The sequence below is a fragment of the Quercus suber genome, unplaced genomic scaffold (assembly GCF_002906115.3).
Source record: "Quercus suber isolate HL8 unplaced genomic scaffold, Cork oak 2.0 scaffold_625, whole genome shotgun sequence".
In the NCBI taxonomy this organism is placed as follows: Eukaryota; Viridiplantae; Streptophyta; class Magnoliopsida; order Fagales; family Fagaceae; genus Quercus; species Quercus suber.
The window spans coordinates 338,461-396,291 of record NW_027070068.1 but is presented as its reverse complement, the minus strand read 5'-3'; the positions used below and the strand labels follow the sequence as shown (position 1 = coordinate 396,291).

The window sequence follows — 57,831 nt, the reverse complement described above, 5'->3', positions numbered from 1 at the left end:
CGCACTCTTCTTCCCGTTATCCTTGACTCGTTCCCACCTTCCCAAGCCTTTTATCTATTGGATTCTGTACAAACAAACCGGAAGGGGATTAAGTGGGGGATTTTTGGTGTAACTAATCTTGTTGAGGCAAAAATTTGGTTTCAACTAACGTATTCTCTGAAGGGGGTGAAAATTGTGGTACATGTGATCTTCATTTGGTCCCCCAATATGTTGGGAAGTTGTTTGCTTCTCAACAATGTTGCTGTAACTTACATTTCGATTCTGTAGTGCCTTTCAATGCAAAAGATTCTGGATGGGCCCTATGGTTGACCAAAATTCCGATCATGGGTTGCCTAATTTGTAAACCCGGCTGTAGCTAGTTAGCATGATAATAAAAAGTGCGTTCATCTGAACTATGGGTGCAGATCAGAGACATTTGCTTTTCTTCCTTTTCACTATCTCTTTCAACTCTTTTCTTGCCTTCTCTCTATTCATTTTTTTTTTTGGCTTCGTAAACTCTCTTTTCATTTTTGTGCGAAAATTTTCTACTCTTACAAACAAATTTGTAGATAAATAGGAAGTAAATAGGAAGTAGCACAAGCACTATCATTTTTTTTTTTTTTTTAATTTTTAATTTTATGTGGGAGTGAAATCTTACATTGGATACTAATGAGAAGGAGGTGGAGGGTCTTTTTTATTTTATTTTAGTAAACAGTAATATTTCTTTAAACACACAAGAAAATAGTAATAAGTGTTTTAAATCGGGTTTATAATACATTACATAATTAAAGTATAACTACAAAAGGACTTAACTTTTGTAGTTGTAGAAGTTATAAATAGCGGACTCTAGACACATAACCAATGTAGGATAAATAATTCTATAACATAATTGGACCTAAACTTATAAGTTTAAACTTTTGAGATTTTTGGTGTCCTTGTATGTTATATTGCCTATTGAATTAGAGGTCCCTCTATAGTGTTATCTTCTCAACATTCAATGCATTCTTATGGGTATATATAAAAATAAACAAAATGAAGTGCATATTAATCCTGCTACTTACTTAGATAGAGCTTTGTATTCGATAAATTCTAGGTGGTAAATTGTTATTTTTTCTAGTTTGAGTACCATTGAAATTACATTTATACCCACCGGTAACCATTTATTACAACTTCGTACTTAGACTTTGTTATGAAATATTGTGAGAATATTGTGGATTTCTCTTATATTAAAAAGCCTTGCAACTATATAATGTGAAGGAAACAAATTGTTTTTGTTTTAGAGAAAAAAAGAAAAGAAAATATTTTTGTTACTTCTTAACTTTATTTTTGTCATTCTGATGCAATAAATTTATTTCATGTTTACATTTTTTAAATGAGAAACGAATAACCAATTTATTTTTTAGAATATGGAAATTTTTTTTATTAAAATTTATATTTGAACTAATAATTTTTTATTTTGGTAAGAAAATCTGGATTAGTTTTAAATTAATTGGAATTGGTTTCAAATATGATTAAAATAGAACGTGTTAAAAGTAGTTTTAGGTGGATTCAAAATATTTTAAATAGGTTATTACACTTTCAAAGTGCTACACATAATAAATCTGTGGGGTCCGTGGGCCTGATAGCCTCGGTCCATCATATAGTAGGCCCAAGGCCCATGCCGAGGAGCGCAAGCTATTTCTGAGGAGAAGGGGGGAAGCCTATTCTCTTGAATCCACGCCGAGGATACCTTGTCCTCGGCCTGACAAGAGTGATTTCAGGGAGTGGCTAACCCCAAAGTAAGCTGTCACTCTCGCATTTAATGCACTCAACTAACCCCCCTGGCCGCATTAATGGAGAGGTAACCCCTTGGCAGGATAACGTTGGTCAGAGTGAGCCACTTGAGTATTGATACCTTGTCCTCGGCCTGACAAGAGTGATTTCAGGGAGTGGCTAACCCCAAAGTAAGCTGTCACTCTCGCATTTAATGCACTCAACTAACCCCCCTGGCCGCATTAATGGAGAGGTAACCCCTTGGCAGGATAACGTTGGTCAGAGTGAGCCACTTGAGTATCGATAAAGCCTCTGATGGGATGGACGACCAGAGAAAAAGGCGAATAGACAATCAACAGATGGAAGCAAAAGATAGGAAGATTAAAACTATAAAAGAAGAGCTAGTAAAGCCAAAAGGGAGGGGGAAGAAAGAAAGGCCTCCTCGGCCACGGGCCGAGGAGCATTCCCTCATTTGTAAGAAAACATTTAGCCATTTTTAAAAATAAGTTTGGGCATGGTGATCAACGGCCAGCACTTAAACCTGTCAACCCACTCTCTATAAATGTATTGTTCGGGCTTGTTGGGCTGAAAACCCAACACTCAATTCAAATTGAGTCCTTACAAAATCTTAATTTAATCTTTTTTTATTTTTTTTAAAATTTTTTTTTTTTTTTAAATTTAGATTCATGAATCTACAATTAACGATAACTACTACGAAATTAAAGATATTTTTTGACACTTGGCTCAAACTTGAAGTCCATTTAAAATCTGAAAACACTTGCATCTAATTAAAGATATTTTGGGATGCAATTGGAATCTAATTAGAATTCTTCTTTGAAATTTCACTATAATATATTTAGTAGCAAAATTTATATCAGTAGTTCGTTTGAGAGAAGTGGCAGTTATATCATATATGATTGCTCTCGTGCAAGATATTTTGCAATGACATGCAAACTTTTGTTTAAGGTATTTCATATTTGCTTAACATCTTGCCTCTAGCAAAACAGCAATTTGCTCAATCGAAAGGCAATTTGCTCAAGAGTTGAAAGAAACAATTTGATGCTTTCAAACTTTACAGAATTATGCATAGAAGTGTGCCTTCAGTGAAGGTTGATTTCTTCTAACGCCTAGTAACAATTTTAACAATGTTTCGAAAGTAGTGATTTTTCAAATGTGACATTTCAATTTTACTTTTTCAAGGGTGTCTCTTGCTTTTTCATTTAAATAATCATATTTAAGTTAAGAAGATTGTAGCTCAACCCGTACTTTTTTGTGTTTATAACAGATGTCTATGGTTCAAATTCTTATTCCTTATCATAAATAACTGTCAAATTTATCCCAAAAAAAGACCATATCATACAGTTTTTTATTATAGAAAAATTATACAAGGAAATTCCGGAAATCTTAATTAAGATGCTATCTATAGAGTTTAGACCATTGTTAATATATTGTACTGGTGAGTAAACTGGAACAGTGACCACCCCTGTTCCACCTCGGGTGGAGTTTCGGCTCATTTCGGGCTATTCCGGGCGTTTCGGTCAATACCGGCCGAGATTAAAGATTTGGTCGGTATGAATCTTTGGCCTTTTCCCCCTGAATTTGATGTCCGACCCATTGGTCACTGCCTTACCAGGAAAAAAATTTTAAAAAAAAATTGATCCACTGCCTTTGTCTCTGTTTAAAACGGAGAAGAAAAAACACAAGATGAAAAAAAATAATGAGGAACAAACCCAGGAGTGAGAGAGAATAAGAAGAAACAGATAAATAGAACAAAGAGGAGAGACAGAGACAGAGCACTGGTGAGTGGTGAGGCTCCAACTTTTGAAACTCTTGAATGAGAACATTGAAAAGTGTGTGAGACAAAGGAAATAAATGGGTGGGTTTGGGAAATGGGAAAAGTTAAATTTCAAGAATGTTCCAAGTTTTTAATTACTCAACATGTTGACTTTATTTACAAAAATGCAACAAATGATTTTTTAATAAGCATATGCTTACTTTATTTGAGAAAAAAAAAAAGCAAATATATTAAACTCATTATATTATATATTTTTATATATTTATATTTATTTATATGTGGTAATTCGAAACTGTCTAAAACAGTAGGCCGAAATAGGTCGGTACTGAAATATTTCATTGTAATAGACAAATCGAAACAGATTTTGAAACAGTATTCATAACATTGATTTAGACTTTTATTGCATCCTTGGGACAATTTGCTTGGAACCTGATAACAAACTCTATTTTGATTTAGGACAATTATTGTTACAAAGGCAACGATTCAACATTCCTCAAAACCAAAATTTTTTATTCTTCTTCTTGTTCAAACCCTATTTTCCTAATAGAAAAAGGGTTTGGAAATGTTTTGTATGTTTGGAATTGTGTTTAAAGGTTTGATTTTTTTTTTTTTAAATTTTTTTAATTAATTAATTTTTATAGGAGTCCGTTTTGCACTTAAAGTTTAATGTCTGTTTATATGGATTTTTTTAGGTGAGAAGTGTTATGTCTACAACATTTTCACAATAAATCATAGGTGGTTAGTTGTTATTGATTCTAATTTAAACTTATCACTGAAATTACTTTTTTGCCCCACCACTAACAACCTTTAACAAGAAGATGGGTTTTAGGTCTTGTGTATAGAAAGTAGTTCTAAGTTTTATTTGTGGTTTATTGGGTTACTTTGTATTTCATTTAGTCGTTGTATTGTGATGTTTTGTCATAGAATTGATGAAAAGGGGGTTCTTAGGGTTCATAGATGTGTTGGAAAATCCTAGTTTCAAAACACATTAAATTTAGGTTGTATAAATAGAAATGTGTTAGAGTTGAGTTCAGAAGCTGCTTAAAGACGATGAGGTTATCATCTGCTTAAGTATAATGAGTTTTGATCTTTTACTCATATCTTTTACACTAGAATATCTTTTTGCGCCTCAAAAAAAAAAAAAAAAAAAACTTTTTCAGTGAAACTTTTTTCATTGGAAAGTATAAATGCTGCTCAAAGATGTCGATGTTATCATCTGTTTAAGTATGATGATGAGTTTTTGCTCATTTCTTTTTATACTAGAATGTCTTTTTGAGTGAAACTTGTTTCATTGGAAAGTATAGATCTGTTGATTTATAATGAACACCAATTTAACCTAATTTTGATTTGAAATTAGTGAGAAATGACCATTTGAGATTGGTACAACAATGTTGTCCTTCTAAGTTTGCTTGAGTGAAGTTGTGATAAAAAGTAATTCGATTTTAAGGGCTTGACGACATAACCTAATGATTTGCCTATATAGAATCAACAATGTGACACTAATTGAGAGAAGAGAGGTTACCAATACCATATCAAGATTACATTGAGAACAAACATTCTTAAGCCTGAATAGTTCTAAATTTCTCTCCCTAAAATGTTTCTCCCTATAAGGCATTTTTCCAAATTTCTCTTTGGAAGTTCCTCTCCATGGTCCTTAATCATGAGATTATTTTTGAGTTTTACACACCATAGATTGATAAGGGTAATTTTGTCTGACCATACGTCTTTGAAACTTGTCGCCCTTCGGGTTGTACCTCCCTCCAATGGGCCCATAAGGGTCTAAGATCTGTCAGTTTAGAAGAATGGGCCCCGTTGAAGCAGCCACCCTCCTAGCATCTTTAAAGGTGCTATTAGCAACTACTTGAGTAGGCGACGAGCGAGAATATCAACTTGAGCCAATGGATGAACATGGGACCAGGCCAACGAATGGAAGTGGGACCATACCGATGAATATTGAGAAACCCTGCATAGAAGGCAGATGAACCCGACGGACAAAGATGCAAGCCCGACGAACTAATGCCCCTAACCCCGACAATTGATCCATGGGTCCCATAAACCTTTACGTGCACACTACTCATAAATCCCTACTTGGTAATGACTTGCACAACACGTCCAAATACCATTCCACATGCTCGTATCCTCCTAACATGGGAAGGAAACCCCTAAATCTCAGGACATTAAACTTTGTATCCTCCATACAAGGAACAATCCGATATCCATGGGATCCCAGTCAGTCCTACACCACTATATAAGCACCTAACCGGTCTTGCCTAAGGTACGCAAAAAATCCGTAACTCTCACACAACTGAGTTCTTGGTGATTATTCTTTCATTGATTTAACCTTCGGAGGGTCTTTAGTCGGCACCCCACCGGTGCTCTCTGTTGGTTCTTGGTTTTCTTGTTCCTCAGGTACCCCATTGGAGTGCTCGTGGACAATCAGCTCACTGGCGATTTTTGTGCATATCATAGATGTTGTTCATCTAAAACACAGAAAACCCAGACCTCTACCAGTGAGTTTATTGGTAGAATCCTCTAAAGAGTTCCTTGAGGCATTAGAGTTCAGGGTTGTTGCGAATGATATTAGTTTGTGGAGAAAGTGCATGTAAAAGAATTCCAGAGTTTTGGGGCCATTGCAGTGGGAAGGCAAGTGAGCCATTTGCTGAGGTTACATAGAGAGCCTAAGATTGCCAAAGTTTTGCAAGTATAGGTTATTGTAATATTATGTCCTCTATAGTCGAGTTTCAATGTGGTTAAATCATCCACGGTGATCCTTTCTTTGAACAAGTGCTTCATTGGTTTTCCACTTCCTTACCAAATTTGTGTGCCGCTACTGTTTGATTGTTATTGCTTTTAGATAGCTGCAGTTAAAATACCTGTGTGCGCTACTTGTTTGGAATAAGACAAAATTTGATCAATTAATATGCTTATTGGTTGTTTGGTGTCAAAAATATGGTTTTTTCAATTGGTTACATGCCATTATGAAACAAGTAGGGGACAAAATAAGAATTTTGAATCTTAATGAGCAATTTTATTAAGTGTAATAGTTATCACACACATTGTGTAAGTACACACAAGTTAAAATCAAGTTTTGAAAACATGATTTTAGTTATAACGGTAAAATCGTGGTTTCAAAACATGATTTCACAAACTGTGTATACGATTGTATGTAATTAGTTGTATGCAACAATGATTAAACTTTATTCAAAATCAAAGTTTTATTTTAATGATATAACATAAATAGAAATTATTTTATAATAAAACCCACCTTTACGTGAGCGGAAGGTTTAGTCCTTAATAATTTCACCAAATTATAGCCAATAAAACCAATAAATGGCTGTTATTATCCCAAATAATTGCGCAAACCAAGTCCTTTTTTTGCTTTTCTTTTATAATTTTCACGATCTTTGGCACGCCATTCTTGAAAAATCCGATCCTCGCTAAGTACTGCGATACACTCGGTCACACAAAGTACATCTGTACATGTTCTTTGTTGATATCAAAGGTCTGCGCAAGATTCATCACAATATTTGATGCACTCTTCTTTATATGTAAACTTCTCCATATCAATATGTGAAGCTACAGCCATATTGTGAGGTGAAAGGGGAGGAACAGAGGGACAGAGAAGATCATTGGCTTTCATTGCAACAGGTACAACTATAATAACTGATAAGGGGAATTTTTAATTGAAAAAATAAAAGTTGATCTCCAAAGATCCGTCAGCTCTATTATGCAAGCTGAAGACAGTAAGCTGAAGGTAGTAAGCTGAAGGGTAAGCTGAAAGTAGTAAGCTGAAGGGTAAGCTGAAGGTAGTAAACTGAAGGGTTGAAGGTAGTAAGCTGAAGGTAGTAAGCTGAAGGTAGTAAGCTGAAGATAGTAAGCTGAAGGTAGTAAGCTGAAGGGCAAGCTGAAGGCAGTAAGCTGAAGATAATAAAGCTGACGACCCTAACGAGGTCGTAGGCAAAGCTGACGACCTTAAAGCTGACGACCTTAAAGCTGACGACTCTAAAACTGACGACCCTAACGAGGTCGTAGGCAAAGCTGATGACCTTAAAACTGACGACCCTAACGAGGTCGTGGGCAAAGCTGACGACCTTAAAGCTGACGACCTTAAAGCTGACGACCCTAATGAGGTCGTAGGCAAAGCTGACGACCCTAAAGCTGACGACCCTAACGAGGTCGTAGGCAAAGCTGACGACCCCTAAAGCTGACGACCTTAACGAGGTCGTAGGCAAAGCTGACGACCCTGACGAGGCAGTAGGCGAAGCTGATGACCTAATGAGGGAGTAGGCAAAGCTGACGGCTCTAAAGCTAACGGCTCCAATGTATTCTTGACTTGATCACCACGCATGAATGATAAAAAGATGACTTGCTTTCCACGTTCAATATTAGAGTCCTATAAGGAAAGGATTCCGTAATCTACGCTCATAAGGATTCCTATAAGGAAAAGACTTCTACTCCAAGGAAGAGAGGTCACCCTCTACTACTATAAAACCCAATACCCTCACAGCCAAGGTACGCATAATTAACCCCGCTCTAGCACCTTAGAGTTGTGAGAAGTTCTAACTTGACCTTCGGAGGGTATTTGGCCAGTACCATACCGGTACTCCTCTTAAGGCCTTCAGCTTTGTGTTGTGCAGGTGCTGTTTCGAGTGTGCGAGGACCGTGTGGCTCACTGGTGGTTTTTTTCATCAATAAACATTGTCACCGTTGCGAAAAGTCTCTTCATTTCAATGTTATCCATTCCTCTTGTGCAACTCTTCAAATTTTTTTTTTGTTTTTTGATATTTGAAAATTGATACCATATATATATATATTACATACATATACATATACATATATTATATAACTTTTATGACAAGCGGTTTTATAATGCATGTGTTATATTGAGAAGTTTCAATATAATAATATTGGCAAAACTACGATATTAGTCCTTCAAGTTTATCTTGTGTGCGCAATTGGTCTCTTAATTTTTAAGAGAGCACAATTAGTTCCTCAAATTTTAAAATTAAGTTGTATTAGTCCTTTTACTAATTGTCATTTGTGATGTTATTTACGTGGTTAAGGAACAATGACTTAAATTTTTTTTAATGATGTGACATTTTTTTTAGAAAAATTACAACACGTGAGAAATTTACAAACCAATACCAAATTAAAACTGATATTGTGACTAATTCAAACATGTCTCCGCTATTTATTTTACAATAATGATAAAATTAAGGAATACAATCAATAAGATGTACAAATCCAAAACCAGAACCAACCTTTTATTACCCTCTGAGTTGACAACAACAAAACAAAAAACAAAAAAATCAATACAGAAAGTATAGAGGAAAGCTCAATCCTTATGCTGTGACGTCCATCTCAGGAAATTAAGATAAGGTTACAAAAGAATACATTGACAAATGACTATTCTTTAAGACTGTTATGAAAATCAAAATCTCGGGAAACCATATAACGACATGATAAATAACCAAAAAGAGAAGGAAAAGAAAAAAAAAAAAAAAAAACCCTCTGAACATATTTTTCCTAAATTCACAAACCCACACACGAAAATTCACAAAAATATTCCAAAAAAAAAAAAAATGTTATACTGTAGCAAGCTTGCATAAGTTCGATGTCAGATTCCTATGTACATGGGTTCATCATCTGGTCTCAAGGATACCCCTAAGATCTCTCCGAAGAAATCAATCTCTTGGCACTTTTGGTAATCTGAATTTTTACTATACACATGAACAAAATCTTTAGGTTTAGCAACCACCATGAACTCACCATCTGATGAGAAGTCCATTGATTCGGTGGCACCCAAGTTACCCTTGAGAATTGCAATTGCTGATGATAGCTTTCTTATGTCCCATACTTGACAAGTCTTATCCTGATTCCCAGTGGCAAACAAAGCTGTGTCCATCAGGGTGCCATGTAGAAGCAAAAGAGTAATTTTGAAGGACCAGCCACTGTAGCAACAGTCTAGAAACATCAAACAGTAATTCAATCTTGTCACCTAGTGTAACTAGGGCATGGTATTGGTTTGTAAATTTCTTAGGTGTAAATTTATTTTGTAATATTTTAATAAAATAATGTCACATTATTAAAAAAAAAGTTGTCAAGTAATTATTCTGTTAGTCACGTAAGTAATATCATTAATGGCAATTAGTAAAATAACTAATAAAACTCAATTTTAAAACTTGAGCAAACTTGTGCTTCTTTAAAAATTAAGGGATTAATTGTGTATACAGAGCAAACTTAAGAGATCAATATTGTAGTTTCGCCTAATAATATTTTAGTTTGGAAATTGAAGGATTCTTACCCAATATATATATATATATATTATACAAAGAAAGATGATCCTAATGAAGAGTTGGTTAAGAATAAGGATTTTTGGGAACGTATAAGAGCTTCTGATTGTAATATATTATAGTTTAAGTCATGTCTCTTGATCAGTGTCATGAAATTTTATATTAGTTTAAGATCTTAATTATTTAATATTTTTGGGTTTTTTCATGTCTCAATTTAATAGGTTGCAGAGTAAAATAAAATGAGTCTATAATATAGTAGTTCAATAGGCATAGTGTATTTGTCAAAAAACATCCATTGGAGATTTCTTTTTTTAATAAAAAAAAAATCCATTCCAGAGGACAAATTATACATTTCATTTAATTGAGAATAGTGATTGTAGGAGACAAAAATTTGTCAAGCCAATTACAAAATGCCACATCAAAAATTTAGTGTTAAATGCAAATTAATATGTTATTAAATTAATAAAGTCAAATGATGACATGTGTCATCCAAATTGACATCACATTGGCATATTGAAATTTGTCATGTGTCATTTGGTCCACAAGATATAGACAAATTTTCTATTCAAAATTTATAAATAATTATCTTTCTTGAAATAAATTAATAAAATAAAGATAATTTTTCTATTCAAAATTAATGGATAATTATTTTTATTAAAATAAATAAATAAAATAGAGATATTTATTTATCTTTGTTGATTATTATTTTTATCAAAATAGATAAATAGAGATAATTATCTCTAAGCAAAATTTGGGCCAATTAAAGTCTATTACATATTTTCAAGCATATCAATTCAAAATGGAACTTATCTTCTGAAACCACTATAAATAGAGTACATCTTCTATCATTTTCAACACCAAGTTTTCAAGAAGCCAGAGCTCTGGAGAAATTATGTCTCTAAAGCATCGAAGAATTTCAACCTAAAATCCAAGAATCTTCGAAGAACATTCGAAGAACTTAAAGAATAACAAATCTCTAACAAGCTAGCTTAAAGCCAAAGATTTGTAGATCGTTCAATCCATCTTCTAACCAAAGCCAAGAGAATTTCTTGTTCAAGTCAAGTTCAAAGAAGATAGAATCAGAGGAGTATTCTTTTGTAAAAGAATCAAAATAGAAATTATACTCACTACTTGATTAATACCAAATTATATTTGTGAAACACTTTTTCAATTGTTTGATTTTCTACTATTGAGAAATTTTGTATTTACAATGATATTATTTTTATTTTTATATTATAAATAAAACTAGTGGGTTAATTGTGTAATGCACATGAAAATTTAATATAATATGATAATTATGATTCTTATTATAGATATGTATTATGATTGTGTATGTGTATTGAATTATATACTCTATTGTTTAAAGAAAATAGGTTATGCTAAGATTTTTATGGATGTTTTGAATTAATAATATAATTTACATTCAATTAATATATATATGTGTGTGTGTGTGTGTGTGTGTGTGTGTGTGAAAATAGTACTGATATGTAAAATTGTGAGACCTCAAAAATATATACTACATAATATATGAGATATGTTTTTATTTTATATATACTAGTGTGTAACCTCGTGCATATGCATAGGTACAATTAAAAACAATCATAATTAAACGGTTTAAATTATACTATTTTTTTAGAAGATGTTGAAATTATACATGATATTAGTTTAAACATTTTTTTAAACCATCAATATTTAAAACATGTAATCATTTCTCATTATATATATGTGTGCGTGTGCACGCGCATGCTCTTTTGAATTTAATTGAATTTAAACTCTTTGATTTTTACACCTAGTAATTCACTTGCCACAAAAATTAAAAAATTAGATGGATACGTGACTCAAAATTGGACTCCAATTGAAATCCAATTTTAGAATTTAATTGGATTTGGACTTTTCGATTTTTACTCTCAATAATTCATTTGGCACAAAAATTAAAAATTAAATAGGAGACATGGCTCACAATTGGACTTCAATTGAAGTTAAATTTAGATTATAATTTGAGTTTCTCTTAATTTTGACTTTTAATATGTGTGTGTGTGTGTGTGGTGGGAAAAAACTTAGAAAGTTAACTTTTAACCTCACACAATTAATTTATAGATATGGGGTGTCAGTCAACCTTGGTTACCCTTGCTAGAATGAATTGATCTTGTGATAAGAGAATAAGTGTTTGGAATATACTTAAGACAAGGAAATTGAATAATACTAGTCTTGGATTGATTAAGCTATGTTCCTCGGGAATGGTCCGAGGTAGGTTTACACTTGTTCTTGGATTACAATGGTATTACTTTCTTTCTTTTCTCCTCAGATTTTTCATCCCTTTCTTCATTGGGATCTCTCCATCTTATATAGTCGTCCAAGTTGTATCTTGGCCTTCCACTTGGAGGGCTAGGGTTCATTTCTCTTGATACTTGTCCCATCAGGGTCTTACTACAAGGTTTCTTTACTAGATTTTGAGCTGTAATGACACTGTTCAAGGGTCATTCCTTCATTAATGCGGCCAGCTAAATAAGTACAGAGCATTGAATGCAGAGATGATGGATGCATTATCTGCACTCTTCCTTTTCTAGGTGATGAATGCAGAGGTGATGGATGCATTATCTGCACTTTTCCTTTTCCTTCTTTTCCTTGGTTTGTGCCCGATGGTCTTCAAAGCTGGGCTTCGGCCCTTCCGAGGACGTGTTAGTATCCTCGGGGTCCTCAGGTATTCTAGTCTCCTTGGGCTGTAGTTGAGTTGTCATGTTTGCCTCGAGAATTTGTTGACAGTTCTAGCATTTACCTCCCCTCATTCATCCCTGTCCTCGGCTTCTCATCCTCACATAATATATATACTGTCCTCGGCTTCTCATCCTCACTCAACATATATATATATATATATTATAGATATGTCAATTGTTGTGCCTTAAGGCATTTCAAGGGGAACCAATTAACTCTAGATTTGAGGCAATCCAACTGAGGGGAGACAGCTTCCATTTCCAGATAGAATCTTCCGTCTCAAGGCTTTTCTTATTTTTTATTTTTTATTTTTAAAGGAAAGTAAGATCTCTTTCGTGGGCCCTCTCTCCAATGAGTGTTTTCTGGGCGTTGTTGACGTGGACTTGGAACTTATGTCTCATGGTTGGCTGCTATTGGAACAACCTCTAAATCTAAGAGATATCTACCTAGAGAAAAAGTAAATATACATTGTTACTGTAATTTTGTATTTCATTATTTAATTTTTTTTCTCTCAAGTCTTGCTCTCACCAAATTCTCTCCCTCTCTCTCTTTGAAGATAATAATAAAAAAGGAATGAAAAAAGATTATGTAATTAAAATAGAATGTAGAATAGATAATTTTATGTGAGTGTTTTTTAAAAGTGATTGTGTAAAATAGAAAAAGTAGAATCTTATGCTAAAATAGACAAAAAAAAGGAGAGAGAAAAGACTAATGGAAGGCCTTGTGGTTGGAATTCGATTTGAACCTTCGCATCTACTCTCTCTTAGAGAATTACTAAGCTAACACCCGGTGTCGATGTGTGTACTACCAGGACCTTGATGAGGCAATTGTTGTGGGTACAACACATTTGTTAAAGCACTACTGTTCAAACCACTTAACTCTTGCCAAACATCATGTAAATGATGGTGGTTCAAATTACACATAGTATAATATTTGTTACTGTTGCACCATAAAATAATTTTTTATTATATATATACATGCACACACAATTCCATTGTTGGATTAGATTTTTAATATATCCTACATGTTTGCAAAATATCAAGATTATCAAAAATCAATAACTATCTCATTTGTTATATTTATATATATATATATATATATTTGTAATTGTAAATTATATACAACAAGTTTATTGATCAAAAAGTAACATCTAATTGATACGAAATTCTGACATGCATGTTAAGAATATTGAAAACACGTAATCTATTGGTGAAAAATTTAAACTTTTAATCTAATAAAAAGTTAATAAGTGGAGTAGCTAGCATTAAAGCAAGAGTTACGTGAGATGCATCTTCAATTCTCATTAAGATGTACATACATACGAGTGATGAACTAATATGAGAAATAAGATTTGAGGTTGATTATGACATTCTAGAACTGGAGTGTGCATGTCAATATTCGACATTAGCAGTAGCAAGCACCCAACGTCGCAACAAATTTCACATGACAAGCATCACAAACGAAACCAGTAGAGCCGGAAAGCCTGTGTTGGTGATTGATGTGTAGCTTGCAATATGGCTGGTTACAGAAATTACATTTAGGAAGCTGCAACCAGCAGTTTGAGCACAAGTTGTCACCACATGCAGTGGCTTCCAGTTCTTCAGATTCTATGATGCATTCACCACACTCTTCACACCTCGGAATGCAAAGGTTGCATGCCTTGCAACTCTTTTTCTTGCAGGTCTCTCGTGGACAGTCATAAACCATACTTACATTGTTGCACTTTGGGCAGATATCCACGTCAATGTCGATCATAGGGTTACTTTCTTCATTTCTAAACTTTGGGGAATTCCTGTGATGAAATAGGATAGGTTGCTGCCTTTGATGCTGAGGCAGTTTCATTTGGAAATACGAGCGAATTGTGTCGAAGTGATCTTTCTTTATGTTGTAGATGCCATGTATCCTTAGACTTTCTAAACCGTGATGATTTTCGGATAATGTCTTTACAGCTCTAATGACTCCCTCAGGGGTTAAGCCAGTGCATTCTGGTAGGAAGAGCTGAATCCATATGCAAAAAACAATAATGCAGTTAAAAACTGTCTGCTAATATATATTTGTTACATGACTGTCTTCAAAGAATGAGTAAGAAAACTAAATTGTTGCATAACAACCATGATCTAAATGTTCTGTTCTGCCTGCCTAATCACACTAGTTAAAGGGTGTTTCGATATGGCATGTATTTTTTCCCCCATTTTTCTTTTTATTTATTTGGGAAATCTAATCTAAGGCACTTTTCCCCCGAAAGGATTCACTGATGGGATGCATATTTTCAGTGAAAAATGCTAAAAGTAGCATCAATTTCATTATAAGATGGCAGAATGCTAACAAACTGACATAATAAATAAAACGATGTTATGGTTGAGAGCTTCTGCAATTTTGGTACATTTATCAATTAAAGTAATTTTGATCACAAAAGTTTTTTTTTTTGGGGGGTAAAATCTTGATACAGTAAATCAAACGATGTTATATGCAGAAATGTATGAATCAAGTATAGCATAAATTAATTTATCTATAAAAAAAAAAATGCAGTGTAAACTATGTGCACAGAGGGCTGGGTCCAAATAAATCCCCATTCCATTGATTTATGAATTGAATCTAATTTATTGTTGGGAGCAATTGAACAAGGCTCTGTCCAGGCAGCTGTAGAGGCCAATGCCTAGGCTAAATGGCAAAAGCATATCAGTGCCTTTTTATTCTTCCCTGTGGAAGTACTGTTTTTAATAAGTTGTGCTGGTGCAGGATCAGCTCACTTTTGTACCCAGATTGATAACTGAGTTGAACCGCACCATAAACATATACATGGTACATACATATATTATATTGCTCTACAACTCAATTTAGCACCCAAGTGAGCCAATCGCATCATGAAAGAGGAGACTAGACAGACTTTTATGATAGAGGAAATCCCAGTTGCCCACCACCAGGCAAATCTTATCCATTGCCATCTCTTAACAATTCAATGCAAATTATTCATGGCTATCAACTGTCCCAAATATGAACTACTTCATCCAATTAAAGCACCAAAACTAAAATTGAAACTGCAAAATTAATTGAAGATGGAACATAAAGAAACATCAGACATCAATTTTTTGGTTTTCATACCTTGTTGATATGGGGGTTCTTCCTAATGACTAGCTGAAGCCCATCATCTGTAATCTTCTCACAGTTTATCAGAACCAAAGTTTTCAGCCTACCACTCGCTTTTGAAGTGATCTTCATCAGAATCCCATCAGACAACCTTGAACTTAAAGGCCTTTCAACAATGATATTCAGCCATAGCAGTACATCATTGTGCACTGCATCTCTTAATGACATGCAAACTTCACTCATGGCAAGAAGTTCAAACAAAGGAAGGTAAGCCAAAACAAGGAACAAAGACTCATGGGGTGGCCCTGGTTCTACTTCCTGTGTATACTCGTTTTGGGAACTTACACAGGATTTGGATGAAAGTAGAGTTTGTGAATCCTGCATGTCTTCATTTCTGTTGTCCTCCACAACATGTGAAATTTCCATGTCCGTGGGTTTGAGAATTGGCAATAGAAATTCAAAATAAGAATGACTTAAAGGAGTTACATAAGCTGCATGAAGCAACAGAATCAGAATTGAAAGGAAGAAGGAAGGAACTTTTATTTTACTTGGCAGAGAGAGGAGAGAGTTTGAGGTTGAAGGATAAGAAAGACTACGACAAACTTAGTAGTTAAGAGTTTCATGACAAGGATGATATAAGCCACGTGTGCAAGTTGTGACTTGTGAGTCGGTATGTAGAATTTTCAGACGGAGTCTTCTTTCCTAGCAAGCAAATGAAAATTGCTAAAGTTGAATTCAAGAACGAATTTACCATGGTGACAAACTAAATGTAAATGTAATCCAAATTTTGAAATATTAGCATGTAGTTAAGTATGATTAAGGGCATGTTAGATTCAAATCACATCTAGCATAACAAAGATACACTGTTCAGTAACTTTTTATTAGATTAATATTTTTCAAGTCTACTATTAATTTGCATCTTATCTCACTACCGAGTCTATGAATTCATGTATTAAGTATATTCTAAAAAAGTAACAACTAAATTTTTGAATAATATATAGATGGGATGCTTCTTAATCTTCAATTAATATCAAATATTTCACAAGCTTGATGGGTCTTGAGGAGTATCTGACTATATAACCCGCACACTTGATGAAATGCTTGGCCAATAAAAAGATATTTGTTGGTGTGACATTGACCAAAAGTTGCACCAAATATAAGTTGAAATTAACACGCGTAAGCAATCACTAACAGAGCTGTGTTCAAGCTTTATGGAAACGCAAATTATTTACTCAATCTGAAAAGTGAGGCATAACTCTATGTTTTACAGAATGAAAGTATGTAGCAAAATTGACTATGGCCTATAGGAATATCGTGCAGCTTATCACACGAAACTAGCACCATTTATGCACTTAGTATAACTGTATAAGGAGAGTCACCAATATAGAACGAAAAAAATACAACACAGAATAGAAAATGTTTCTGTATATCGCAGTCTATAATTTTACATTCAAGTTGAGCGTGGAAATATTTAATTTCATAAAACACAGTGGATACAACTCAATTGTTAAGACTGTTCTAAAGGCTCAACAGCAGTCTTGAATAGAAGGATGTAAACCTTGTCAATTGAAAAATACAAGAAGCCCCCTATGGAATGTGTGACATATGAGCCAAAGCTAGTTCCCACAATGCAGTGCCAAGCTGGACCATATGATGAATCAAATTCCTGTCACGTAAAAAAACTTAATCAGAAGCTTTCTGCATAATAAAATTAAAAGAAGAAAAAAGGCAATATGAAGCCTTAACAGTAAATGGTCCTAGAACTTTTCTGGAACAATAGGGAGAACTGGCAGCAATTTTCCAGTGGCCATACTGAATCCATGAAATTTCATATATTCACAAAAAGCACATTCAAGGAAGGGAACCAAAGTATTGGGTCTAGATTAGAGAACTTTCTCTCTCTGTCTGTTCCTTCTTTTCAACACCACTCTGCCATAGAAGCTGCTGTATAGAGGTTTAAAATCAATTCTTGTTCCGCTCACATCACCAGAAATATCAATGTTCGGTTCTATGATCATATACCAATCGTCATTATTATCTCCATGTATTCCATAATGATAGGTCAGACTCATAAAATTAATTTGATTGCAATCTAGCTTTCTCAATGTTTGGGCTAATATCACGTGTTGTTTGCGATGCCATTGTCATTCCAATGGCTTTATATAGCAAGGATTAAAACACAATTGAAGATCAGTTCCATATACATATCAGACAGCCTATTTCTTTTAAATCAAGACATCAAATGCTCTTGCTTCTACAATTAAAGTCATCTTGAAAAGCAGTACCATAAAAAAGAAAAGGAAGCTCAAACATTGTCTATGAAACCCTTTATTTATTTATTTATTTTTAAATTTTATAAATACAACTTCTATGGAAAAATAAAAAATGTAAAATCATCAACCAATTAGCTTGATGGCAGATCACTTAAAATTACAATTTTTACGAATCAAAAAGTAATCATTTTTTTTGATAAGGTGAATTACAAGGTTCTCATAATTGCTACTTGTACCATAAGTCTCAATTACCTACTAAGCTGGGATCCATTTTAAGGTTAGCTTGTCGTATATGTATTATATTATACTCTAATATCACCAAGCCTAATAATTTCAGCTATTTAATGTTCATGCACAGCAAGACAGATTATTAAAAAAAGGGGGAAAAGAAGGTAACAATTGTTAGTGTATTTCATACAGTTTATTGTTTTAGTAGATATCAATATATAAATGCCAAAAAAGTTTAAACCTAGAAGCTATCAATTAGCTGAGATTGTGTTTCTCATTTCAAAACTGTTTTTGATTTCTCAAACTCTGGATGATGCAACCTTTACCATTCATGAGCCAAGCACTAGTGATGCACTATGACAACCAACTGGTTGACTATACTTGAATTTTTGGCAATTTTGTGTTTCACCACACATCTTGTTTGAATTCAATCTTCACCTAAAAATAAATTGACAAAAAAATGGCAATTTAACACTTGACAAGTAAATATAGAAAATGTAATGATGACTTTTATGATGAATGTGATGAAAGAGGGGGAGAGAGAAAGGAACAGGAAGGTGATTGTAGCAGAAAAACTTCAATAGAAAAAAATCTGACAAAGGGATTTGATAGCATGAGGAAGAAAATGGTTGCATTCAATAACATATTTTCCCAACCAAAAAAGAAGAAGAAGAAGAAGAACCACATATTGGCAAGAAGAATAGAAAAGAAACCACAGAGAATAAGAAATCCAGGAGAAAAGAATTATATTGAAAGAACCGCTAGAGGCTATAACTTTTCATGCATCTCAATCTACAGGCAGAATAATGGCAAGTCCAAGCCAGCACAATCGTAAATGGCAAATCTATTGGAGGATGGGCCTTAATTCAAGGATCAACATTCTGCTACAATCAATATAGGAATAAAAAACAGTAGATAAATATAACTAAGAAGACTAGTTTAAGGATAATGAAGGGTTTCAGGTCCAAAAAAACAGAAAAGAAAAGAAAACTGAGAACCAAAATGGTGGTATGCGGGGGGCTGTGGAGAGTATCCATGAATAATACCGATAATGGTAGTTTTGATATTTGTGAAGATTTCTTATGAAAATTGATTGTTAGGGTTTTATAGGATATGATTCTTAAGGGTTAATGGTGTAAAAATAATGTCTGGATGTGGCTGAAATTTGAAGAAGAAAAAAAAAGACGAGAAAAATCTTGGAGTCTCACCATTAGAAGACAGAAAAACATACTGAAATGGTATTAATCAAAACATTACATATCCTTTAAATTAGGGCCAATGGCCTCATGGCCGGATGACATTCTACCGCCTTTTTGGGGTTTGTTTCCAGAGTTCTATCCCTCCATCTTACTATTTGCAAAAACAGAGAGAAACACCCCTCTAGAATTAGAATTTTCTATCATGTAGGATCAATTTTTAATCTAGGAGTGAATATTTTTTTTCTCAAATAAAGGAAGTAACCTTAGTCCCCTCATCCCATAAATCCCTACAGTCTACGGATGCTACACCTATGGTGAACCCAACCTTAGATTTCCTCCTCTTATTTGTGAATATCTGTTGGCTTCATAAATGATTAGGATTGCCTCTCACATCATGATCTAATTACAACTTTAGAAAATTTTACTAGCACAAGGCCTAACTACATGCCAGCATCACTGCGTCAGTAATCTTCTCTTTCAGCACTACGAACTAGAACCATGTATTGTATATGCTAAATTGATACCACTATATTAAGATACTCAAACCAAGCATTGATGCTTCTTTTTCATATTTTTGCTTTGACTCTTAAGCACTAAACCTTAGCTATGACTACCTTTATAAAAAGAAAGCACCTTTATAACTTCTCTTTTGCCATCTATGGCAGCACATCCCCTCTCTCTTGTTGCCTTCTTGACATGAACAAATTCCATTGCCTTTTTGACATAAACAAAACTATAATGTTGACCATCTTATACAGAATGTCTAAACTAGAAGCAAACAGAACATTTTGCCAGACAGTTCATTTTCGGGTAACCAATACAGCCTAATTAGTTACATTTAAGAATTTTCTCAAAAAAAAAAAAAAGATTAGAATTTAAGAGGCTGGATCAAGCTTATGCTCTCAAACATGACCAACTTGGAACCAGCCAGGTCAATAGCTAACTTAAAAACCATGTCATGACATCTGTATTTTCATGCATTTGTATTCTCCATCCAAAAACCATACAATATAGAACTAGACTCCAAGTAAGAAACCCAACTCAATATACACCCTCCTGATGAATTAGGATTAAATTCAGTTTAAGCTGACACAATGAACCTAAGGGACCACTTGTATTGTGGTTTACTCTGAATTTGAAATGTAGCCATCCAAGCAAAGCATTTGATCTCAAACTAACAAATGAAGTTCATAACAACAAAGGTTATAGTAGAAAACTGCATGTGTGTGCGTGTGCGTGCGCGTGTGTGTTTTGTAGCTTGATCTGAAATAACCAAGCAATTGGATCGGTATACAAGTTGCTCAATTACTGCGCTTGTCTAAATTCAAATGGTGATACCAAGTAAATTTATTCGAGACAAAATAACAAAGCATTAGAGTGTGAGAGACTTCTTATATATTTTCAGCTTAATCCAACTAAACATTGGACCAAGTGTAAGTTACTTCACTTTTTAATACATACAAATTACAGTAAATTAAAATTGGAATCCAAGTGTGAAGATTGCAATTGAAAAAGCCACCAGCTCAATTTGACGGTACCAAACATTTGGAACACTTCAATTCTAGCAATTACGAATAAAGGAAAAATCAATTAAGTTTATTCTCAATATAATGACCAGAAAAGAATTTAAGGAGAGTCAGAGAGAATATTTTAAGCTCAAGCAAACAACTGACCATTTGGACCATCCCTACACAAAGTTCTTTGAGATCCTCACTAAAAATATTTAAAATAACAATCCAGATAAACAGACTGACAAGATAAAGATCATCACCAGGAAAGACAGAAACAGAAACACTTACTAAGCAATTACACCTTCCCATAGATTCATTCAATCTGCCTAGTCCAAACGGGAAAAATATAAAAATAAAAAACAAATATAAATCCAGTAACCCTATTAGACCACATATAAACGCCAGAAAAAACAGAACCAAAACGAATAAAAGAACATACCCTTTTCAGCTCAAACCAAGACAAATAATTCATTGGACCACCTCTATACTATATCTATTCAATAACCTTCGCTCTAAAACGCACCAATTAACAATCGAAATTAAATTATCCTATAAGTACAAAACAAAAATCAGAACCCAGAAAGAAAAAAGAAAAAGAAAAAAGCAAAAGGCAAACATATTCAGCTCGAGTCCAAGACTAGCAATGACCAAGCAGGACCACATGCACCACACTAAATTTGATTCACTACCCATTACTCCGATCACTCCAATAAACAAGTATCCGAACAAACCCAACTCAAAAATCTTTATGAAAAAGAAAAAAAAGAAAAAAAAAACCAATAAGAATAAAAGAAAAAGAAAAACCAAAATTTTGACCTTCTTAAGCGCGAGAGCAAGGCGTTTACTGTCGAGCTTGGAAGGCATGGAGTCGAGGTGGTCACGTGCGCAACGAAAGGCACGGTTTTGCAAAGCAAGTGGCATGTCAGAGGCTCTAACGCGAACGTTGAGATAGTCATGCTGATCTTCTTGCTCTATCGCTTTCTTCTTCTGTATCAAACTGCTGAGGAACTTGCTCCTCCTCTCCAGCTCTTCCTCTGCTGATCCCTCCATTTCTTCTTTCTCTTTTCTCTCACTCACTCACTGCTTCTTCTTCTTCTTCACTCTCTCATCACTCCCACGCTTAATCTCTCCCACTACTACTGTGTTTTAGTGTTCCATTTGTTTGAAAGAAAAGTAAATGTGCAGAGGAAAAAGAGAGTGAGACTGGAAAAGGAAAGGAAAGGAAAGGAAACAAAGGTCTCGAACGTAATGTTTATATGTTTGTTGGGTTTATTTTTGCTCTTTATTCTTATTCTTTTTCTTTTCTTTTGATGCGTTTGTGGGTGCTGTTGTTTTTGTTTATTTTGTTGCGTATGGACGAGGTTGTTGGGGCTAAAGGCATGGAGAGGGTAGAGGGCAGAGGGGACAAATTAGTGTTTACTTTGATTATTGGGGAACTGCCGACCAAGTCCCAGAGGAAGCTCCAAAAGCACTAATAATAAATGGAAATATGGTAAAGTTTAAAAGTAGTACTGGCCGAGAACCTTGCGTGGCTTTAACTGTTTAACAGTCTCATGTGTCCTTTCCTTTTAAGTTTTCGCTGTCATTCTCTGTTGCAATAATCCTATTACCATTTAACTGTCGTTCTTTTGCAATAATTTTAAAGGTTTTTTAAGTGATTCTTTAGGTTAATTGTTAATAAATTATTTTTAAAATTTTTATATTATTTTTATAGAAAATAAAAAAAAATTATCAAAATATTTAATTATTTTACTTTTTTTTCCTATAAAAATTATCTCTTACCCAAAATATATATATATATATATATATATATTATACAAAGAAAGATGATCCTAATGAAGAGTTGGTTAAGAATAAGGATTTTTGGGAACGTATAAGAGCTTCTGATTGTAATATATTATGGTTTAAGTCATGTCTCTTGATCAGTGTCATGAAATTTTATATTAGTTTAAGATCTTAATTATTTAATATTTTTGGGATTTTTCATGTCTCAATTTAACAGGTTGCAGAGTAAAATAATATAGTAGTTCAATAGGCATAGTGTATTTGTCAAAAAACATCCATTGGAGATTTCTTTTTTTAATAAAAAAAATCCATTCCAGAGGACAAATTATACATTTCATTGAATTGAGAATAGTGATTGTAGGAGGCAAAAATTTGTCAAGCCAATTACAAAATGCCACATCAAAAATTTAGTGTTAATTGCAAATTAATATGTTATTAAATTAATTAAGTCAAATGATGAAATGTGTCATCCAAATTGACATCACATTGGCATATTGAAATTTGTCACATCTCATTTGGTCCACAAGATAAAGATAACTTTTCTATTCAAAATTTATAAATAATTATCTTTCTTGAAATAAATTAATAAAATAAAGATGATTTTTCTATTCAAAATTAATGGATAATTATCTTTATTAAAATAAATAAATAAAATAGAGATATTTATTTATCTTTGTTGATTATTATCTTTATCAAAATAGATAAATAGAGATAATTATCTCTAAGCAAAATTTGGGCCAATCAAAGTCTATTACATATTTTCAAGCATATCAATTCAAAATGGAACTTATCCCCTGAAACCACTATAAATAGAGTACATCTTCTCTCATTTTCAACACCAAGTTTTCAAGAAGCCAGAGCTCTGGAGAAATTATGTCTCTAAAGCACCGAAGAATTTCAACCTAAAATCCAAGAATCTTCGAAGAACTTGAAGAACATTCGAAGAACTTAAAGAACAACAAATCTCTAACAAGCTAGCTTAAAGCCAAAGATTTGTAGACCGTTCAATCCATCTTCTAACCAAAGCCAAGAGAATTTCTTGTTCAAGTCAAGTTCAAATAAGATAGAATCAGAGGAGTATTCTTTTGTAAAAGAATCGAAATAGAAATTATACTCACTACTTGATTAATACCAAATTATATTTGTGAAACACTTTTTCAATTGTTTGATTTTCTACTATTGAGAAATTTTGTATTTACAATGATATTATTTTTATTTTTATATTATACATAAAACTAGTGGGTAAATTGTGTAATGCACATGAAAATTTAATATAATATGATAATTATGATTCTTATTATAGATATGTATTATGATTGTGTATGTGTATTGAATTATATACTCTATTGTTTAAAGAAAATAGGTTATGCTAAGATTTTTATGGATGTTTTAAATTAATAATATAATTTACATTCAATTAATATATATATATGTGTGTGTGTGTGTGTGTGAAAATAGTACTGATATGTAAAATTGTGAGACCTCAAAAATATATACAACATAATATATGAGATATGTTTTTATTTTATATATACTAGTGTGTAACCTCGTGCATATGCACAAGTACAATTAAAAACAATCATAATTAGACAGTTTAAATTATACTATTTTTTTAGAAGATGTTGAAATTATACATGATATTAGCTTAAACCTTTTTTAAACCATAAATATTTAAAACATGTAATCATTTCTCATTATATATATGTGTGCATGCGCACACGCATGCTCTTTTGAATTTAATTGAATTTAGACTCTTTGATTTTTACACCTAGTAATTTACTTGCCACAAAAATAAAAAAATTAGATGGACATGTGACTCAAAATTGGACTCCAATTGAAATCCAATTTTAGAATTTAATTGGATTTGGACTTTTCGATTTTTACTCTTAATAATTAATTTGGCACAAAAATTAAAAATTAAATGGGAGACATGGCTCACAATTGGACTTCAATTGAAGTTAAATTTAGATTATAATTTGAGTTTCTCTTAATTTTGACTTTTTGGGGGGTGGGGGGGCAAAAACTTAGAAAGTTAACTTTTAACCTCATACAATTAATTTATAGATATGGGGTGTCAGTCAACCTTGGTTACCCTTGCTAGAATGAATTGATCTTGTGATAAGAGAATAAGTGTTTGGAATATACTTAAGACAAGGAAATTGAATAATACTAGTCTTGGATTGATTAAGCTATGTTCCTCGAGAATGGTCTGAGGTAGGTTTACACTTGTTCTTCGATTACAATGGTATTACTTTCTTTCTTTTCTCCTCAGATTTTTCATCCCCTTCTTCATTGGGATCTCTCTATCTTATATAGTCGTCCAAGTTGTATCTTGGCCTTCCACTTTGAGGGCTAGGGTTCATTTCTCTTGATACTTGTCCCATCAGGGTCTTACTACAAGGTTTCTCTACTAGATTGTGAGCTGTGATGACACTGTTCAAGGGTCATTCCTTCATTAATGCGGCTAGCTAAATGAGTACAGAGCATTGAATGCAGAGATGATGGATGCATTATCTGCACTCTTCCTTTTCTAGGTGATGAATGTAGAGGTGATGGATGCATTATCTGCACTTTTCCTTTTCCATCTTTTCCTTGGTTTGTGCCCGATGGTTTTCAAAGCTGGGCTTCGACCCTTCCGAGGACGTGTTAGTATCCTCGGGGTCCTCAGGTATTCTAGTCTCCTTGGGCATGTGGTTGAGTTGTCATATTTGCCCCGAGAATTTGTTGATAGTTCTAGCATTTGCCTCCTCTCATTCATCCCTATCCTCGGCTTCTCATCCTCACACAATATATATACTATCCTCGGCTTCTCATCCTCACTCAATATATATATATATATATTATAGATATGTCAATTGTTGTGCCTTAACGCATTTCAAGGAGAAGCAATTAGCTCTAGATTTGAGTGGCAATCCAACTGAGGGGAGACAGCTTCCATTTCCAGATAGAATCTTCCGTCTCAACGCTTTTCTTATTTTTTATTTTTTATTTTTAAAGGAAGTAAGATCTCTTTCGTGGGCCCTCTCTCCAATGAGTGTTTTCTGGGCGTTGTTGACGTGGACTTGGAACTTATGTCTCAAGGTTGGCTGCTATTGGAACAAACTCTAAATCTAGGAGATATCTACCTAGAGAAAAAGTAAATATACATTGTTACTGTAATTTTGTATTTCATTATTTAATATTTTTTCTCTCAAGTCTTGCTCTCACCAAATTCTCTCCCTCTCTCTCTTTGAAGATAATAATAAAAAAGGAATGAAAAAAGATTATGTAGAATAGATAATTTTATGTGAGTGTTTTTTAAAAGTGATTGTGTAAAATAGAAAAAGTAGAATCTTATGCTAAAATAGACAAAAAAAAGGAGAGAGAAAAGACTTATGGAAGGCCTTGTGGTTGGAATTCGATTTGAACCTTCGCATCTACTCTCTCTTAGAGAATTAATAAGCTAACACTCGGTGTCGATGTATGTACTACCAGGGCCTTGATGAGGCAATTGTTGTGGGTACAACACATTTGTTGAAGCACTATTGTTCAAACCACTTAATTCTTGCCAAACATCATGTAAATGATGGTGGTTCAAATTACACATAGTATAATATTTGTTACTGTTGCACCATAAAATAATTTTCTATTATATATATACATGCACACACAATTCCATCGTTGGATTAGATTCTTAATATATCCTACATGTTTGCAAAATATCAAGATTATCAAAAATCAATAACTATCTCATTTGTTATATATATATATATATATATATATATATTTGTAATCGTAAATTATATACAACAAGTTTATTGATCAAAAAGTAACATCTCCCTTTCTAGAAGAGCACTCACCTCAAGAGCTTTATCATCTTCCTTCCTTTTCTTCGCACCGCCGGGAGCAATGAGTACTCTTAGTTGGAATTGTCGGGGGCTTGGGAACCACTGCACAGTTCAAGCTCTACAGAGCATAGTTGAAAAAGAAGTTCCCAGCTTAGTTTTCCTCATGGAGACTAAGATTCCGAGGAAAAGTCAATACAAGATGAAGGAAATTCAGAATTCTATTGGTTTTACCCAGGGATTAATTGTGCCAAGTGAGGGTAGAAGCGGGGGTCTAGCACTTCTTTGGAAACCAGAGACTTATGTTAACATCAAAGGTTATTCGAAATGGTACATTGATGCAGAGGTGGGGTGTAGGAATGTTCAAGGGTCTTGGCGCCTTACCGGTTTTTATGGCCAACCAGATACTAGTAAAAGGGAAGAAACTTGGCAAATTTTGGAAGCTTTTGGCCGTCACAATACGTTACCATGGCTATGTATTGGTGACTATAATGAAATTATGAGTAACTCTGAGAAGTTGGGTGGGCAATGTAGACTAGAACGTCAGATGGACAGATTCCGTGAGGTGATGGATTTTTGCCGGTTTAGAGACTTGGGGTACTCGGGTGCTAGATACACTTGGTCGAAACATTTTGAGAATGGTGATAGTATATAGGCTCGGTTGGATCGCGCTTTGGCTAATGTAGAATGGATGAGGAAGTTTGCTAATGCTAAGGTGGTCCATATCTCCTCTATAGAGTCGGATCATTGCATGCTATCACTTTAATGGGGCAATGATACTAGACAACGTATGGGTCACGGGGCGGTGTTTCGTTTTGAAGCCATATGGCTTCATGACCCTCGTTGTTTGGAGGTGGTTAGTGAAGCTTGGGAGCGTGGATTGTCCTGTCCAACGGGATTTTCGATTCAAAATTGTCTCTTGGCATGCAGGGAGTCTTTGCAAAGGTGGAATAAGGTAGAATTTGGCCATGTGGGTCGTCGGATTTCATCATTACGTACCAATCTTCAAAGGCTTCAACAGTAACCAGATCATCACAATAAGGAAATTAGAAGTGTGAGGAAGGAATTGAATTCATGGTTGGACACCGAGGAGGTCATGTGGAAGCAACGTTCTAGAAATATGTATTTGGTGGCGGGTGACCGAAACACTCGTTTTTTTCATGCCAAAGCTTCCAATAGGAACCAGAAAAATTTAATTGAAGGGATGGAGGACAGCTCAGGTATGTGGCAAGAAACCCCGGAGGTAATTGAAGGCATTGTTACAGACTATTTTTCTTCGCTCTTCACCTCTTCTAGCCCAACTGAAATTGAGAGAGTTGTTGAGACTGTTCAAACCGTGGTTTCTGAACCCTTGAATTGTTTGCTTGGCCGTGACTTTCAAGCCATAGAAGTGCAACAAGCGCTAAAACAAATGCGTCTAACAACGGCTCTAGGTCCGGATGGTATGCCTCCTCTCTTTTACCAAAAATTTTGGTCTATTTCTGGTGATTGTGTTACACAAGCTGTGTTAAATTTTTTGAATCATGGGATAACTCCTCCAGATTTTAATGACACCCACATTGTCCTTATACCAAAGATTAAAAATCCCCGCAAGATTACTGAGTATAGACCTATAAGCCTTTGTAATGTCATTTATAAAATTGCTTCTAAGACTGTGGCTAATAGACTTAAGACTGTTTTATCTGTCATTGTTAGTGAAAACCAAAGTGCTTTCACTAAAGGTAGGTTCATATATGATAATATCCTGGTTGCTTATGAGACTATGCACCATATTAGCCGGAAAAGAGTATAATGGAAAAACTTGGCATACATAGGAGACTGGTGGAGTTGTAATGCGATGTGTTTGCACTGTTACTTATTCTGTGCGGATTAATGGGAAACCTTCAGGACGTATTACTCTGTGCAGAAGGCTTATCTGGCTTAATTAAACAACAGGTGGACATGGGCAATCTCAAAAGTGTGGCGGTTTGTCGTGGTGCTCCTCGTATTTCTCGTTTATTTTTTGCTGATGACAGCTTGATCTTTTGCCAAGCTACATTGGGGGAATGTGAAGTTTTGCAACAAGTCCTTATAGTTTATGAAGCAGTGTCAGGGCAACAACTAAACAGGAATAAGACTGCTTTATTTTTTAGTAGAAATACTCCAGATTCAATTCAAGGGGAAATCCAACGGCGTTTTGGGGCTCCTTTGATTAGACATCATGAGAAGTATCTGGGATTACCTTCTTTGGTGGGGTGGTCTAAACGGAACACCTTTAATGATCTTAAGGAAAAATTGGGGAACAAATTATCTGGGGAAGGAGAAGCTCTTATCAAATGCCGGCAAGGAAATTTTGATTAAGTCTGTGGCCCAAGCTATTCCATCCTATACTATGAGTTGTTTTAAGCTTCCTGATGCCTTGTGTGATGAGCTTGCTGGTTTGGTGAGGCGATTTTGGTGGGGTCAGCAGGAAAATCATTCAAAATTAGCCTAGCTAAGCTGGGACAAGATGTGTGCTCCAAAGGAGGAAGGAGGTATGGGATTTCGAGATTTAAAGGCATTTAATATTGCTTTGTTGGCTAAGCAGGGTTGGCGGCTTCAGACTTGCCCAAACTCTCTTTTCCACCGGGTATATAAAGTGAAATATTTTCCTCATGGGGATTTTATGAATGCATCTTTGGGGAGGAATCCATCGTACTCTTGGCATAGCATAATGGCGGCCCAAAAGATTGTTCAAATTGGGTGTCGGTGGCAAATAGGCAATGTTGTGTCTGTGGGAATATGGACTGATAAATGGTTGCCTACTCCGTCTTCTTACAAACCTGCAACTTTTCCCCATTTTTTCCCTGATGAGACCACGGTTTCTGCCCTCATTAATCCGGAATCAGCCACCTGGAAGCTGACATTATCCATGAAGTTTTCCTTCCTTTTGATGCTAGTGCTATTCTCTCCATCCCCCTTAGTTTGACTCTACCTGATGATAGGCTGATCTGGGCCTCTACCTCATCTGGTCTGTTTTATGTTAGTAGTGCTTATCGAGTGACTCGAACTTTCATGGGTGGCACTCAATTGGTTGAGAGCTCATGTTCCCAGCATTTGGCGTCTTTTTGGAGGAGTATTTGGAAGTTACCTATGCCTAATAAGATTAAGGCTTTTGCTTGGCGAGCATGCAGGAACATTTTGCCAACTAAAGCTAATTTGCACTCTCGGAAGGTGATTCCAGATAATATTTGTGAAGAATGTGGGGTGGCTGTGGAGTCCTCGGGTCATGTCTTTTGGCACTGTGCTAGAGCAAAGGAGGTGTGGTCAGCTGCTAATGTGGAGTTTGGGGCTGATTTGGGGGTGGTTAGTGAGTTCCTCGATCTGGTCTGGTACGCTCGGTTAGTGAAACAATGGTCTTCTCAGGCTTTGGCTAGTTTGTTTACTATTGCTTGGGGGATTTGGTCCAATCGGAATGAAATACGAGCTGGTGGTGCTAGGAAATCGGCCTCTACTATTGCCCACTGGACCATGGATTTACTTGGAGGAGTTTCATGTGGCAAATCATAAGATTCAGTTGAAGGAGCCTCAGATTGATGTTGGCTGGACTGGTCCTCACCCTTCTTGTCTTAAAATAAACGTGGATAGTGCCGTTTTTGCAAGGCAGGGGTCGGTGGGAATTGGGGTGGTTGTTAGGGACCATCTTGGAGTGGCTCGTGCTGCATTGAGTATGAAGGTTCTTGGTTTGTTGGGACCTCTTGAAACTGAAGCCACAGCAATGGAGGTGGGGCTACGGTTTGCTTCGGAACAGGGTGTCAGTGCTGCTATCTTTGAAGGTGACTCCACGGTGGTTTTTAACTCCCTCATAGGTTCTATCAGTCCTCCTTCTTGTATCTGCAATTTGATTTCAGGTTCTTTGCTTCTAGCATCATGGTTTGGGGAGTGTAAATTTTCTGTAGTGCCACGGTGTGGTAACAGAGTGGCTGATGGGTTAGCCCATTTTGCTAAAAATCTTTCTGGCTCTTGTACTTGGTTAGGAGATATGCCTCCTTTCCTAGAGCAGCTAGTATCCCAGGATGTATTGTCTTCTTCCTTTTCGTAATTAATTGAAGTAGTTTGCATCAAAAAAAAAAAAGTAACATTTAATTGATACGAAATTCTGACATGCATGTTAAGAATATTAAAAACACGTAATCTATTGGTGAAAAATTTAAACTTTTAATCTAATAAAAAGTTAATAAGTGGAGTAGCATTAAAGCAAGAGTTACGTGAGATGCATCTTCAATTCTCATTAAGATGTACATATATACGAGTGATGAAGTAATATGAGAAATAAGATTTGAGGTTGATTATGACATTCTAGAACTAGAGTGTGCATGTCAATATTCGACATTAGCAGTAGCAAGCACCCAACATCGCAACAAATTTCACATGACAAGCATCACAAACGAAACCAGTAGAGCCGGAAAACCTGTGTTGGTGATTGATGTGTAGCTTGCAATATGGCTGGTTACAGAAATTACATTTAGGAAGCTGCAACCAGCAGTTTGAGCACAAGTTGTCACCACACGCAGTGGCCTCCAGTTCTTCAGATTCTATGATGCATTCACCACACTCTTCACACCTCGGAATGCAAAGGTTGCATGCCTTGCAACTCTTTTTCTTGCAGGTCTCTCGTGGACAATCATAAACCATACTTACATTGTTGCACTTTGGGCAGATATCCACGTCAATGTCGATCATAGGGTTACTTTCTTCATTTCTAAACTTTGGGGAATTCCTGTGATGAAATAGGATAGGTTGCTGCCTTTGATGCTCCTGCTGAGGCAGTTTCATTTGGAAATACGAGCGAATTGTGTCGAGGTGATCTTTCTTTATGTTGTAGATGCCATGTATCCTTAGACTTTCTAAACCGTGATGATTTTCGGATAATGTCTTTACAGCTCTAATGACTCCCTCAGGGGTTAAGCCAGTGCATTCTGGTAGGAAGAGCTGAATCCATATGCAAAAAACAATAATGCAGTTAAAAACTGTCTGCTAATATATATTTGTTACATGACTGTCTTCAAAGAATGAGTAAGAAAATTAAATTGTTGCATAACAACCATGATCTAAATGTTCTGTTCTGCCTGCCTAATCACACTAGTTAAAGGGTGTTTCGATATGGCATGTATTTTTTCCCCCATTTTTCTTTTTATTTATTTGGGAAATCTAATCTAAGGCACTTTTCCCCCAAAAGGATTCATTGATGGGATGCATATTTTCAGTGAAAAATGCTAAAAGTAGCATCAATTTCATTATAAGATGGCAGAATGCTTACAAACTGACATAATAAATAAAACGAAGTTATGGTTGAGAGCTTTTGCAATTCTGGTACATTTATCAATTAAAGTAATTTTGATCACAGAAGTTTTTTTTTTTTGGTGGGGGGTAAAATCTTGATACAGTAAATCAAACGATGTTATATGCAGAAATGTATGAATCAAGTATAGCATAAACTAATTTATCTATAAAAAAAAATGCAGTGTAAACTATGTGCACAGAGGGCTGTGTCCAAATAAATCCCCATTCCATTGATTTATGAATTGAATCTAATTTATTGTTGGGAGCAATTGAACAAGGCTCAGTCCAGGCAGCTGTAGAGGCCAATGCCTAGGCTAAATGGCAAAAGCATATCAGTGCCTTTTTATTCTTCCCTGAGGAAGTACTGTTTTTAATAAGTTGTGCTGGTGCAGGATCAGCTCCCTTTTGTACCCAGATTGATAACTGAGTTGAACCGCACCATAAACGTATGCGTAGTACATACATATATTATATTGCTCTACAATTCAATTTAGCACCCAAGTGAGCCAATCGTATCATGAAAGAGGAGACTAGACAGACTTTTATGATAGAGGAAATCCCAGTTGCCCACCACCAGGCAAATCTTATCCATTGCCATCTCTTAACAATTCAATGCAAATTATTCATGGCTATCAACTGTCCCAAATATGAACTACTTCATCCAATTAAAGCACCAAAACTAAAATTGAAACTGCAAAATTAATTGAAGATGGAACATAAAGAAACATCAGACATCAATTTTTTGGTTTTCATACCTTGTTGATATGGGGGTTCTTCCTTATGACTGGCTGAAGCCCATCATCTGTAATCTTCTCACAGTTTATCAGAACCAAAGTTTTCAGCCTACCACTCGCTTTTGAAGTGATCTTCATCAGAATCCCATCAGACAACCTTGAACTTAAAGGCCTTTCAACAATGATATTCAGCCATAGCAGTACATCATTGTGCACTGCATCTCTTAATGACATGCAAACTTCACTCATGGCAAGAAGCTCAAACAAAGGAAGGTAAGCCAAAACAAGGAACAAAGACTCATGGGGTGGCCCTGGTTCTACTTCCTGTGTATACTCGTTTTGGGAACTTACACAGGATTTGGATGAAAGTAGAGTTTGTGAATTCTGCATGTCTTCATTTCTGTTGTCCTCCACAACATGTGAAATTTCCATGTCCGTGGGTTTGAGAATTGACAATAGAAATTCAAAATAAAAATGACTTAAAAGGAGTTATATAAGCTGCATGAAGCAACAGAATCAGAATTGAAAGGAAGAAGGAAGGAACTTTTATTTTACTTGGCAGAGAGAGGAGAGAGTTTGAGGTTGAAGGATAAGAAAGACTACAACAAACTTAGTAGTTAAGAGTTTCATGACTAGGATGATATAAGCCACGTGTGCAAGTTGTGACTTGTGAGTCGGTATGTAGAATTTTCAGACGGAGTCTTCTTTCCTAGCAAGCAAATGAAAATTGCTAAAGTTGAATTCAAGAAAGAATTTACCATGGTGACAAACTAAATGTAACATGTAATCCAAATTTTGAAATATTAGCATGTAGTTAAGTATGATTAAGGGCATGTTAGATTCAAATCACATCTAGCATAACAAAGATACACTGTTCAGTAACTTTTTATTAGATTAATATTTTTCAAGTCTACTATTAATTTGCATCTTATCTCACTACCGAGTCTATGAATTCATGTATTAAGTATATTCTAAAAAAGTAACAACTAAATTTTTGAATAATATATAGATGGGATGCTTCTTAATCTTCAATTAATATCAAATATTTCACAAGCTTGATGGGTCTTGAGGAGTATCTGACTATATAACCCCGCACACTTGATGAAATGCTTGGCCAATAAAAAGATATTTGTTGGTGTGACATTGACCAAAAGTTGCACCAAATATAAGTTGAAATTAACACGCGTAAGCAATCACTAACAGAGCTGTGTTCAAGCTTTATGGAAACGCAAATTATTTACTCAATCTGAAAAGTGAGGCATAACTCTATGTTTTACAGAATGAAAGTATGTAGCAAAATTGACTATGGCCTATAGGAATATCGTGCAGCTTATCACACGAAACTAGCACCATTTATGCACTTAGTATAACTGTATAAGGAGAGTCACCAATATAGAACGAAAAAAATACAACACAGAATAGAAAATGTTTCTGTATATCGCAGTCTATAATTTTACATTCAAGTTGAGCGTGGAAATATTTAATTTCATAAAACACAGTGGATACAACTCAATTGTTAAGACTGTTCTAAAGGCTCAACAGCAGTCTTGAATAGAAGGATGTAAACCTTGTCAATTGAAAAATACAAGAAGCCCCCTATGGAATGTGTGACATATGAGCCAAAGCTAGTTCCCACAATGCAGTGCCAAGCTGGACCATATGATGAATCAAATTCCTGTCACGTAAAAAAACTTAATCAGAAGCTTTCTGCATAATAAAATTAAAAGAAGTAAAAAGGCAATATGAAGCCTTAACAGTAAATGGTCCTAGAACTTTTCTGGAACAATAGGGAGAACTGGCAGCAATTTTCCAGTGGCCATACTGAATCCATGAAATTTCATATATTCACAAAAAGCACATTCAAGGAAGTGAACCAAAGTATTGGGTCTAGATTAGAGAACTCTCTCTCTCTCTCTCTGTTCCTTCTTTTCAACACCACTCTGCCATAGAAGCTGCTGTATAGAGGTTTAAAATCAATTCTTGTTCTGCTCACATCCCCAGAAATATCAATTTTCGGTTCTATGATCATATACCAATCATCATTATTATCTCCATGTATTCCATGATGATAGGTCAGACTCATAAAATTAATTTGATTGCAATCCAGCTTTCTCAATTTTTGGGCTAATATCAAGTGTTGTTTGCAATGCCCTTATCATTCCAATGGCTTTATATAGCAAGGATTAAAACACAATTGAAGACCAGTTCCATATACATATCAGACAGCCTATTTTTCTTTTAAATCAAGACTTCAAATGCTCTTGCTTCTCCAATTAAGGTCATCTTGAAAAGCAGTACCATAAAAAAGAAAAGGAAGCTCAAACATCGTCTATGAAACCCTTTTTTTATTTATTTATTTTTAAATTTTTTAAATACAAATCACACTTCTACGGAAAAATAAAAAATGTAAAATCATCAACCAATTAGCTTGATGGCAGATCACTTAAAATTACAATTTTTACGAATCAAAAAGTAATCATTTTTTTTTTGATAAGGTGAATTACAAGGCTCTCATAATTGCTACTTGTACCATAAGTCTCAATTACCTACTAAGCTAGGATCCATTTTAAGGTTAGCTTGTCGTATATATATTATATTATACTCTAATATCACCAAGCCTAATAATTTCAGCTATTTAATGTTCATGCACAGCAAGACAGATTATTAAAAAAAGGAGGAAAAGAAGGTAACAATTGTTAGTGTATTTCATACAGTTTATTGTTTTAGTAGATATCAATATATAAATGCAAAAAAAGTTTAAACCTAGAAGCTATCAATTAGCTGAGATTGTGTTTCTCATTTCAAAACTGTTTTTGATTTCTCAAACTCTAGATGATGCAAACTTTACCATTCATGAGCCAAGCACTAGTGATGCACTATGACAACCAACTGGTTGACTATACTTGAATTTTTGGCAATTTTGTGTTTCACCACACATCTTGTTTGAATTCAATCTTCACCTAAAAATAAATTGACAAAAAAAGGGAAATTTAACACTTGACAAGAAAATATAGAAAATGTAATGATGACTTTTATGATGAATGTGATGAAAGAAGGGGAGAGAGAAAGGAACAGGAAGGTGATTGTAGCGGAAAAACTTCAATAGAAAAAAATCTGACAAAGGGATTTGATAGCATGAGGAAGAAAATGGTTGCATTCAATAACACATTTTCCCAACCAAAAAAGAAGAAGAAGAAGAACCACATATTGGCAAGAAGAATAGAAAAGAAACCACAGAGAATAAGAAATCCAGGAGAAAAGAATTATATTGAAAGAATCGCTAGAGGCTATAATTTTTCATGCATCTCAATCTAGAGGCAGAATAATGGCAAGTCCAAGCCAGCACAATTGTAAGTGGCAAATCTATTGGAGGATGGGCCTTTAATTCAAGGATCAACATTCTGCTACAATCAATATAGGAATAAAAAACAGTAGATAAATATAACTAAGAAGACTAGTTTAAGGATAATGAAGGGTTTCAGGTCCAAAAAAACAGAAAAGAAAAGAAAACTGAGAACCAAAAAGGTGGTATGCAGGGGGCTGTGGAGAGTATCCATGAATAATACCGATAATGGTAGTTTTGATATTTGTGAAGATTTCTTATGAAAACTGATGGTTAGGGTTTTATAGGATATGATTCTTAAGGGTTAATGGTGTAAAAATAATGTCTGGATGTGGCTGAAATTTGAAGAAGAAAAAAAAAAAAGACGAGAAAAATCTTGGAGTCTCACCATTAGAAGACAGAAAAACATACTGAAATGGTATTAATCAGAACATTACATATCCTTAAAATTAGGGCCAATGGCCTAATGGCCAGTTGACATTCTACTGCCTCTTTGGGGTTTGTTTCCAGAGTTCTATCCCTCCATCTTACTATTTGCAAAAACAGAGAGAAACACCCCTCTAGAATTAGAATTTTCTATCATGTAGGGTCTATTTTTAATCTATTAGTGAATATTTTTTTCTCAAATAAAGGAAGTAACCTTAGTCCCCTCATCCCATAAATCCCCACAGATGCTACACCTATGGTGAACCCAACCTTAGATCTCCTCCTCTTATTTGTGAATATCATGTTGGCTTCACAAATGATTAGGATTGCCTCTCACATCATGATCTAATTACAACTTTAGAAAATTTTACAAGCACAAGGCCTGACCACATGCCAGCATCACTGCGTCAGTAATCTTCTCTTTCAGCACTACGAACTAGAACCATGTATTGTATATGCTAAATTGATACCACTATTTGAAGATACTCAAACCAAGCCTTGATGCTTCTTTTTCATATTTTTGCTTTGACTCTTAAGCACTAAACCTTAGCCATGACTACCTTTATAAAAAGACAGCACCTTTATAACTTCTCTTTTGCCATTTATGGCAGCACATCCCCTCTCTCTTGTTGCCTTCTTGACATGAACAAATTCCATTGCCTTTTTGACATAAAAAAACCTATAATGTTGACCATCTTATGCAAAATGTCTAAACTAGAAGCAAACAGAACATTTTGCCAGACAGTTCATTTTCGGGTAACCAATACAGCCTAATTAGTTACATTTAAGAATTTTCTCAAAAAAAAAAAAAGATTAGAATTTAAGAGGCTGGATCAAGCCTATGCTCTCAAACATGACCAACTTGGAACCAACCAGGTCAATAGCTAACTTAAAAACCATGTCATGATATCTGTATTTTCATGCATTTATATTCTCCATCCAAAAACCATACAATATTAGAACTAAACTCCAAGTAAGAAACCCAACTCAATATACACCCTCCTGATGAATTAGGATTAAATTCAGTTTAAGCCGACACAACGAACCTAAGGGACCACTTGTATTGTGGTTTACTCTGAATTTGATAATGTAGCCATCCAAATAAAGCACTTGATCTTAAACTAACAAATGAAGTTCATAACAAGAAAGGTTATAGTAGAAAACTGCATATGTGTGTGTGCATGTGTTTTGTAGCTTAATCTGAAATAACCAAGCAATTGGATCGGTATACAAGTTGCTCAATTACTGCACTTGTCTAAATTTAAATGGTGATACCAAATAAATTATTTTGAGACAAAATAAAAAAGCATTAGAGTGTGAGAGACTTCTTATATATTTTCAGCTTAATCCAACTAAACATTGGACCAAGTGTAAGTTACTTCACTTAATACATACAAATTACAGTAAATTAAAATTTGGAATCCAAGTGTGAAGATTGCAATTGAAAAAGCCACCAGCTCAATTTGACGGTACCAAACATTTGGAACACTTCAATTCTAGCAATTACGAATAAAGGAAAAATCAATTAAGTTTATTCTCAATATAATGACCAGAAAAGAATTTAAGGAGAGTCAGAGAGAATATTTTAAGCTCAAGCAAACAACTGACCATTTGGACCATCCCTACACAAAGTTCTTTGAGATCCTCACTAAAAATATTTAAAATAACAATCCAGATAAACAGACTGACAAGATAAAGATCATCACCAGGAAAGACAGAAACAGAAACACTTACTAAGCAATTACACCTTCCCATAGATTCATTCAATCTGCCTAGTCCAAACGGGAAAAATATAAAAAAAAAAATATATATAAATCCAGTAACCCTATTAGACCACATATAAACGCCAGAAAAAACAGAACCAAAACGAATAAAAGAACATACCCTTTTCAGCTCAAACCATGAAAAATAATTCATTGGACCACCTCTATACTATATCTATTCAATAACCTTCGCTCTAAAACGCACCAATTAACAATCAAAATTAAATTATCCTATAAGTACAAAACAAAAATCAGAACCCAGAAAGGAAAAAGAAAAAGAAAAAAGCAAAAGGCAAACATATTCAGCTCGAGTCCAAGACTAGCAATGACCAAGCAGGACTACATGCACCACACTAAATTTGATTCACTACCCATTGCTCCGATCACTCCAATAAACAAGTATCCAAACAAACCCAACTCAAAAATCTTTATAAAAAAGAAAAAAAAAAAACCAATAAGAATAAAAGAAAAAGAAAAACCAAAATTTTGACCTTCTTAAGCGCGAGAGCAAGGCGTTTACTGTCGAGCTTGGAAGGCATGGAGTCAAGGTGGTCACGTGCGCAACGAAAGGCACGGTTTTGCAAAGCAAGTGGCATGTCAGAGGCTCTAACGCGAACGTTGAGATAGTCATGCTGATCTTCTTGCTCTATCGCTTTCTTCTTCTGTATCAAACTGCTTAGGAACTTGCTCCTCCTCTCCAGCTCTTCCTCTGCTGATCCCTCCATTTCTTCTTTCTCTTTTCTCTCACTCACTCACTGCTTCTTCTTCTTCTTCACTCTCTCATCACTCCCACGCTTAATCTCTCCCACTACTACTGTGTTTTAGTGTTCCATTTGTTTGAAAGAAAAGTAAATGTGCAGAGGAAAAAGAGAGTGAGACTGGAAAAGGAAAGGAAAGGAAAGGAAACAAAGGTCTCGAACGTAATGTTTATACGTTTGTTGGGTTTATTTTTGCTCTTTATTCTTTTTCTTTTTCTTTTCTTTTGATGCGTTTGTGGGTGCTGTTGTTTTTGTTTATTTTGTTGCGTATGGACGAGGTTGTTGGGGCTAAAGGCATGGAGAGGGTAGAGGGCAGAGGGGACAAATTAGTGTTTACTTTGATTATTGGGGAACTGCCGACCAAGTCCCAGAGGAAGCTCCAAAAGCACTAATAATAAATGGAAATATGGTAAAGTTTAAAGTAGTACTAGCCGAGAACCTTGTGTGGCTTTAACTGTTTAACAGTCTCATGTGTCCTTTCCTTTTAAGTTTTCGCTGTCATTCTCTGTTGCAATAATCCTATTACCATTTAACTGTCGTTCTTTTGCAATAATTTTAAAGGTTTTTTAAGTGATTTTTTAGGCTAATTGTTAATAAATTATTTTTAAAATTTTTATATTATTTTTATAGAAAATAAAAATAATTATCAAAATATTTATGTTTTTCAAGGAAAAAGTAAGTATAAAAGTAGGAAAATGTTTAAAATTACTAATGTAATAAATAGTTATTGATAAGTAAAAATGTAATATTAGTAATAGGCCCAAATGATAACCAGTAATGATTTATCATATTAATAATTTGTGAAAATGTTGTAAAATAGTTTATGTATATAGCATTTATAGTATGTGCGGTACTAATATTATTTATTGTTCTATCTTATTGTAAGTTGTAATTAAATGAGAGTATATCTTTGCTCCTTTCATTAGGGCAAGGAGCAATTTGATTGATATGAGAGTACTTCGCCTCATCATTCGTTGCATTTGTTTACAAATTCTGCCCCTTAAGAAATTCTAAAAAGTCGGGCAACCTTGATACTTTTACAAATTGATATTTAAAGGTTTAAATTAACATTTTAAAAAACATTGAAGCTTAAATAAAATATTTTAAAAGTTTAAGATTTAAATAAAATATATCTAAAATTTAAGATCTGAAAAGTAATTTACTTTTTATTTTTAAGAAAATGAAATGGTGAAATGAGATCCAGGTTCCATTTTTCCCCTCTTATATGCATTTTGTTTAAATTGGGCTGAATAAATGAATTTTTCTCAAATGTCTATTTAGTTTTTACCCTCCAATAGATCAAATGTACCCAAAAAAAAAAAATATTATATGCATATAATGAAAATTGGGTCCTAAAAATTGTGGTTGCATCAAGTAAATACTCTATTTGATTGTCGTGCAAACTATTTTTAATAATAGTTTTATAATAACAAGTTTAAAGTAAGTGTTGTGTTCTATTACATTGTTATATATGTTTTTGTTCAATTATCTTTTCTTATCTTTGGTAAATAGTTTTGCTTCTTATAATAATTACGTTTTTTTTTTCTTATTATTTGAGATAGAAATCCTAGTTTAACATAATTTAATTATATCGTGTGTTATTTATATTTCCGCACTACTTATATGATATGATTTGAATGTGTTTAACCTAGATCTTATTAATGAACATGTTAATTAACTTGTCTTAATATTAGGTTAAACAACTTGTGTTTAAGGGGTCTAAAAACGTACGAAGGTACCTTAGTCAAGGGAATGAATGATGGCTTCTTTGCCATGGTTAGAGTAGTCTCCTCTTAATTTATATATATATATATATATATTAAGTCAAATGATGATTTGTGTATTTTTTTTTTCATACTTTTTAAATCATATATATCCAAATTAAGAAAATAAAACATCTTTATCCACTTTCATTTTATTCAATCCTTTCTAGATTCACAATATTATCAATTTCCTTCTTTAATAACCTCTTAAACACATTATATATTGGATGTTTTAGTTACAAATCTATCGGTTTTTAGAAACAATTTTGTTCAAATTTTCAATGACATTTTGTCACCCTAAGTTAAAAAGTCAGAAAGAAAAACCATTAAGCAAATATACATATACATATGAATCTCTGATAGAGGCATTTAAAAACCCATGTCAACAATCCAGACTTTAGGAACCAGTGAATTGAAAATGAAAACATAGACCCAAGAAAAAAAGAAAAAGAAAAAAAAAAGTGGAGGACTAATGATTTCACTTTTTGAAAGTTCATACTTTCCGTACCATTATATATATATATATATATAAAATCCAATCTTAGAAAAACCATTAAGCAAATATACATATACATATGAATCTCTGATAGAGGCATTTAAAAACCCATGTCAACAATCCAGACTTTAGGAACCAGTGAATTGAAAATGAAAACATAGACCCAAGAAAAAAAGAAAAAGAAAAAAAAAAGTGGAGGACTAATGATTTCACTTTTTGAAAGTTCATACTTTCCGTACCATTATATATATATATATATATAAAATCCAATCTCTCCTATTATTTTTCATATTTGACTTTTATTTATTGATATATGTATAGTAAATAAATATTTTACGTGGATTAACAATTTGTAGATTTTTCTACCCAAAAAAAAAAAAACAATTTGTATATATATAATATAGATTGCAGTACACACTTACAATATGTTTAGAATCATGATAAATTTTACATTTGTGACAAATTGTTAATGTAGCTCCTTGGAGGCATGGTGTGTTAGTAAGAGTCTCGAATTGGATCACACTTACAGATTTAGGAGTTGCCTAATTCGAGTTATGGATTTTTCAAAAATGGGTCAATGATCACATGTGTAAGGCCCTTGTTTTTTGTTCATTAAAAAAAAAAAAAACGTAATATTAGTGATAGGTAAGATTAGAATCAAAACATGCCAACTCAATAATTCTAAAATTTCCGGTTAAAAATGTTATTCTTGTAGCATTAGGATGGGGAAAAAAAAAAAAAAAAAAAAGAAAGAAGGAAAAACACTTCTGTCAAACCAAATCCAGTCTAGATTCTAGAATGTCTAGTTTCAACTTTCAACTGTCAAACTTTTGAAGCTATTTTAAATCTTTCTCTTTTGTATTCTTTAATATATTCCGCAACTCTATTTGTATATTACATTATCAAGAAACCTGATCGGAAGGTTAAAAACAAAGTTTGACTAGAAATAAACGAAGGGATTTGGGCTATTATAAACCAATCCTATAATGTGGACCGGAGTTAGGAAAAGGCTTTAAAAGCAAAAGGTTTCGTAATGTAATTAGTGCCTGTAATTAGTGCCGATTCTCTCAATCTCAAGGTGGGCCTAAGGTTTCGAGACAAAACAAACGGCAATTGCGGGATAAAGCTGGTGTCGGTCCCCATAAACTCATTTTGAAAGTCGGTTGAGTCTTTTCATTTTGTCCCTCCTTTAGTCCATTCCCCTCGTGAGTTCATTTGGACATTGACCAGTGAGAGTCCAATGGCTCCCACCTATCGATTTCATTTCCTCTTCTTATGATATTTGGGGTTTTATTTATTTATTTATTTATTTTTGGTCTCAAAATGATAATAAAAATGAACAACACTTAGCGTCCATCATGTCCCTTATAAGAGGCTCAATCCAAAAGAATCTTTTTTTTTTTTTTAAACAAAAGAATAATGCCAATGAAAATATGAAATCAGCAACATAATTTACTTCCTTTGAATGTAGGGGTAAGTTTTATGAAAGAAGGTAGGGGATAAGTTTTATAAAGGAGAACTAAAACAAGGATTCAACTGAACAATGTTGTAGATGTAATTGTAAAAAAGGTTGATTTTTTTTTCTTCTTCAATAAAGTCTTTTATTCATAAAAAAAATAAAAATAAAGGAGAACCAAACCAAGGTTTCCAACAAAACAGTGTTACAAGCGAGTGGCAATTAACCATATTTGAACTTACAAAAATTGAACAACCTCTTCGAATAAATTGGTGGGGTTGATTGGAAGAGAGGCAATCTACAGGTTAAGTTAGTGGAAAGAATTTTGGAGAAGAATTGTAGATTAATGAGGTATAGAGAAAAACAAAACTTTCTATTTAGTTAGGGAAAATTACAACTTACTCACCTGTGATTTAGCTGAAATTTAAGTTGTCTACCTGTAGTTTGAAATTTGACATTTTTAAAAGATAACTAATGAAAATATACTTAAACAATAAAAATTAAATAAATTACTTGAAATATTAAAAAAATCGGTACCAATGGAATTGGGAAAAATCAAACTAATTAAAATATAAAAAATTTACATAAAGTCACAAATGGGTTCACGTGAAAATGGCTAGTGTCTATAAACTCTTTATCTATTGTTTTTTTAATAAAAGTACAGACTAGGTTTTTGTGTTTTGAATTACAGTGAGTGCCTTTTTAATATACAATGCATTCTATTGGCTAATAATATGAACCTTAAATTTTTTTTTTAAAAAAAATCTAGGTAAAAGGTCAAATAAGTCTTAATAAAAATATAATATAAGAGGAGGCTTTCTTTTAGTTGGAGGTCTTAGGTGACTCTCTTAGATGCCTATATGCCTCATACCTATATATGTTTTGTTGGTTTGGGCTAAAAATAGAAAGATTCCTATTAAGAGGTGCTCTTCAAGTAATTGTTAATAAATTATTTTAAAAAGTTTTGAAAGAATTTTATTGGTAATTAAGAAATATTAAAAGCAGTAATAAAATATTGTTGTTTTATTTTTTCATAATTTTTTTAAAAATTTACTAAGTGTGTGTTTGGGAAGCGCATTTTGCGCTTCCTAGACGTACGTTAATGCGCTTCCTAGACGCACGTTTGCGTTTTCAACTTTTTTTTTTTTTTCAGTCGTGAATGTTGACTGGTGGTGGTGAGCAGTGCACATACAGTACACATACAGTGCACACACATAACTTTTCAGCAACTTTTTCAATCATGAGACCCACAAACTTCACTTTTAGCAATTTTTCATTAAAAATGAGTCACACGATACTATTCATACATTTAAAAATTATTTTGTTACAATGTTTTTCAAATTTTTTAATTTTCAGTTTTCAACTGTATTTAAACAGACCCTAAATCAACTTTTAGTATATCACTGTCATTAACTTCAAAAAAAGAGGTGATTATTGCATGAGCTGTTGGAAGCAACTAATGCTTCGACAGGATAGAAGCATTAGAAGGTATGGGTTCATCATTTGATATGATTGATAAGCATTTTTTGAGAATCTACCAATCTTCAGGAAGATTTTCTGTGAGTGCGCGTTTGGAGTGGCTTGAAAACTTAAAATTATTTTATTATTTAATTTATTTTTGTTATTATTTAGTTTTTTTTTTTTTATTATTTATAAGCTCTATTGTATTTTTTAGTATTATTTAAGAATTTTATTTTACTATTTTAATTAATTTTTACTTTTATTTACAATAATTTTAGCAAGTTTTTAATATTAACAAAATAAGCGGTATTTTTATGGGTATTAAAATTTTAATCATTTTTTTTTTTTGCTGAATAAAATTTTAATCATTTACTCCAGCCGCTTAATGAAGAAGATAATGCTGATCAGCGTGCGATCTGAGTTATTTATGACTATTACTCTATGAGTAGGCAAACACTTTGTGGGAGTAAATTGTGTGCTTCTAAGAGCACTCCCTTATGATGAGGTCACTTGCAAATGTGGGCCTTGTGGCAAAGTAAATTAGGCTAGAGCCCAACAACTTAGAGGGAACAATGTGATTTTTGGACCCAATATTTCTTGCCTATAAATTGCTCATTATTTTCTAATCTCATATAAAAAGTTGCTGTATGACCAAAGACCCAATAAATGAAAGAGTTACATCAACAACTAGGGGCTAGCAAGAAATTTTTGCTTGGGAGGGTCAAGGTAAAACTATTATATTGATTTGTAATTCAATGAAAAACTCAAAGTACAGAATATCTATAACACAAGATTATTGTTAGAATTTTTTTGTTGGCGTAATTCTAATTAGCACTCAAAAATCAATTGAGCATCTTAAGTCTTTTTTTTTTTCTTGAGTTTCTCCTATTCTTTTGAAAAACTAACATTCATAGAAATCAAATATAATTATACAAACAAAACTGCAGAAGAAGAAGAAGTTCATATCTCTCAATATTTGCTTAGCTTTAAATAAGAAAACTCTTTGTTAAGGACGAGGGAGAAACTAATGAAAATGTGATTATGTGAGAGCATCTTATGGAAGAATTAATGAAGAGAAATTGAAAAGAGAGCACCAGGTGATGAGGAGTGTCTTTTCGGTGGTTGTAAAATGGATATTATAATAGTTTTGAGAAAGTACAAAATTTAAGTACAATAACCTAAGTGTAATACATTAAGTTCTTCAATTTAATTCAAAAACATGTTTAGCATGACCAATAAAATACAAACAATGTTATTTTTTTTAAGTACAATTAAATTCGATACATATGAATTTAATCAGACAATCTAATGTATTGCTTCTTAGTTTTATCCTTTCAGAAAAATTGAATAACTAAAAACTAAAAAGATATGAATGTGGCTTTTATGCTTTAGAGAAGAATAGAAAAGACAAAAGGAGTTAATTTTTATGAATACAAAGTTGGGATTTGGGGTGGGTAGAATTTTATGAGAGACATGTTGAAGAGGGAGGCAATCTTTTAATCTTGTGGGCGGCCAGCTCTTAAATCAAAATGATTGTGGCCTAATTTTTCTTATAATTAGAGAGATTTTAAAATATTTTGGAGGGGCCCTGACCCCCCAATGCATAAGGTCCCCTGTGACAACAACCATTTAGAACTATCCAGAAGGGATTTAAAAATGTTGGTTCAATTAAGAATAAGTCATTTGAATGGATGCCTGTTCCAACAAAATATATATAAAGAAAGTGAAAGAGAAGTGGATGTAATGCCAAATCTGGCCAACTAACTGAAGGTTCCAGGTCCGTTTAAAAAAAAAAAAAAAAATTCAAAGAACTTGAAATTTGGTACGTTTGATGGAAGATGAAAAGAAAACTATGGGTATTTTGGTTGAAACTGAAAACATTTCAGTTGATTTCAAGATACACTGCTTACCCAGCCATGCAAAACTTCTCGTAATTAAGCCCACCTGGGATCATTTATTTATTTATTTTTTATTTTGGAGAAAGAAGCAAATTGGGACTTAAAATGTTGTTGAAATTAGAAGTTTGAATGGACGCCAAACCCAAGACCAGTTGACAAATCCAGGTTCCGGCTACTTGCTTGAAACATTGTAATAGAATTTTGACTAGAGTAGTATTATATTTCTTGAAATTTTTGTAATAAATTTTTACTTGAAATAAATTATGTTAATTATTTTAAGATAACACGAGCAAAATATCTTGATGATGTGAACATTTACACTGAGCTACATGTCATTCACGTAACATGAAGGACAAAATTTTATTTTTTTATTATATAATATAACTAGTAGGCGGTAGCTCATCTACGCAGTATTGCACAAAAAAATTTTGACAACAAATATTTATATTTAATAAAAATTTAATTAATGATTATTAACATAATATTCAAAAATTCAAATTAAAGAATTTAAAAAAAAAACAACGTTTTTATTTTATTAAATATTTTCTTAGGGAATATAAAATCTAAATTAATTCATAATTTGTTTAATGTTGTGTTGCTTTATCAAAAAAGATGATGAATCTTGACTAACTCTTAAAACAAAATTAAAAAATATTATTAAAATGATGATATGAAAAAATGTGAACTTTAAAAAATAATGTAAAAAATAAGAAGTTAAAAAAGCCAAATGCTTGTATTAATTGATTTCATTGTGTTAGGATATATGTGGTTTTACTTGTTAAAGAATATATGTCATTCTTTTATGTAATTGGCTAATCCTTTGACAAAATGCACTTAACTTGTAATTGGGTAGTTCTAGATGTTTTCAATAATTCAAGAAACAAGGTTTCAAGATCAAGTGTTGAAGTCATCAAGTGTGTCTAAGAAACAAGCTGAAGAAGTGCTGAATCATTAAAGCTCGACACTTGCTCGATAGCTTCTCTACAGCTTTGGGTTTTACTTGTTAAAGAACAAATGTCATTCTTTTATGTAATTGGCTAATCCTTTGACAAAATGCACTTAACTTGTAATTGGGTAGTTCTAGATGTTTTTAATAGTTCAAGAAATAAGGTTTCAAGATCAAGTATTGAAGTCATCAAGTGTGTCCAAGAAACAAGCTGAAGAAGTGTTGAATCATTAAAGCTCGACACTTGCTCGATAGCTTCTCTAAAGCTCGACACTTGCTCGAAGAAGTTGCTGTGTATGTGCACCTTTGGGTTTTGTGACTAAGTATCTTCTTGATTTTCATCGTGGATGAACTGAAAGACTTTGCAGCCAACAACTCTTTCTAGTTGGTGATTGAAGTCGCATACTGGGATTCGCGCAATTGGTTAGTCACGTACTTGAAAGCCATGCATAAAAAATGGGAATTGTTACTACAGAACAAGTCCAATTAGGTATTGGGGTAAGGGTTCAACTGTAGGTTGGTAAGGTACTTGAGATTCCTTTACTTGTAACCGCTTGTTGTGATAATAGTGGAGTTTCGGGAGTGGTGACCTGAAAATCACCCGATGAGGTTTTTGCCGTCAGGTTTTTCTCCATTAGTAAACAAATCACCGTGTCATTTATTTTCCGCGGCATAATTAGTTTATTGGTGATTTGTTTGTGCTACCACGCGTTTGCATGTTAAATTAATTAATTAATAACTTGGCTAATTAATTAATTAATTTAATCACAAGGGGTCAATACGTTTTTGGCCTATCAAGTGATATCTGAGCAGGCACACTCTGATTAGGTTTAATCTTTTTTATGTTGATCCATTGACCCCTGTTTGTCATGGATAGAGGACAATCATTAATCATACCTCATTTATTTGATGACACTAACTATGCATATTAGAAAGTACGCATGAGAGCTTTCTTGCAGTCATTAGATGAGAAAGTGTGGCAAGCTGTAGAGATTGGCTAGACCAAACTAAAAGAAGTGCCAGTTGATTGGGATGAAGCAAAGATCAATGTGGCAAACTTTAATAGCAGAGCATTGAATGCCTTATTCAGTGCAGTCACCAATGAGGAGTTTAAGAAGATATCATCCACAGAAATTGTAAAGGAAGCATGGACCATCCTCCAGACAACCTATAAGGGTACAAAGGCTGTTAAGGATTCAAAGTTTTAAAGGCTCACTACAAGTTTTGAAGAAATAAAGATGGAGGAGGATGAGTCGTTCGATGAGTTCTATGCCAAGCTCAAAGACATAGTGAACTCAACCTTCAATCATGGGGAAACCATTTCTGAATCCAAGATTGTGAGGAAAGTGCTCAGATCTCTACTCGAGAGATTCCATGCAAAGATTAGGGCAATCGAGAAATCAAAGGATATTGACAAGATTCCTTTAACTGAGCTGGTTGGAAACTTGCAGACCTACGAGCTAGGACTATCTAGGATTGGCAAGTCGGGTAAAGGCAAGAGTATGGCCTTAAAGGCAAAGAGTAGTGACACAGATGAGTCCTTCGATGATGAAGATTTCAAGATGAAGTCCTACATTATAAGGCAGTTTAAGAAGTTTATGAAGAATGCCAATGGATGGAACTTCGACAAGGACCGCAGGCAATCTAGTTTTACTCAGTTGAAAAGTCAAGACAAAGGGAAGAAGGATGCAAGGGATGACGGTCAGTACATTGTTTCCACATGACCTAAGTGCTTTAGGTGCCATGGCTTCGGTCACATGAAGCAAGAATGCCCCACATATCTCAAAATCATTGGGAAGAGTAAGGTACTTGCTGCAACCTTGAGTGACATTGAGCTTGAAGATGATTCCGACAATGAGGATTATGAAATCTTAAATGCCTTCACTGCCACAGTCAATCTTATTGAATGGATTGTTGAAGACGTGGAAGAAGAAGAAGAATTGGTGGATTCTAAGTGTGAGAAGATGGATGATCAAGATGATATCCATACAACCTATGAGAAGCTTTACAAGCTATCTGAGAAGCATGAGAAACTGTATAGGCTGGCCACCAAGAAGCTCAGTGATGTGAAACTTGATCGTGAGGAGCTTTCCAAAAAAGTTTGATGAAGTTAATCAAACAATTGGTGAACTGAGGTTTGAAAACAATTTCTTGGTAGAGAAGACCAAGAAGTTTGAAGCGGAGCTATTTCAAGTCAGAGCTCAGTTGGAGAGGACTTCAAGTGCAAAGCTTGATGAAATGCCCAGCATTCAGAAATTTGCTTCGGATCGAACAAATTTAGGGTATGGTCTTTCTTCCTCTAATATTGCTTCTGCTAGTACTACTGTTTTTGTTTCTCATGCTAATAATACTGAAATTGAGAACATTGATGTTAAAACTGAATTAACTAGTGAGAACCTAGATAAGGGTAAATCTATCTTAGGAGCACCCCCTAAGCAGGATAAGGAAGATGTTAAAAACCCAAGGGCTAAGAAGGCTAACTCTCAAAAGCCTAAATAAAAGAAGCAACATGTCTATCATCATTGTGGTGCTGCCGGTCACACTCGACCAAATTGCTATAAGTGGCTAGCCATTTAACAGAGCAATGGTATGATCACGTCTAGAAACCAAAATCAGCTTCAATCCTCTCTTGCTCCTCTTGGTGATCTTCTCAAAGCCCTTATGTTCCTTTCGAACTTGAACGGTTTCAATTCTTCCCTCTCACCGCCAGTTCAAGGGTTTAATCAAAGGAAAGGTTCTTCCAAGGTGTGGAAGAAAAAGGACTCTAAGTGAATTTATCACTTTCTTGTTTTTGTTTGTTGCATTACTTGTGTGTTTTGCATTTAATTTGAGTCAGTCTAGTTTTATGCTTTGTTTTGTTTAAACATGTTTTTGTTTGTTTGTTTTCAGTTTTGTTTGTTTTGTTTCTAAAATTAAAAAAAAAAAAATGAAAAATTATAAAAATAAAAAAACAGTATGTGTTTTGTGTACTTTGGTACTTGTGTATCTTGGATGGCCATTGAAACAAAGTTATCTAAATTTTGTATCTTTTGTAACTTAGATGAGTATCTCTATGCACAACTAAGCAAGTGAGCTTTGTGACTCTTGTTTGTAATGAGTAAGATTAAGTTATCTCTTGAACTTAACACTCGTATCACTCTGTTTGACGGGTAGGACTAGAAAATCTTAAGAGAAAGGCATAAATAACCATCTCACTACTATTGCCTGCCAATCATAATATGACACCTGTATGCTTCGGCATAGCAAAAGTGTAGTGTCAAATGCTTAACATCTTAAGTATTTCTTTTCTTTCTTTCATATGCCTATGCATGATATGCTAAAATAAAAGAAAATATGCAAAGAAAATAAAAAGCAAAAAGATCAAAAATGCTTTAAATATGATTGCAAGCGTGTATTCTAGGAGATGTGGGAGTTATAAGATGTACTTCGAAGGTGATAGTCCCCATCAAACAGTTATGATTGTGTGTGAGTTAAAGTTATTTTCTCACATCTCAGATTGTCATAACTTGTATACACATATGCAATCTTGTGATATTTTTCACACACAACACCCAATATTCTTTGCTACTCTTGATACATGTGCAGGTATAATGTGATTTGGCCATCACAAAGGTTTTACATGTGCTAATGTATGTTCACTAAACTGTCTCGACTTGTTTTTGAAATATAAAATTGGTTAGACTTGTTTAGTGTGTGCGCGTGTTTTGAGGATCCATGTGTTTAAAATTTCTGTTGAGAGATAATTTTGAAAGTTTAATATGTTGATTGGATCATTGGTTGAGTCGTATGTTGGATTGCATTCATGTCTGTGTTTTTCTCTTCTCAAAAAACTGTTTTGAAAAGCTGTCTTGACACCTCCTCGACACCACCTCGATACCTAGCTATTTGTCGAGCTTCTCAAGTTTTTTCTTATCACAATCTCGACACCTGGTGGATCGATCGAGTTTCTCTTTTTGTGTCTGATGTTTTGTTCCTTGACACCTCCTCGACACTTATATCTGTTGAATGCCATTTTTGTCGACACCTACCTCGATAGATGGCTCGATACCTCTCGACACCTCAATTATCGAGATTTACTGAGGAATTTATATAAGCTCCTCGTGCGATCCGCCTCTCATTTCTGTCGATCTCCTTCTCGATAGCTCTCTGTTTTCTCTCCCAAACACTCTCATCTCACTCTATACTTGCTTCTCAAGGTTTCTTCAAGCTTTTTCAAGTTTTTCTACACTTAGTAAGCTACTAATCTCTCATTCTTCATGCATTTCATGATTTGAAACCTAGGTTTTGGGGTTTTTGATAAATTTTGGGGTTTTTCAAAATTGATGATTGTTTCTCAAAATTTTGGGTTGGGTTTTCATTTAAATGTGATTAAAACCTCATACATTGCATCACATATGCATTATAACTGTATTTTCATGCATTAAGATGTGTACAAATGCTTGTGTGCTGGTAGGATTGGACTGGGCTGAGCCCATGATGTATTTTCTTTTGCATGTCACATGTTCATGCATTCCCCATGCATACGTACTCTTTTTTCAATAGATTTGATATATTTGAATTGCTTGGGACTTTTCTGAGTGTTTCTCTCTCTCTCTCTCTCTCTCTCTATTTACGTTGGTAGTGTCTATGGCACCTAAATGTAAGTCTACTTCATCCTAGAACCCTTTGCGTTCTAGGACATCTTCATCTTCTGATCCTACTTCTTCTAACATTCGGTTCCGTGATGAAGATGCTCGTAAGGCTTTCTCGGAGAACTTCTTCAGACGAGGTGTTCATTCGGAACGCCAATTCATTTTGGCGGACTTTGCCGACATTGACCTTCCCTCTATTATTCATAGTCGGGAATGGGAGTCATTGTGTGGTGCCCCGATCACTTGTCCTCTTGTGCTTATTCAGGAGTTTTACTCTAACATGCACGGGATTGATCATTCAGTACCTCTCTTTTTCACTCGCGTTCAAGGTACACGCATTCCTGTCACACCACAGCTTATTGCGGATGTGCTTCGGGTTCCTAGGATAGAGCATCCTGACTATCTTAGTTGTGAGTGTTTGTGGACTGTGTCCTAAGATGAGCTCATGGCTGCTTTTTGTGAGCACCCTGTTAACTGGGGTGAGCATCAGTATACACCATGTAAGCCTTTTACTAAAGGCCCTCGCTTCATGAGCATGGTGATGACTTTTATACTCCATTCACTCTCTCACTACAACTCCATCACAGAGCCTAGTGCTCGATTTTTGTTGTCTCTTCTTAAGCATCTTACCATAGATTTTCCTTCTCATTTCATTCTTTCTATCATAGATGTTCATTTAGATTCGACGTCCCATGATAAGCTCATCTTTCCTTCCACTATCACGAGGATCTTACGCCATTTTTCTGTCCCTTTTCCTATGTCCGACCACTTCACACACATTTGTGCCATAGACGCCGCTACCATAAAACGTAGTGCAGTGCAGTTTAGGTTGCAATAGCCAGATTCCACTCCTCCCTCCAGTCTGGCTCCATCTTGTTCAGCTCCATCCACATCCGCTCCCTCCACCTCTATGGGCGATGTATCACTTGAAGACATCATGGCGTAGCTGCAACGCATGGATGCTCGCCTTGATACACTCTCTACTGAGTTGTATCAAGTGAACGTTCTGTCGGTCGTATTGCACAACGGTAGGCGACTATGGGTGGCTTTGCTTTTGAGGCTTCTCCTCCACCACCTCCTCTAGTAGCTTCTGATTCTGATGCTAAGGATGATGATGATGATGGTGATGACAATGATGCTTCGGATGATGATGGAGATGCTAGCTCTACCGATGAGATGTCTACTTGACACTCTTACCCTTTGTTACTCGTGACAAAAAGGAGGAGTAGTTTTGGATATTGAGAGTAGTCATACTTAGGGGGAGAGTTAGTGTAGGATATTTTGTTAGGGAGAGAGTGCTGATATGAGGGATGTAATGAGGATATGATGTATCTTTTTCTTTTCTACCTTATTAGATACATTGTTCTTGTACATTGGGTCTTGTGACCAGTTATTCCATACTTTGTATTTTTTTTTCTTTATGTGGATGTATGTTTCTTTCACCTTTCTCTACATTTGTTGTTTCTTTTCTATCTTTATATACATGTTTTTTATACTTGTATGCAATTTATTATTTCTGTTTTACGCAAAAATGCTTTGATGAGTTTTGTTTAAAGTGTTTTAGAAATACAGGTTGTCAACGTCTACTTGCCATAAACTCTCTTTTTGCAAAATTTTTCAAGAGTTTGTGTTAGGATAGATTTTATTGTATTCAACAAGTGAATATGAGTTGAGTAATTTATGACTTCTTTCATATGTTCATTTGTTTATTGTGGTTTTTTCACAGATTGCCAAAGGGGGAGATTTTTAGGACATATGTGGTTTCACTTGTTAAAGAACATATGTCATTCTTTTATGTAATTGGCTAATCCTTTGACAAAATACACTCAACTTGTAATTGGGTAGTTCTAGATGTTTTTAATACTTCAAGAAATAAGGTTTCAAGATCAAGTGTTGAAATCATCAAGTCTGTCCAAGAAACAAGCTGAAGAAGTGCTGAATCATTAAAGCTCGACACTTGCTTGATAGCTGCTCGATAGCTTCTATCTGTCGAGGTTTACTAAAATCAGAAATTCTGATATGATTTCTTGGGATCCGTGGATGTGTCTTTGGGCATTTTTTTCTCCTAACCCTAGGCATATAAAATGATTGTTTTAAGGGCTGTCAAAGTGTTCACAAGTTGCACAAGCATTGAGCAAACTCTGCTTAAGCAAATTGTGAACGGAGACAAAGTTTTGCCCTAGTTCATCTCTTCTGAAGAAGTTGCTGTGTATGTGCACCTTTGGGTTTTGTGACCAAGCATCTTCTTAATCTTCATCGTGGATGAATTGAAGGACTTTGTAGCCAACAACTCTTTCTAGTTGGTGATTGAAGTTGCGTACTGGGATCCGCGCAATTGGTTAGTCACGTACTTGGAAGCCGTGCATTAAAAAGGAGAACTGTCACTACAGAACAAGTCCAATTGGATATTGAGGTAAGGGTTCAACTGTAGGTTGGTAAGGTACTTGGGATTCTTTTACTTGTAACCGCTTGTTGTGATAATAGTGGAGTTTTGGGAGTGGTGACCTGAAAATCACCAGGTGGGGTTTTTGCCATCAGGTTTTTCCCCATTCGTAAACAAATTACCGTGTCATTTATTTTCCACTGCATAATTAGTTTATTGGTGATTTGTCTGTGCTACCACGCATTTGTATGTTAAATTGATTAATTAATAACTTGGCTAATTAATTAATTAATTTAATCACAAGGGGTCAATACGTTTTTGGCCTATCACATTGTATAGGAGCATATCACATACAAGTTGCTAATTTGCAATCCCAATTATATGACATACTTGGCCTAACTAGAATCAGCTATAATAAAAGTTCAAGTCACATCCACATTAGCAAAATTAACAGAACTATCTCGTATGTTGGTTTGAGATCTTCACCACCATGAAGTAATGGAGAGACTTTTAGTCTATTTGACATCAATTTATTTGACATTTTATAGAAAGCTGGCTGAAGTATATTTGTATTTAGGAAAAAAAAAGGTTTTAAAAAATTATACATAAATGATATTTTGTATAAAAAAGAAAAGAAAAGCAAGAAGTAATACCTCAAATTTACTGATAGTGGAACTGCTAAATATGGCTTATTGGACACTTTTAACTATCAGATTAGGCCCCATATAATCTGTCAGTAAAACATAAATGTCCTTATTGAAAAATAAAGTGCTCAAGAGCAAGAAAATGCCTGTGTTTAAATATGCTATATAAGTCGCCTTTACTAATATTCGAATATAATGTGCTTCCTTCTGTAAGTCAGGTTTTGAACTTCTTGCCCTACAAAGGTGTGATCTGAGTGAGTTAGAATTCAAAGTTGACAACTCGCATTGTTTTGAAAAGACTCGAGGAGCCACTCTTGCAATTTGAAGCGACAAACCTCAAACAAAAAAACCAATTAATGCCAAACAGGAAAAAGGAAATAGAGGAAGTAAAGAGAAAATGAATTTGGTTCAGAAGAGAGAAGAAAAATGTTTTTATATGTAGGAGTTAAATTCAAATAATTTTTTTTTTTGGATTAATTTAAAAAAGAAAACATATATATAAAGTTTTTTTAAAGACTTTTTTTAATGTGAAAAAATTGGCCCAAGGTGCAATTGCCAAGGCTTGATTTTTTAAACTCTTAATGGTAGCGCACTTGATGAAAGTGGATGGAATTGGAAGGACCAGTACCGGAAATAGATGTAAGATGATGTGTTCGTTTGCCAAAGATTAATTTTGCTAATTTATTTTACTATTTAGATTATTTTTGTAATTATTTATGAGTCCCACTGCAATTTTTTGGTACTATTCATGGATTCTACTATAATTTCAGCTAACTTTTGGATCTAATATACTATTTCAGCTAACTTTTACTTTTATTTACAGTACTTTTAACAAAAAATTTTCAGTTTTAATCAAATAAACGGATTCTAAACCAATCCCAAAAAATGAAATGAAAAACTTGAAGCATGCGAACAAACAAAAAATGAAGCACACCTTAATCTATCTTTTATTACATATGAAGCACACGCCTTCATCTATCTTTATTACATATGGTGGCACGTGCCACAAAACAAATGGCCAATACTAGCGAACGAAAAAATGGAGCTCTTAACAGATACAACAGTAGTCTTATTATTGCAATCATGACTCGAGGACACAAATCTTATGAATCTTCTTAATTATTAATAGGCCAATCAACAACAAGATCATAGATCGATGTTTGATCAATATTCTAGCGATTCATGCTTCCTTGGAACTGTGGAGCTGTTGTAGCCATCGCTCCACCAGTTTGTTGCTCCACATTTCCTTTCCAGCCTAAAAAATTCCCCCCCCCCCCCCCCCCCAACCAGAGACACCTACCAGACGGGGGCATTATACCCCAAGTTTTATCAATAGGCATGTTCTCCTATTCATCAGGGTGACACATCCAGTTATCCCATGAATGAAGAAGTACCGGTTCTTCCAGTTCCTGTTAGAATTAGGTGTCTCGCACACTAGCCTAAGTGATGGCTTTCTCGGTAGGAAGCTGTACATCCCCCTAGACTGGACAATTTCAAAAGGATGGTAGCAGTGGAAGAACTCCTCCACCATCAGCTTACGTTCCTTGTTGGTCAAGACCCCATACAACACTTTCACTCTAAGGAAGACTCTCCAGGCGTTCGTAGAGATTTTGGTGACGGCTAGCCCCAAGTACTGAAGTAAACGGCGGTGAAGAGCATTTAAAGGGAGCCTAAGTCCCGCCTTAAACATCTGCTCGTACATTCCGACGTCTTCGACATCCTAGTAGTAACATTTTTCAAATTTGAAGGGTAGACGGATGGGGACGTCGGTGGGAATCTGATACCTCTCCGAAGGGTCTCAAAGTGTGGTCTCTTAACAGTGAAGTTAAAGTCATTGACCATCCATATAAGGGGAAGGAGAAATTGCCTAAGACTATCAGGACCTATGACAGATCTAATAGGGGATTCAACATTTTCTATGTTCTCTTCATTGTTTCAATCCCTACTTGAACCACTCTTTGATCTATCCACATCCGAGTCCTTTTCCTCCTCTACGGAAGGTGATTGGCGGACGGAACCCTTTCATCATAAGAGGTGCCGGGGTCATCTTGACCAGAAGGATACACCTCATCGTAGCCCGTTCCTTTGCGGACACACAATTGCTCACTTGACACTTCACTAGACATCTATCACTTACACGTGATGGATAAACTCCTAAGACTCTACAGGTCTACATATGCGACGAGCATACAATATTTAAAGTAAATGACAAAAGAAATCTTAGTATAAGACGAAGGATACTTACAGTTGAACGATGCAAAGAGGCAACGGAAGTGGCAAAGTAGATGGTCACGCTAAACCGATGGATGATAGTTTTTGGCAGGAGACGGTAGCGTTTGACACTGGAAATTTGTTGCGGAAAGTAAAAATGAAAGGGAGAAGTAACCTATATATAGAGGAAACGGCGCGGAAGATGAAGAGAAGCTTCGGTCCTAGTCATCAACCACTAAAATTTTGCCACGTGCCCCTTACATTAATGACCCTAAGCTAGCCTGTCAATCAAGATGCAACTCCTTAGAATTAAGTTAGACCGTCACTCCATGGGTCTGTTTATGCAACCAGGCGACGGACCCATAGAGTGAGGGGGCAGCTGAAGGGGATAAAATTTAAAGGAGACAGATTCGTTCAACTAAAGCCAATCATAAGAGATGGTACTAAGGAAATGGACTGTTTGGCATATTGACAAATGATCAGTAGAACATATCGTATTTCGGACGGAGGAGTAGGAAGACGGATGGACCCTCCATAATGGACGGATTCCAACTAAATGGACGCTAGGGAGATGGGTAATGAAGCCATGTGGCATCTACGTGGCCTAAGTGGTCTCCAAGAAACCTCATAAGAAAATGACTTGTGCCCCATGATTAGCCTAACTCAACGAAGTCTCTACATGGAAAGGATCCCACAAAATACGTGTATTAATGAGGATCATCCCCACAAGGAAATGCCTTTGCCTCCAAGAAACAAAGGTCGGTTCTACACTACTATAAAAACCCAAAGCCCTCAGAAGTCAAGGTACGCGTAATTCTCCCAGCTCTGATACTCTAGAGTTGTAGAAATTCTCTCTAACTTAACATTTGGAGGGTATTTAGCCTGTACCATAATGGTACTCTCTGCAAAGTCTTCTTTGTCTTTGTTTTGCAGGTTCTGTCTAGAGCACGTGAGGACTGTATAGCTCACTGACGATTTTTGGTATCATCAATTTTTATTTTTATGCATGCGAGTTTGAAAATGGTTTGATAACCAGCGTATCTTGGCCAATTCTATTTCTAGGACTAGAAGCCTCGTCCGTATAATAATACAAAGGAGAGTAGGATTCGCTTGATCAGACCAAGACCGTTTCCTAAATTAAGAAATGTGCAAGGGAGTTAGGACTTTGGTTTGGTAGCT

General features: G+C 34.6%; 4 protein-coding genes across 4 annotated transcripts; all 4 read right to left on the bottom strand.

Moving 5' to 3' along the window:
• Window positions 1-13,717: 13,717 nt before the first annotated feature.
• On the bottom strand, window positions 13,718-16,304 carry LOC111993343 (F-box protein SKIP28-like). The gene is made up of 2 exons (XM_024025186.2): window positions 15,634-16,304; window positions 13,718-14,529 (listed from the first exon to the last, which is right to left on the bottom strand). Exons 1-2 carry the CDS (start codon window positions 16,042-16,044, stop codon window positions 13,936-13,938), a joined length of 1,005 nt encoding a protein of 334 aa, XP_023880954.1. The 5' UTR covers window positions 16,045-16,304; the 3' UTR covers window positions 13,718-13,935.
• A 672-nt stretch (window positions 16,305-16,976) lies between these two features.
• LOC111993344 (dynein light chain 1, cytoplasmic-like) lies at window positions 16,977-22,284 on the bottom strand. Its single transcript, XM_024025187.2, has 2 exons — window positions 21,646-22,284; window positions 16,977-17,284 (listed from the first exon to the last, which is right to left on the bottom strand). Exons 1-2 carry the CDS (start codon window positions 21,877-21,879, stop codon window positions 17,126-17,128), a joined length of 393 nt encoding a protein of 130 aa, XP_023880955.1. The 5' UTR covers window positions 21,880-22,284; the 3' UTR covers window positions 16,977-17,125.
• An 8,308-nt stretch (window positions 22,285-30,592) lies between these two features.
• On the bottom strand, window positions 30,593-33,169 carry LOC112029464 (F-box protein SKIP28). Its single transcript, XM_024062149.2, has 2 exons — window positions 32,495-33,169; window positions 30,593-31,388 (listed from the first exon to the last, which is right to left on the bottom strand). The coding sequence occupies exons 1-2, from the start codon at window positions 32,903-32,905 to the stop codon at window positions 30,789-30,791; spliced, it is 1,011 nt and encodes a 336-aa protein (XP_023917917.1). The 5' UTR covers window positions 32,906-33,169; the 3' UTR covers window positions 30,593-30,788.
• A 671-nt stretch (window positions 33,170-33,840) lies between these two features.
• Window positions 33,841-39,139, bottom strand: LOC112029463 (dynein light chain 1, cytoplasmic). Its single transcript, XM_024062148.2, has 2 exons — window positions 38,497-39,139; window positions 33,841-34,148 (listed from the first exon to the last, which is right to left on the bottom strand). Exons 1-2 carry the CDS (start codon window positions 38,728-38,730, stop codon window positions 33,990-33,992), a joined length of 393 nt encoding a protein of 130 aa, XP_023917916.1. The 5' UTR covers window positions 38,731-39,139; the 3' UTR covers window positions 33,841-33,989.
• Between the last annotated feature and the right edge of the window lie 18,692 nt (window positions 39,140-57,831).

Coding starts and splice junctions, on each gene's coding strand:
- LOC111993343 (XM_024025186.2), bottom strand. CDS start 16,044: ATGGAAATTTCACATGTTGTGGAGGACAACAGAAATGAAGACATGCAG. Junction 14,530..15,633: donor AGAACCCCCATATCAACAAG/GTATGAAAACCA, acceptor ATATGGATTCAG/CTCTTCCTACCAGAATGCAC.
- LOC111993344 (XM_024025187.2), bottom strand. CDS start 21,879: ATGGAGGGATCAGCAGAGGAAGAGCTGGAGAGGAGGAGCAAGTTCCTC. Junction 17,285..21,645: donor TTGCTCTCGCGCTTAAGAAG/GTCAAAATTTTG, acceptor TTTACGTGACAG/GAATTTGATTCATCATATGG.
- LOC112029464 (XM_024062149.2), bottom strand. CDS start 32,905: ATGGAAATTTCACATGTTGTGGAGGACAACAGAAATGAAGACATGCAG. Junction 31,389..32,494: donor AGAACCCCCATATCAACAAG/GTATGAAAACCA, acceptor ATATGGATTCAG/CTCTTCCTACCAGAATGCAC.
- LOC112029463 (XM_024062148.2), bottom strand. CDS start 38,730: ATGGAGGGATCAGCAGAGGAAGAGCTGGAGAGGAGGAGCAAGTTCCTA. Junction 34,149..38,496: donor TTGCTCTCGCGCTTAAGAAG/GTCAAAATTTTG, acceptor TTTACGTGACAG/GAATTTGATTCATCATATGG.